The sequence below is a fragment of the Suncus etruscus genome, chromosome 9, assembly GCF_024139225.1.
Source record: "Suncus etruscus isolate mSunEtr1 chromosome 9, mSunEtr1.pri.cur, whole genome shotgun sequence".
Lineage (NCBI taxonomy): Eukaryota > Metazoa > Chordata > Mammalia > Eulipotyphla > Soricidae > Suncus > Suncus etruscus.
Genome location: NC_064856.1, coordinates 99843310 through 99915398, shown reverse-complemented (window position 1 = coordinate 99915398; position 72089 = coordinate 99843310). Strand labels below are relative to the sequence as shown.

The 72089-nt window shown below is 34.4% G+C and overlaps 3 protein-coding genes and 1 pseudogene across 3 annotated transcripts; all 4 read right to left on the bottom strand.

The window, feature by feature from the left end:
• Positions 1-14726: 14726 nt before the first annotated feature.
• LOC126017880 (olfactory receptor 8K3-like) lies at positions 14727-15671 on the bottom strand. Its single transcript, XM_049779944.1, has one exon. The coding sequence runs from the start codon at positions 15666-15668 to the stop codon at positions 14727-14729; it is 942 nt and encodes a 313-aa protein (XP_049635901.1). The 5' UTR covers positions 15669-15671.
• Positions 15672-22430: 6759 nt separating this feature from the next.
• On the bottom strand, positions 22431-23381 carry LOC126018683 (olfactory receptor 8K3-like). The gene has a single exon (XM_049780781.1). The coding sequence runs from the start codon at positions 23379-23381 to the stop codon at positions 22431-22433; it is 951 nt and encodes a 316-aa protein (XP_049636738.1).
• Positions 23382-35218: 11837 nt separating this feature from the next.
• LOC126017721 (olfactory receptor 8J2-like) lies at positions 35219-36166 on the bottom strand. Its single transcript, XM_049779773.1, has one exon. It carries the CDS (start codon positions 36164-36166, stop codon positions 35219-35221), a length of 948 nt encoding a protein of 315 aa, XP_049635730.1.
• Positions 36167-52580: 16414 nt separating this feature from the next.
• LOC126017820 (olfactory receptor 8I2-like) lies at positions 52581-61654 on the bottom strand (annotated as a pseudogene).
• Positions 61655-72089: the final 10435 nt, after the last annotated feature.

Genomic DNA, 72089 nt, shown 5'->3' with positions numbered 1-72089 from the left:
TACATCCAAATAAATAAATAAATTATTGTACTAGTACCCACTTATGTCTTTAAATTGTTTTTCTATTCCACTGTTTTGATGAGTAGTATAATTTAGGGTAAAAATAGTATATTAGGTTTTATGAGCTCTATTTGTTTCATATTTTTAAATTCCATTTAAAATGATATATAAACTACAATAACCCTAAGATAGTATCTCTCATGCATGTATGTTACATTTCTATTATCTTTTAAACAGTTTCTGAAAACTCATCTGCCACTTAGCTTTTGGGTACTGTTTTTATATTTCTGAATTTTATTGTCAAATATAACCATCATCTGTAACTTATTCAGCATTAGACAAAATACTTATTGACAGTTCACACATCTTTAGGATCAGTATTATTTTAAAATTAACTTAATATTGTACTGCTGTTTTTTCTATTGCATCTCTTAGATAATTAACTTTTAATAAAATGTATTGGTCATTTTGTCAAAAAAATTAATTTAACAGACACTACATATACATATATATATATTTAACAGAAACAAATATCACTCTAAACTATGAAATGCTATTTTATAGCTTCAGGAACTAATAGGCACCAACTTTACAGGGACTTAAAAACATAAATGTATCCAAAAGAGATAAAGCAAAAATATTTTAAAAAATTAGACAACTAATACATTTATGTACTTTTTGAACCTATTCAAATATACATGAATATTACAAATAATTAGTTGATGCATATAAAGTAAAATAGACGTATACTGATAGAGCTGGAGTCTAGTTAGTATCATTCAGATTGAATGATATTTTATTACATTCCAGTTTCCAATAAGATTGATCAAATACTTTGAATTATATATACTCATTTATTGATCATATTTTCTACCATTGTTTTCCTATATCCATTTCCCTTCAGATTGTTTTAGATGAATATGCTTTCAATTATTTAAAAAGATTATCCATATTTATTGTAATATTGTCTGTAATACAAAAATTGAATGCCACACTACACACTCATTTAAGAAGTTGGCACAGTCATGGTTTAAATAAAATATGATAGAACTTATAGCCAATTTTATGATTTACTTGTATAACATACATTTCTGCAAAATATTAAAATATAAATGGGAATAGATTTTTAAATATTAGAATCATGGTACAGTATATTCAGATTGTGTTGATACTATGTTTTATTTGCTGGATATTATGACAGGAAAATTTGCAGATATAATTCATCACAATATAATAAACCATTTCAAACAGTTAAACCCATGAATAAATCATACCACTAGCTAAAATAAAAATAAAAAATTAAGAATAAGTAAAAGTATGCCTACTCTCTTAAAGAAGAAAATTGAAATTGCATTGAGAAACAAAGTAGAAATCTTAAAAAAAAATTGGTAGAAATACCAAATTTTAGAATTTTACAACTGTTACTAAAATCTATTTCCTAAATTTCTCTCAATTTGGAAGAAGATTTTACATATTTTGAAACAAATCTGATATTGTTTAGGAACTGCAGAACATAAAACATTAGCAAGAGGCGAAACATTAGCAAGACAACCTTGAAAAATGCTATGCTTTATCACAACCTAAAAAGCATCATCTGCTTACATTGTTAATTTATACTTCTATGAAGCTGACCAGTTTTTGATCCTTAAAATGCCTATGATTTCCTTTACCATGACAGGAGTGATTCTTGAATTTAGAGCTGGAAGTTAGCAGGAATGGGTTATAAAAGAAAAGAAGAAAGAGAGAAGAAGAAAGAAAGAAAGGAAGAAGAAAGAGAGAAAGAAAGAAAAAGAAAGAAAGAAAGAAAGAAAGAAAAAGAAAGAAAGAAAGAAAGAAAGAAGAAAGAAAGAAAGAAAGAAAATGAAAGAGAGAAAGAGAGAACGAAAGAAAGAAAGAAAGAAAGAAAGAAGAAAGAAAGAAGAGAAAGAAAGAGAGAGAGAAAGAAGAAAGAAAGAAAGAAAGAAAGAAAGAAGAAGAAAGAAAAAGAAAGAAAGAAAGAAAGAAAGAGAGAGAGAGAGAGAAAGAAAGAAAGAAAGAAGAGAAAGAAAGAAAGAGAGAGAGAGAAAGAAAGAAGAAAGAAAGAAAGAAAGAAAGAAAGAAGAAAGAAAGAAAGAAAGAAAGAAAGAAAGAAAGAAAGAGAAAGAAGAAGAAAGAAAAGAAAGAAAGAAAGAAAGAAAGAAAGAAAGAAGAAAAAGAAAGAAAGAAAGAAAGAAAGAAAGAGAAAGAGAGAGAAAGAGAGAGAGAAAGAGAGAGAGAAAGAGAGAGAAAGAAAGAAAGAAAGAAAGAGAGAAAGAAGAAAAAGAAAGAAAGAAAGAAGAAAAAGAAAGAGAAAAAGAAAGGAAGGAAGGAAGAAATAAGTGAAGAAACAAAGGAAGAAGAAATAAGAGAAGGAAGAAAAGAAGGAAGGAATAAGGGAAGGAAAAAGAAAATATTTGTAAGTCTAGACTTGATATGTTTAACCCTTTAGTGTCACTATTTTTGTAATTGCAAATTTAATACATAGAGTAAGGACAAAAAACATCGTATTTTGGTATTTTGATGGCATTTTATCTTGTCAATATTTATTTACTATTATTTGAGCTTCGTCAGCTTACTATTGCACATAGCATTGCATGTCTTACTCCCAATTTCTCACCACCTCAAGTGTTCATAAGCTTCTTTGAACAACTTACTCTTTACACAGCATCATCCATTACATTGTTAATTTATACTTCATTGAATACTTCGTTCGCTTTCTCACGCAACCTCCAGGTTTTTTACTCTACTTTTTTATTTTTAGCTTTTTCTGTAATCAGTTTTGACAACCATACACCCAGACACTACCTTGTTTTAGCAAGGAATTTACACCTTGGGGGTATTTAATAAAAGATAAGCCCTAGCCAACTGTACTTGATCAATAATATGAATATTGTTATTATACACTAAATACTATTGATGCAAGATAATAGGAAATAATGATACCATAAAATCATTTTACAAAATAATTGTATACCATTATTAACTGAAATATAGTCACCATACTAAGCATCAATGACTCAGACCAAATCATCATTTTCTCAGATAAAAGATTACATAAAAGTTTTCTTTTCTTTTTTTTTGGGGGGGGGCAGGCACACCTGGCAGCACTCAAGAGTTTCTGCTGACTCTGAGCTCTGAAATCGCTCCTGGCAGGTTCAAGGGACCATATGGGAAGCCAGGAATCCGTCCCTGGTCTGTCCTTGGTCAACTGCGTGCAAGGCAAACTCCCATCTCTGTGCCACCAATCCGGCCCATACGTAAAAGTTTTCAAAAAAGTGCCTTCTGTTTCTTCAGAATTTTTTGAATTCTAAATTTAAATATAAAATAGAGGTAAATAATATTATGACTTCAGAAAAAATGAGGAAAAGAATGTCAACTATGTGTATGATATGCTATATTGATTTTGGCATTTGTGATTAAATTCATCGCTATACTTTAACTTGAAAACAGAGGTCAAGAATGGTCACTGTAACTAAGACATTAACTGTTAAACAGTGCCATCTACTTACCTAAAGCCAGAATTGACTTCTTCTTGCCCCTAAGATCACTATCTCCACATCATGTGGAGAATTTATGTGCTTCCCCCCCTTTGAGACACTCTCCTAAGAGAATGAATATAATTTCTTCATTATTCCCAATTACAGTAAATGTTTTTCTTGTTTTAATTTTTCATTTTAGTTATCTAGGGTAGCTTTGATTTCCCTGAAGAGGTGTTTATTTCTATACAGTTTTTAATAAAAATAATCCTTCTTATTTGCTATACATGAATAAATGGAATACATGTTACAAGTTTATTAAAATAAAATAAAAATATCCAGAATATGATAGAAATAAAGCAGAAATAAGTTAATATAGTCAATAGTCAAATCATAAAATTAGTACTTGAAAAAAATTGATTGTCTATATCCTACTCTACAACAACTTTCCTTTTCTGCTGAATTGTTATGGCAAACATAACTAGGATTGGCTTTTTTGTTGGTAAGTGTTTGTTATAGATAATGCTGGGATGATGGATGCCATATAAGGCATCTAAGGCATTGATAAGACTGATGTGTGACTGAGTAAGAACAGTTTCCAGGACAAAATTGCCATTTGGAACATAATCCAAGTTTTCCCAAACCAATAGTCAGGTTCTGATTCCAGCTTATTTCACTGGAAATGGGTCATAGTGCTGCATTGTCCTTTAAGTGTGTATCTGAGACCTTAGTAAGACACATATTATGGATTATTAAGATGTAGATCAATATCAGAAAAACTGAAAATTAAGTCAGGCCAATATGACAAATGTTTAGGATTTTAAGACTCTTTTGGAACATTTAGATTTTGGAGTTCCTAGGTATACTAGATGGAAACTCTGGAGCATCTTCAGGAAAATATCAAGAAAATAACTGATAGGGAATTTAAAGGGGGTTCCTTTATTGTCTGGAAACTAAGGCACTAATGGACAGAAGAATAAAACAGCTATTTTTAGGAGCAAGCCAGATGCAGGAGGTTCTGATAATAGCATTTCCTCTTTGAGTAAAATCCCTACTGTGGATTCATGATGTGCTGAAAGAGCTAGAAGTCTTTTAGAATCTCAGTGACTTTAACTTCTGATGAGGCATAATGGGACCAAGAGTCTCTTGGTGAGGCAGTGATTTGTGAAAATATAAGCGTAGCTTACTTTTTAGATGATGAGGTTCCCACTACCCATTATTTATCAATTTTCACCCTATAGATGAGTTAACTCTATTCTAAGCCTGTATACCTTCTTGAAAGTGTCATTTCACAGATGTTTGGGGTTCTCTTTGGGGTAATTACCAAAAAGATAATAATATTAGAGATAAAAATTTAAGTGGGATCATATCTTTTTTTTTCTAAGTTTTATTTATGAATCACTCAAAACTTCAAATTTCCAGAAATTACGTACCACTACACAGTAGTTTTTTTTCTCTGAAAAACAAAATTTTTTTGAACCATTAAAACATGTAAGTTATTTTATTTCAGATTTAGTTTAAATACTTAACTTAAAGGAACACCATAATAAAATAAACATTCAAATATTAATAGAAATTATCTTTCTTGTTTAACATTTTGGGCATGTTTCCATAAATGAACATTGCCTTAAAAGCTTTCAGCCACAGTTACAATAAGGATATCAGTATCAGAGAAATCCAAAGCCAACCCCAAAGAGAAAAGTTCATTCTTAGGTTTCCTCTATTTTCTTTTTCTTTTTTTTTAATTTTATAATAGCTTATTTTTATTGAGGATCAGAAGTTAATATACGGTTAACATTATTTCTGCACACATCTTTCCAACAATACCCCCATGGCCTGAGCACTTCTTACCTTCACAGTAGCCCAAGGGCCCCTTTCATAATAGCTCAATCCAGGGCCTATTTTAGTAACATAGGATTGAAACATAAACCAATCAGATTTGTACAAGTACAACAATTTTAACCAATGGGAGTATAAACACATTTTGATGGCGGGAAGGATAAAGAGGAACCTGGCAGGATGGGGGGAGGGGAAGCAATTTCTTAAACAAATAGCTAATTGATATTTACGCAAATACAATTATTTGTTTAGCCTATTTTCCATTTAGATCTATCTTTTGTGCAAGCAATAAGGATCATAATTTAAACTTTACAAAAACATATCTATAACTACATGCTTGAGAGCAGTTACAAAAACAGGTTCCATGGAAAGGTTAAGGCATCTGGTTAAGCCAGATTCTTTGTGCTGAGCTAAATTTATTTGCAGAGTTTTCTGTTGGTTCGGGGCTATGCAAACTTTTGTGGCTTGAATCAGGCAGGCGGTGGAAAATTCATTCAGAGTTCCTTTGATATGTGGGGTGCTCGATCTCCCACATCTCCCCCTGTTTAGTATACAATATAGAAGGGACAGACGTGCCTCGGTGGACTGGCCACACTGGGTGAAGAGGTGTGGGGCTTCCAGTCACCGCATCTGCTACCCTTGATTCAGTCGTTTCCAAAGCTTGGCAAGGCACATATTGAGGTCTATGCGCCAGCTCCTCGATAACTTCAAACTTAAGTGGCGGAGAGTTGGCAGGAGGGGAGATGTCAGGTGTCAGCTGGTCTTCTGAGGTGCATAGTTGTTGGTATAGAACCTTTGAGTCCTTTCTGGTTGCTTCATCCACTTGATTCTTTACGAAGGTGGTGAGTTTGCGAAAAGCCCAAGGGCCAAAGGAAACTAGCAACATAAAGCCAATGAAGGGCCCCAAAAAGGCTGGGAGCACTGTTGTTATCCATGGAGTGGTAGAAAACCAATTTTTGTACCAGCTCTCACTCTGCTCTATATCTTTTTGTCTATTTACTGAATTATCCTCTATGTTTTGAATGCTATCTCTAGCTAAGCCGAATTTATTTTAAAAAGCAACATTTTACTCTAAGGATGACACAAATTCCCCCCTACCTCAAAAAAAATGTTAAATTTTGAACCACGGCGGTTATTCTGCACTCTTTGCTAGGAAATCAACAGTAGTGTAAACTTCTTTAAGTTTGTAAACATTTTTAGCAACAGTTATAAGGCATTAGCAGATTCTAGAATATGAACCAATGAATAAATATTTGTGCTTACACCAATAACACCTAGGCCTTTTAATAAGGCTAGGGTGATGGCAGTGTTTGATTTTTGTACTGCAGCGGGGAGAGACACAAGATTATATTTAAGAGGTAATAAGGCAATTTTTGATCTAACAGTCAATTTAGGCATTAAAACAACCAAAACACAGTGGTACTAGGACTAAAGAAACAAATGTAAAACAATGGGGGAGATAAACTAGTGAAACAGGCAAAAAAACGTTAAATTGGGGGCAATCATGAACTGAAAGGAGAAATCAACGACAAGAATTTGATTACAATTTTTTCAGATTATTAAAATTTGCGGCAGGGAGGTCTTGGAAGAGTTCTTGCATTGGGGATACTTTTGGAGCTAGGCCCAGTTTCAAGGAACAGTCCGCGTTAGGGAGAGTTAGTAGGGAGGGCCTCGCAGCATGAGTCCACAGGGAAGTTGGCTGTCTTTTCTTTCAGGAGACGAGGTGTGGGTTTATCTGGGTGTCCCCTCGCCTGGGTGCAGGGTACTGATTCGTTGAGTAGGAGGTCGATCTTGATGCCTAATAGAATAAGGACTGAGGGTGAAAAATTTTAATATGGTGGAAGATCTGGATGGGATTGAGGGGTAAAGGGATAGTTGGATTTCCGGAGGGGAGAAAGGGGAAGGTATATGGGAAGGGTATGAAGGAAGAGAAAAGAGAAAATACCTTAGAGAGAAAAGGGGAAGAGAAAGAGAAAAAAGTAATAAGCAGAATAGAGAAAAAATTTAATCTCTAAAAATTTAAGTGGGATCATATCTTTAATTTTGTTTTTTTGTTTTGTTTATTTTTTAATAATTGTGTTTTCTGGTTCCTTTGATTACAAACAACAATGCCTTGTCCCTGAGGATTATAGGGAATATCAGTGGCATTGTTTTGTTTTGTTTTGTTTTGTTATTTGGGCCATACCTGGTGATGCTCCAGGGTTACTCCTGGCTATGTGCTCAGAAATCACTCCTGGCTTGGGGAACCATATGGGACTCTGGGTGATCAAACCACTGTCCATTCTAGGTTAGCTGCATGCAAGGCAAATGCCCTACTGCTGCACCACCACTCTGGCCTGATATCAGTGACATTTTATTTGCCATTCATTACAGAATGATTGAAAAGTTTTACTATTTAGGCCAGGCCATTATCAGTTTTTGATGATATGGAATATGCCCATGATGGTAAAAACATTGTTAAAAACCTAAACAAAGAGCATTAGGTCTTTCAGAATTCATAGTACAGCCCAATAAAACAATAATAAGTATCGATATCTACATGAAGAAAAGGTGTTTTTTGTTTTTAAAAAATAGGGGCTGGAGCACTGATGCAGTGATAGGGTGTTTGCCTTGCAAGCCACTGACCTAGGATGGACCATGATTCAATTCCCCAGCATCCCATATGGTCTCCAAGCCAGGAGCGATTTCTGAGTGCATAGCCAGAATGTAATTCCTGAGCATCATCAGGTGTGGCTCCCCCTCCCCCCCCAAAAAAAAAAAGTAGAGTGTTGGGCTGGAGCAATGGAACAGGGGCAGGGCACTTGTCTTTTACATGGCTGACCCAGGACAGAGTACCTTGTTTTGATCCCCTGGTGTCCCATATGGTCCCACCAAGCCAGAAATTATTTTTAGCACCTAGCCAGAAGTAACCCCTGAGCATCACCTGGTGTGGCCAAAAAAAAATTATCATTTTATTAACCTATAATTCATGTTTTCTCATCTAATTTTTCAGAAGAAGTAGTAAAGTGTGATATTCTTGGGGCTATTGAGATAGCACAGCAGTACGGCATTTGCCTTGCATGCAGTTGACCTAAGACCAACCAAAGTTTGAACCCCTGGTGTCCCATCTGGTATTCCAAGCCAGGAACGATTTCTGAGTGCATAGCCAGGAGTAACACCTGAGCATCAAGGGATGTGATACCCCCCCCAAATTGATTGTATTATCCACAAGTTTTGAGCAGTAATCTTTTACCCAATGGTTTCCCCTGTTGCACCTTAGACAAAGTTCAAATGGGGTTGTCAAATAGGCAAGGTTGGCAAGGGCCTGTAGTGTCTGAAGAAATAGTCTGATTCACTGCAATAGAAACATTTACCCTCAATTTTCCTTTGCACAGCATATATCTCAATAGCCTTTTTGTGTGCCTGATGTTTAATAGAACCAATGTTCCTACTTACCTTTAAGTATCCCATAACATCCTCCTTGTTTCTGATGGGATGCAAAATAATCTGCCTCTCCTCATTAGAAGTCTCAAAAGCCAATTGTTTTAATAGGTATGTTTGAGTCCCTTTATATTTAACTTGTCTGAAATGCACCCATCAGTTTCTGAATAAATTCTGCATATATCTTGAAGAATCCCTGAAAAGTTTTTACATAACTTCTTTTAAATTCAGTATTTGCATCATCTTCTTTTAAGCCCACAATTTTGCCTCACAGATGTGATCTAAAACAGCACAAGGCAAGGCAGCTTGTGTTTTTGTGTTCTACCACATTCCCTTGCCTATTATCACATCATAGGTTAATTGAACCCTAAAATTTTTCTTCCAGAATGGCCTAAGATGTGGCATTTTGCCTTGGCATATATTGAAAATGGCTTTGGCAGGTTTTAGCAGACTTCAGCCACTTCCTCTGAAAACTAAGAAAATCAGAGTCAATGATTGTTAATCACCACCTGACTATCTAAAAATGAAAACAAGAAATTAAAATAGCTTCCTATGTCTTTTCCAAGTATTACAATTTAAAGAATTAATACACATTTTTCAGAGTTCTCTTTGCTATAATTTATTATCTAGACATTATAAAATAAATTTTACATAGGGAGTTTGCACATAGTTCTCCATATTCTGTTCCCTGCACACTTTACTTCTTTATTCCAGAAGCTAAAGATCTTATGAATAGAAAAAAGTTCTTAATTAAATAGGGGTAAGAACTACAACATTTTATTTTGCAGGAAAGCCTATCACCCTGAACATTTGTCATAGTGACATGCCTTAAGTTTCATTTGATTGGACATCAGACATTCACCTCCAAACCTTAGATTCCAGCTTTGGAACCAGCACAGTTTTCTGCACCAGCACCAAGAATAGAACTTCAAGCTGGGAAGGCCCTAGTACTGAGCTGGCAAGCACCAACCTCCTCCAGGTTGTGTTCCTATGACACCTTGAAACATGAAACAGCAACAACTTGCTTTCAGGGCAGGTTCCCCTGCCTTGCCACTTAGAGGTGAGATGAAATCAGAAGATGCTCTGTGATAGCCTAACTTTGACATGGGATTTGTGCAAAAACAAAAACAAGATCTCTAATTACAAAAGCCTGATTCTGACTACTGTAATTGAGGAGTACTTTTCCTGGAATCAAGAAGAAAGACTTTGTGGTTAGACAACTTAGCATGCCCAGAGCCTATATTTGGACTTCTGATAGGACGCTTTGAGAGAAGTGACACATTGTTTTTAGGCCAAAGGTTTTTCCTTTCTATTTTCTCTACTTTTTCTGTGCCTAAGCAAAAAAACTGCCACCTTTTTTTTATCATTAGATAGGTGCTTCTGTCTTTTTCATAGAATCTTGGGACACAAAGTAATTTGTTTTGCCTCCTATTTCTGCATTTTCCTATAAAATTATAAAGGGAAAAATGTATGGGACCAGAGCCAAGTGTTTTTAGGTGCATTGTTGGAGATAAAAAAAAAGGATAGAACTAAATATACAAGAAAGTGCCAACAATAGAATCAAGTGACCCAATCTATAACAATATAAACTAAAATGGGCCTGTTATACTGGCATGTTATATGGCGAAGAGGGAAAAGGGTGGTAGCATAGGATGCACTCTAGGAACATTGGTTTAGGGAGGTCAACACAAGTAGTGGAATTAGCTTTGAGTCACTGTCTGTCTGAAATACAACTATGAAGGACTTTATAAATCACAATGGTTTCAATAATAAAATAAAATTTATGGTCTGGAGTGATAGCACATCTGTAGGGCGTTTTCCTTGCATGCTGCTGACCTGGGACTGACATGAATTTGATCCACGGATTCCATATGGTCTCCCAAGCCTACCAGGAATGATTTGTGAGGACAGAACCAGGAGTAACCCCTGAACACAGTCAGGTGGGGGAAAAATCCAAAATAAAGAAAAATAAAATAAATCACTACTCTTATGCATACAAATAACATTTATATAAACTAATTTTAGAGAAGTTTCTAAAAAATATGAAATTTCCATTTGACAATTAACACTTGATTGCTGTATTTATATTTTTGGATATTGCTATGTTGCGTATAAAGTAAGTTCTATTCTATAACCCATTCAGTTTTAGATAAAAAATAGTTATGACAATTTATGCATCAAGCTTTAAGCCTCTTCACAATGAATTCTCCATGTTTGCACCTTCCCAACTCCATAGACTCACTGTTTTCTTGAAAAAGATGTAAACCAAGCTGTGAAAAATCATATGTACACTGGTGACACAGCAATCTCCAAAGAAGAGAGCAGGCCAAATCACATGGTGTTGAAGCAATATTTGTTGCATCTATCACCCATAAATGCCACATTGCTTGTGTCCCTTCTTAACCATAAAGCTGTGGTAAAACTAACATTCCACTGTCAAGTATAGCTGCTACATGTCCGATTTCTTTTACATAACGACAAGGTAATTATTTATGTCACTGAGGAACCATTGAAATCACTGAGGCCTCTTATTAGGTTTGTAAGAGTTTCACTGAATGTGAAGTGGAAATGGGTGCTGAACCCTAGTGGCCCCAATTCAAAAGGCATGGCCTCTGAATTGGGAGCAAGAGAAGGATATAGAGGAGGAATTATAAACTGAACCTGCCACTGTTAGTGAAAATCTTTCTTAGATTTAGGAAAATGGGGCTACATAGGGCTGAGAGGTGGTTGTAATTTCTTTTGGAAGAATGCATTTGAGCAGTCTCACACTCTGTTGGACAGAGAAAGAAAGCATTGTGCCTATTCCTTTCAGATAATAAGGTATCGATTGCAAGGCCCTATTCTTAGGCCAGTATTGGGAAGACATGATAGAAAATATTGGCTCCTGTGACAATAGATTCCTTAAATTCCTTGCCATGGATCTCAAGAGTTATAAGGGTACACTTGTCTTTGGTAAAAGCAGTGATATAGTTCAATAGGGGATTAGTACTCCAAAAACCTATAGGCCTAGGTTTTAGTAGATTTTCCAGGCATAACAAAACTGAGGACAAATTGGGTAACATTCTCTTCCTTTTCAAAAGGAGGCCTGCAGTGCCTGGCAGAATTGGCTCTTTTATACTAGATTTCTCTAGTATTCTGCAACAGGATTATTAGGGCAATAGCTTGCTCAAAGGTCACCCTATCACATCATAGACAAGTTCTGGGGTGCAGGGCCAGGAGTGTTCTTGCATTCCCTGCAGAGATGGTCCAATTTATCAGAGTTAAACACTTAACTGAATTCATAAGTCCTGGAGCTGACCCTTTTTTTAGTTTTTTTTTTTTTTTTTTGCGGGGGAGGGGGGCACTCGGTATGCACAGGGGTTACGCCTGGCTATGTGCTTAAAAAACCACTCCTGACTTGGAAGACCATATGGGATGCCGGAGATTGAACCTCATCGCAATCCATCCTGGGTTGGCCGCATGCAAGGCAAATGCCCTACTGCTGCACCATCGTCCTGGCCCCCTTTTTTTTTAGTTTTTAAAGATGGGATTACCAGCATATTTTGAACAGCAATTTCCAGCCCAGTGGTTTCCCCTGATGAATTTTAGACAAATTCCATGTGGTGGTGTCAAAGGGGTAAAGTTGTAATGGACTCTGTATTCCCTGCAGAAATAGCCTGATTCACCCCAAAAGAAATATTTGCCCTCAGCTTGTTTCTGCACTGCATATGCTTCAATAGCATTTTCAAGCGCCTGGCGTTTAATAAAGACAATGTTTCTACTTGCCTTTATGAATCCCATTACATACTCCTTTTTTCTGATGGGGCACAAGATAGCCTGACAATCTTCATTAGCTGTCTCAAAAACCAATTGTTTTTGTCAGTGTTTTAGTCCTTTTATACGTAAAGTGTCTGAATTGTACACACCTAATAAATAAAGTTTCCTAATAAATTTTACATATGAAAAATTTTTGTATAACTTTCTTTCAATTCAGTATCTGCAGCAATCTTCTCCAAGTTCAAATGGTGCCTCACAGATGTAAGGTAAAATGACAAAAGGCCTGGCGGCTTGCTTTTTTATGTCCTGCCACTTTCCCTTGCCTACTATCATCTCATAAGTCTATTGAACCCATGAGATTTTTTTTCTCCCAGAAAGGCCTAAGATGTGGAATTATGCCTTGGCCTCATCACCACACCATATATTTTTTTGGTTTTGGGGTCACACCCAAAACTCCATGCTCAGAAATTGTTCCTGGCAGTCTCGGGGGACCATATGGGATGCCAGGATTCGAACCAATGACCTTCTGTATGAAAGGCAAAAGCCTTACCTCCATGCTATCTCTCCAGCCCCATATTTTTATTGCATAAATTGAGAAGGGCTTAGGCAGGTTTTAGCAACCACATGAAGATCCTAGAAAGTCCAAAGTGCATTTTCACTGTAGACTGTAAGGTATTCACTGCATATGGATATAGATGTAAATTTGTACAAAGCACAGGCTTTTTTAAGGTGACCGAGTGAGTCCATTTCCAGATCTTGAGTCTATTCTTCTAATCAGTTTGTAAAAAAAAATATTACAAATTGATATTTAATTTTATTCCTCAACTATGAATTTTTATTTTAATGTAATATTTGACATTTCTGATTTCAGAACAAAATACAATCTTCAGTCTTTATGTATTAAATACTCTGTTCATTATAGTAAACAATTTCACTTTTAATTTAATTTTATTGAGCATCTTGGGGACCACACATAGCACAAAAGACAGTTTATTTATCTATGCTCAAAGTTAAGTATATAATTTATTCATGATTTAAATATCATCTCTATAAATATCTTACTTTGGTTTATCTGTACCTTAATTCAAGCATATTATTTTATTTCAAATAAAGTTTAAAAAATGTTATCATCTACAAAGAAATGTTCTTTATGGTTGACAAGGACAATGCCACTTATTGTATTACTTAAATAATATCATATGGTTTTTAAAAATACAAAAGAAATGTATAGAATAAGTAATGTTAAGAGAAATTAAAGAATAATATATATGTGACACTATATATGTATACAAGCTCGAGAAATAGTCAGAGACTAAATCATCACTTTCATTTTTTAAATTTGAAAAATAATTATCAAAATAATGTCCACAATAAAAATGTTCAAGCACTACATTTCGGAAGATACACCAGCAAGATGAAATAGGATATTGAATAGACTTAAGTGAGAAACTATAATTAATATTGTAGCAACACATCACCTGCTTTTTTAACAAACACTACTTTTAATTAGTTGAGCTTTATTTTAGAAAAATGATCAAGAATCTAGAAATCATGAGAAAAACAAAACTGGAAAAAAAAATAAAGCAGAATACCCCACTGAACATCCTTAAATTTATGTGTATCTCTTGTAGTCAAAGGAGCAGTTTAGAGAAAAAAATGTTAGGCTTGTCTTCTATGTAACTCAAATACTAAGTTTAATCACTATATTCTTAAGGGATAAGATTTTAAAATAATTTCACTGATGAGAAAGGAGAGACCTTCCATCCTCGTAAGTAGTGAGTATGTTTGAGAAAATTACATGACTGTTGACTTTTGCTCATTGCAATAAAAATAAAGCTCTAGAATATCACAATTAAGTTTTATCTTCACAACCATAAAACAAAAATAACATGGTTAACTAAACACAGATGCACACAGAGACACACACTGGAAACTAACTCCCCTTATATTCTTAACCTCTCTCACATAGCAAGTCCATAATCTTTGGTTGTTCCTTGATTACTCTTGTGGCTAACAGTATGCTTATACATTCTACTATACTATAAAATGTATGTACGATTAGGAATATTTTAGATTTTCCACTCAATGAAGGTAAACATTTTTCTCCTGTGATCATTAATATATTTATATTTTAGAATATAGCTAAAATAATCTATGAATTAAATTATATTTATTTGTAGTGTATTATATTTTGTTATATTCACCCAATAGTGAATTTTAAGAAAAGACACTGCATACTCTTGCCCACATCTTTTGCAGGGCAGATTTTACATCCTTGTTCCTCAAGCTATAGATTAAGGGATTCAGCATGGGGATAATAAGGGTGTAGAATATAGATGCCATTTTATCAGTGTCAAAGGAATGACTGGATTTTGGTTTCACATACATAAATATCAAAGTCCCATAAAACACAGTGACCACTGTTAGGTGGGACCCACAGGTGGAAAAAGCTTTGCGTCGACCCTCAGCAGAGTTCATTCTGAGGATTGCAATGAGGATAAGTAGGTAAGATAAAACAACTACAAGAAGAGTAAAAATCAAATTAAATGCTGATAAAACCATAATGATCATCTGTATTTCATAAGCATTTGAGCAGAGCAAGGATAACAAGGGGAGACTGTCACAGTAGAAATGACTGACCATGTTATAGCCACAGAAGGAAGAATTGAAAATTTTTATAGTAACCAAAAGAGAAACACATGTGCTATAGACATAGGGAATTACCACCAGCACCATACACAACCTTTGGGACATGATGACTGTGTAGAGCAAAGGTTTACAGATGGCCACATAACGGTCATAGGACATTGCTGACAGAATAAAAAGTTCACTAATAATGAACATGACAAAGAAAGACAACTGTGTAGCACATAAGTGATAGGAGATTACATTTTTATCCACAAGGAAATTTACCAACATTTTAGGTCCCACTGCTGTGGAGTAGCCCAGATCAGTGATTGCCAGATGTCTGAGGAAGAAGTACATGGGTGTTTGCAGTCTGGAGTCCACCTTGGTGAGGATGACCATGCCCAGGTTGCCCATCAGTGAGATCATGTAGATAATGAGGAAGAGCAAAAATAGGGGAGCCTGTAGCTCAGGACGGTCTGTGATTCCCTGTAGGATGAATTCCTTCAGTATTGTTAGATTGTGTTTGTCCATCAGGTTTATAAGAAAATCAACCTATACAAAGACATCAGCATAGACAATGGGTGTCATGAAGTAAAATTTTGTACTATTTTTGCAACAGAAAGTCTGTATAAGTTAGATCAAATTTATTTACTAAACTTGTCTAAAATACTCCACTACATTAAGTGGAACAGCCATAATTTGAAGCAGAGACAAAGATCAAGATATTTGGACATAGTGGTAGATTGTGACTTCCCGTTTTTAATTAAACCCCCCAAAAACATTTGCTAATGTTCTGAGCTATTTTCTTTGTCTCAATTAGAGAAGAGGCAAATTTACCGTCTGTTTGATATCAATATATTGCTACTTGTCATATTGTATTTACACAGCCCATTAAGATAGTAGTTCAGAGGTAAAAAGTCAATAGGTCATGATGGGTGCTTCTCTATTGTTATAAATATAAAGTCAACAATATAGATACGTGTATGACAAGGCATGACTAAAAATTTATAAAAAAGTTATTTGGAATTCAGTTGTTTTTTTTCTATTTTACGATGACAATTTAATACATTTATAAAATTTTAGTAAAGCAGATTTGTTAATTGCATATTTATTAGACTGAAGAAACATTTATGTATTCTATCATTTAAAATTCCTATTTCAAATTAATTCACATACAAATCTTATGTCTACATATGTTTAATACTTAAATACAATATTTTATACAGGTTTATACATATCTATAAAAACCTAAACAGTGATAATAGAAATTATTCATCTTCTCCAGGAAAATATTTCATGAACTGCATATATATCACCTCTGTCCAACATATTTTGAAATATAATTGGCCAATTTGATCAGATGATATACCTCAACTTTTTTTTATGTGAAAGAAAAATTAGGATCCAAAAAGAGACTAAAGTGGGGCAGGCACTTACCTTGCTTATTTTTAACTGTGTTCTATCCCAGGCACAGCATATGGGTCCCCTACCCCTGCCAATAATGATTATTAAGTCAGTAATAAACCCTGAGTACCAGTAGATGTGTTACCCCCAAATATGTTTCATCCAGTATGCTAGGTACCTTTTGATATTTAATATTTCAATGTGCTAACAGTTCATGAAAGTTAAGCTTAAAATTCAAATACATAGAATCTTTAATATATGTTTTATTTTTTAACTGTGAGTTGACATTGGGGTTTTGGGCTATACTGATAGGTGTACTCTCTGTACACACTACTCATTCCTGGAGATTCTCAGAGTTTGATGGTGAAACAGTATCAGTCTTATGTAGGCATAGAGACATAACCCTAATCTCTATGGCTTTTATACTTTCTTTGTTTCTTTATTCATTTCTTTTTGTTGTTGCTGTTGTTTTGTTTTGGGACCACACCTGGCAGTGCTCAGGGGTTACTCCTGGCACTGAGCTCAGAAATCCAGAAATCACTACTGGCAGGTTTGGGTGACCTTAAGCCTAAGGGATGAGGAGATCAAACCCAGGTCAGCCACGTGCAAGGCAAACATCCTATCTGCTGTACTATTGCTCTGTCTTCTTTTTAATTTTTCAAATGTTAATGTTATGCTACCTGAAATAAATCCGCAGTGGTTCAGTTTAGTGCGAGTTATCTTCTGAATTAACTAAAATTATCCCCAAATATTTATTTATATCAAAGCATGTGCTCTTCAGCCAGTACATTTTATTTACAATAGTCATACTCTAAGATGTTTGTATAACTTAAGATATATTGTTATGACAAAAACATACTGACCATTAATTAATAATTTGAGTAATTTAAGAGGAAGTGAAACCACTAGGATTAAATGGTGATAATTAATCTATATTCTTGTAGATAAAGTTATTCTATACTTCAAAGTAAAACAGTTATAACATTAGCATAATATATACTTTAACACATGGTCTAGTTCAATTACACAAAGTATTTAAATATAAAGTTGTCTATACTTGTATATAATGCCAAAGTGCAATTTACATATGAGAACTTCTAGTTTATTTGGAATTTCATTTTATGTGGCATTAAATTTAATGTGCAACATAAAAGGAAGATGAATAATAATTATATAACTATATATCATCTAATATAAAACAATTAAAAAAAACTCCAAAATAATAGAATGAGAGAAATAAAAATGTAAAGTTACTGGTTGTAAGGCAAGTAACTATAAGGAATATTGAATAGGCCCCAATAAAGCAAATAGATAGTATAGCTCATATAACACTAAATTATAAAAACATTTAGAGAAAATACATAATTCAACTCATATAAACTTTGTTTTTAAGATTATAAAATCAACCTTTCTTATGCCTGCTATATTGAACTACAAATAGAAATAATTTAACTTAATGGACTAATAAGTAATGTGACATATTTAAATGCAAAGATAAAAAGTTGTGTTAATATACATAAAATTGCATTAGAATGTGCTATTTTTCTGCGAAAGTGATAAAGGATCTTTCTCACTATCCTTATTAAAAATCACATTTATTTTACATATTGTACTAGTAATATATTTTTCACAGCTCAAAGTTATAAATCCTCTTGTTTCACTTATCAAAAGATCAAAACAATCATATCTATATATCGATAGCTTAAATTTTTACTTAATGATTTAAAAATCCTTTTAATAACTAAAAATTTAAAGACATTAATAGGTACCTAAATATCAACTGCTTTAATATTTTGCCATAATTTTAATTCAGTATTTTTAGTTACAGTTTATTTAATCTCAGTTTGACCTGAATATTTCATAGGAATACATACATCACAGATTCTATGCAATATTGACTAACCTTTTACAGAAGCCTTTTTACATTCAAGGAACTATTTGAAAAAAATCATCTAAAAAAATGTGAGAGAATTTCTATTCTGGTCATTATTTGTTCTTTGTAGAAGACACACAGTAGATAAATAACAAGTTAAAGTCTGCTTGCTATGTTTTGCCATAGAAAAAATGTTATATAGCAATTATCTAGAAGTTTGTAGAATATGTTACCACATAAAGGATGCTGCCTATTTATCTCTAAAAAAATATATTTCTTGCGTCCCCAATGTGCTAAAACATGGCACATGAGGACAATTTCTAGATATTTTTCCACCCTTTGCTTTTTTCCCTAAGGATATGATAGACAATTCTTGATTTCCCCTGAAGTATTTGAAAGTTAAACAATTTACATGTGCTTATTCATTATTTAGCCCAATTTACCATCAGTTATAAATATATACATTTATACTTAATAAACTCTCTTCCAATTTTATGGTACTTATATATCCATTGGATTGGTTATGGTATCCAGTGGTTTGGTTAAATAATATATCTAGTTACCAATTTTCAACATTTTTATACCTGTGACATATTCCTCTCTGTATTCTAGTTCAGAGACCTGAAGTTAGCCAGTAGGGAGACCTTGGTTTTAAATCTTTGAAAACCTTCGTAAAATAAATTGTTATTGGTCCACAGGATGCAGAGATATTGTGGAGGTAGGGAGTTTGTCTTGCATGCAGAAGTACCCTGGTTCGAATCCCAACCTCCTATATGGTTTCCCCCCCACCCCCCGCCCCGGAGCCTGCCAGGAGCAATTTCTGAGCTTAGAGCTAGGAGGAGGCCCTGAGTGTTGCTGGGTGTGACCCCCTTAAAAAAAAAAGAAAAAAGAAAAAGAAAAAAAGAAAAGTAACACCAAAGCTGGAGGTGGAGGGTGTGAAAGACGAGAAAAACAAGGGTGTGAGAGGCAGTGCGGTGTCACAAGAGGTAGGGTATTGGCCTTGCCTGCGGCTAACCCAAGATTTACCTAGGTTCGATCCCCTGGTGTCCCATTGGGTCCCCCAAGCCAGGAGCAACTTCTGAGCGCAGAACCAGGAGTAACCTCTGAGCATCACCGAGTGTGACCCTAAAGGCAAGTAAAATAAAATAAAATAAAATAATAAAAGATACCCTCCAGGTTTGACATATGTGTCTATCAGTAGATTTTGAGTTTAGTCAATTATTCTCCAAAATGTACTCATTCAATAAGTTGAAAATTTTAAGAACAAAGATAAAGTATAGTTTCTAGTTTCCTGCCTCAGTATCCAATAAGTCTTTCTCCAATAATCTTGCAGTTGCAGTTGCTCACAGTTGTCTGACAGTCCTGGTGATTGTATGAGCCAACCCCTTAAAAATCTTTTTGTAGCCAGAGTGATAGCACAGCAGTAGGGCATTTACCCTGCATGCAGCCTACGCTGGAAGAACCTGGGTTCAATTCCCAGCATCCTTTATGGTCCTCCAGCCTGCCAGGAGCAATTTCTGAGAGGATAGCCAGGATTAACCCCTAAGTGTCTCCAGGTGTGACCCAAAAACCAAAACCAAACAAACAAACAAAAAGAAATCTTTCTTCTTTAAGAACTGGAAAGCTATCACTGGAGTATGACACTAGCTTTGCCTGTGGCCATTTCATCCTGAACCCTGATACTGCATATGCTTATCTGAGCATGACTTGGGGTTACTCCTGAGCACAGATTCAGGGATAGTTCATAAACACTGAAAATGTGGACCCCTCAAACAAAATATTACTTTTTTCTTGCTTCTGTTTATACTAGCTCTTTAGTTTATTTTTCTCTTTCTTTCCTTTAGAGGATGACATTCTCTCTGTATTCCAGGATCCCTTAAGCAGTCACTAAAAACACACAGTAGATGGATAGGACCTAAGTATCTTCTAATTTTTTTCAGCATTGCATTACAAAGGATTTTCTTTCCTTTTTTTTATTAGTTTGTTTTGGTTTGTTTGGGGTCACACCAGCAGCACTCAGGGGTTATTCCTGGCACTCTGAGCTCAGAAATCACTCCTGGCAGGCTCTGGGCACCATATGGGATGCCAGAAATCAAACCAGGGTCAGTCCATGTTGGACATGTGCAAGGCAAACGCCCTACTACTGTTCTATCGCTTTGGCCCTATGTGATATTTTCTACTCCAGAATGAGATTTTTAGATTTTGGAACTTTGCAGGACCACCATACACCTTGCCCTCTGTATGTGGTGTGTGTGTGTGTGTGTGTGTGTGTGTGTGTGTGTGTGTGTGTGTGTGTGAGTGAGAGAGAGAGACAGAGACAGACAGACGGAGAGTCAGAAAGTGAGAAACACTTGCCATACACACGTTTCAGTTTGATATTTTCTATTGATACATCTATTTGTTAAAAATTGTTTTCTGAAATACATACTCTGCTATGGTTAAATCCCTTACACTTTAATTTTTAAATGGTATAATTTTCTTTAAAAATTTAAGCTTTAAAAGTAAGAGATTCATTAGCAATAGCATTTTGTTGTTCCTTATAGAATGAGCAGGGCTTTTCTATATGGACATAAGAACTGATGTACCTAAATACCAAGCAGGGCAAATATCTGGCTATATTTGTCACTATAGTAACTGCTTTATCCCATTAACCATATGGACCTTAGGCAAGTGTGTTCTTAGTTGCTACAGGCATATATTATGTCATATTTGTATATGCATATTGCATAATACCTTCAAATTTGTTCTTATTCTGTGATGTTATATTTTGCTTTGTAGACATTTTGCTTTTGTAAAACATTTTATGAGTCAATTTAAAATTTATGAAAAAAATGCAAAGAATAACTCAGAAAAGAAAAAGATGAAAGGGAGATTTAGAAAATTTTTTAATTGTATTATATTGAACCTTAATACAGGAATCTCTTCCATTATGAATATGCTGAGCATCATAGTGCTATTCTCCTTTAATTTAATTGGTAAATTTTTAGACATACCATTTCTAATTTATAGATGATTTTTTTATAATATATGGTGACACTGGTACTTTTTACCTTGTTCCCATTTTTATAAGGAAGTTTTCAATTCTTTAATTTCTTTATATAGCTACCACGCCACTTTTAGATGCAATAGCTTGTATGAATCAGTAATCTCATTTAATCAATGGCTTAAATATCTTATATTCTATATAGTCATCTATTCATAAGTAGGACTGTATTGATACAATTCCTTCTTTATTTATTATTCTTATTTATTTCTCAGGCCATACAAAAAGTGCTTGAGATTTACTCCTGGCTCTGTGCTCAGGGGTAACTGCTAGAAGGGGTCATGGAAAAATAGTTGTGCTAATAATTGAATTAATATCAGCTGTATGAAAGGCAAATGTCCTGCTATCTGTTGAGTTTCTCTATCCACTGAGTCTTTTTATTAGTTATATAAAATAAAAATATACATAATATATAATAATTATAAATTATTGTAAAATTTTATATTATATATTGTATTTTATATTAGAAGATGTCAATTTGAATTCAAAAGAAAAATATACCACAATTATTACTTATGCGACACTTTGTTCATTATACCAGTCAATGTCACTTTTAACTTATTTATTTATTTATTTATTTATTTTTTATAGAGCCATTCTCATCTTTGCTCAGGGCATCTGCTAGCATAGCACTGTGCTCAGGGTTCAATTTTGGACAGCTCAGAAAATTATGTGTTGTTCTCATGCAAGGCAAGCACCCTACCAAGTGAACTCTTATTTTGGACCTTATAAATTCAATTTTAAACCATCAGTTGGAAATGTGAGAACAGTGTAAAAGACTTTAATTACTTGCACTAAAGTCTGAGGACAATCAGAATCAATGCTAGGTGATGACTGCCTGTCTATAATGAGAATAAGAAAAGTATTATAGCTTCCTATGCCTTTTTTCCTGTACTACATTTAAAAGAATTATCACACATTCGTCATAGTTTTCTATGCAATCATTTATTATCTACACAATATAGACTAAATTTTACATAGGAAGTTTGCACATTGCTTTCCATATTCTGTTCAGGGCACCCTTTACTTCTTTATTCCTCAAGCTATAGATCAAGGGATTCAGCATGGGTATGATCAATGTATAAAATACAGAGGCCATTTTATCATTTTCAAAGGAATGACTGGATTTGGGTTGCACATACATAAAGAAGAGAGTAGCATATAAAATGACCACGGCCGTCAGATGAGACCCACAGGTGGAGAAGGCTTTGCGCCTGCCTTCTGCTGACTTCATCCTGAGGATGGCCATAAGGATCAGTACGTAGGATACAAGGACTATCAGAAGAGATGAAACCAAATTAAACGCTGAAAAGATCAGTATTATCATTTCCACATCATGTGTCCCTGAGCACACCAAAGTTAATAAGGGAAGACTGTCACAGTAGAAATGACTGATGACATTATGACCACAGAAAGATGAAATAAAAATTTTTATGGTGGTTATCAAAGAAAGAAAAGCACTATAGAGATAGGGGACTGATACCAGCAACCAACATACTTTTTTTGACATGACAACTGTGTAGAGCAAAGGGTTGCAGATGGCCACATAGCGGTCATAGGCCATTGCTGACAGAACAAAGAGTTCACTAATAATAAAGAAGATGAAGCAAGCCAGCTGAATTGCACACCAATTATAGGGGATTCTATTCTGGTTAGCTATAAAATTCATTAACGTTTTGGGTCCCACTGCTGTTGAATAGCCAAGATCGATGAATGCCAGATGTCTGAGGAAGAAATACATGGGTGTGTGCAGCTTTGAGTCTATGTTGGTGAGGATAATCATGCCCAGGTTTCCCACCAGTGAAATCATGTAGATGATCAGGAAGAGCCCAAAGAAGGGAGCCTGTAGTTCAGGGCGGTCTGTGATTCCCAAGAGAATGAATTCTTCCAGCACTGTGAAATTGTGTTTTTCTGTCCAAGCCATTATGGAAAGTCACTGTTGGAGGAGCCATCAAAAAGATCAGTATATTTCAGCTGATAGCATTCAACAACATACCTATATAAAGAGTACCTTGACTAAAAAAATAGTAATTTATTTTAGATTCAGTGATATAAAGTAAGATTTATCTCCATTGTTCACATTTAAGATCCACTATTACTGATATTATATCATAGTATATATATATATATATATATATATTTTTTTTTTTTTTTTGCAGCACTCAGGGGTTACTCTTGGCTCTATGCTCTGAAATCGCTCCTGGCAGGCTCTGGAAAACATATGGGATGCTGGGATTCGAACTACCGTCCTTCTGCATCTAAGGCAAACACCTTACCACTGTGCTATCTCTCCGGCTCCTATATCATAGTATTTTTTAAAAAATGCTACATACTATTTGTTAATGAAATATATAAATACCACTTTATTGGTTCAATCAGTAGTATATCATAAGTACAATATTACTTGCAAATGGAATTTTAATACCTTAAAAATGTTTTATTTTAATATGCATATCCATGTATAATTGGCATAATAACATTAAATTTGAGAAGTGTGAAAGTGTCATAAACCTCTATATTTTGCCCTTGCAATGTGAAGCTCAATATCTAAAGAGAACACTAATTAACTCACTAATAGATTTTTATTACCTTCTGTTTATTATAAGCCCACATAAATCAATGTTATTCTTATTACAATATCAATAATTGCTTTAAAACATATTTATTTCACTGATTCATGAGTATTATAATTTAGGCTTTGTAGGATTAATGTATTTAATCATTATTTTAATTTATTAATTTATTAATTTTGATTAAAATATATTGTTATCATACAAAACCCTTTAAGATCACTACTCATGCATATAATAGCATTAGTATTTCCTTTAGAACTGTTTATATAAAACTATGTGAACATTTCATCTGACACTTAGCACTTGATAGTAGTGTTTACAATAATAAAACATTTATATAAACAAAACATTGTTGTGTGCATATAAAGTAAATTCTATCCTATAACCCATTTAGTGTGAGATAAAATAGTATTAATATTTCATGCATTGAGTTTTAACCTGTCCACAAACATAGTTTCCATGTTCACACCTAGACAAGTTTAAGATTCATTCTGTTTTTGAAAGATGTAAACCCAGAGGTGAAAAATCATGGGTACATTGGTGACACAACTGTAAGCTTGCAATCTCAGGAGAAGAAGGCAGGCCAAGTCATGCTCTGGTTCTGTAGAAGCCCCATCAGTTGCATCAATCACCTATGATTGCCACATTGCCTGTGGCCTTTCTTAACCACTCTTCTCTGCAGAGACACCAATCTGACTAAGCTCCAGGTACACTGCTATTTGGCTTGATATGAGCAGGACATTTTTAAAGTGACTGCAGACACCCTTCCACACCACCCCCTCATTTTTTCGCTTCAGAGAAATCTTGCATTTGACAACACACCCCATAAAATCTGCAGTATCAGTAACAGGGTAATTAATTCCTGGGCTTTATTTTTTGATGCTATTGTCTCCATAAGAACACATCAATTTAGTTGCTTATGTGTAGTTGAAGTCACTTTAATGTTCAGAAACAAATGAAATAACAAATGGTCAGCTAGCAACAAGAGTTTACTAAATCTTACACCAATTTTTCATGACATTATTGGAGATAAAATAATTTTCACAAATTTTCTTATTGTACTTCAATTTTTTATTTTTTCCTTTTTCTTTTTAAATTTATATTCTTTTAACAATAACTGCTATTACTCATCTGGAAATAAACCTAATACAGTCAAGTATACCAACTGTGTGATGTATGTTCTTTAAATAGTCAAAAAGTTTTAAAAATCACACATTAATTTAAGCACTATTATTTTTGAACAAATTAACTTACTGTTGTATCTCCACCATCACAGTTTAGGATATTTAAATTTTATTAAATCATTTGTCAATTTATTAAAAAGAATAATCTAATAAAGCACACTATACATAGACATAGTCAACAGAAACAAATAACATTATAATCTATGCAATGCTATTTTATGATACAAGGGATTTGAGGCAACAACAGAAATTAATATTAGCAGATTAAATATATAAATAAAAGAAAATCAATAATGTTCAAGAAAATGTAACCAATATCTGATATACTTAGCTACTTACATTTTAACTCTTTAAACGTGTGAAAGTACATACTTCAAACAAAGTATGAAAGATTGTTTGATGCATATTATGTAAAGTGAACACAATATTGAAAGCAATGGCGTCTATTTTATATCTTTCAACCAAAATACCCTTTTTACTTACATTTTAGCTTCCAACAAAAATAATCAGAGGTTTCGAAATAGATGTTCTTATTTTATGATCATAATTTGTCTAACTGTGCTTCCTATTTCTTTTAATCTTCCAATTGTTTTGAAATATTCTTTCAATTATTGAAAAAGTTATATGATCATATTTCCTATAATATAGAAATTGAAAAGTACTACACATTTATTTTAAAAGATAAAAAAATTATAGTTTAGACTAGAGGGAAGAAAAATAACAGAGACAACCCTATTATTTTACTTATACAATATAAATTTTCAAAAAATATTGAGATATTTATTTTTATATTTGAATATTTGGATTTAATATTTAATTATCAATATTAATGTATTGTTTTATTAAATTAAATTAATCAAATTGAAACAAATTAAATTAGTTTATGACATTTATTGATTTAATTAAATAATATTAATTTATATACTGATTTTTTTATAATAGAATATTAGAGTTTTAATATTAGAATTATATTACACTTTGTTTAGGTTTGATTGACCATATGTTTTGCTTGCTGGATCTTGTGACTTAGGAATATTTGTAGGCATAATTCATACATTAACATACAACATTATTTAAGAGAGTTAAACACATGAATAAATTGCATCAACAGGAAAAATGATAACAATAAAATTAAGGATAAAATAGTAATTACATTTTGTGATCCATTACACAATAAAATTATAGCTAAGAGAAATTATACTTAAATAGAAAAGTGAAATTTCATTGAGGAACATAGTAGAAAACTTAAATAAATTTGTAGAAATACTATATTCTAGAATTTTATAATTATGTCACTAAAATCTATTTTTGCTCAAATAATTCCATATACTTAATTTCTTTTGATTGTGTCAGGTTTCAGATATTTTGAAACTGTGTTTAGGAACTGAAGATGGTAAACCTCTAGCAAGACACCCCTGGAAATATCGTTGTTTATAGGTGAAGCCTTACAACCTGTAAGTCTCTTGTCTTACATGCAGCTGACCACAGTTTGAACCACGCAATTAATATTGGTTTCTTTACCAGGCCAGTATGATCCTTGATTGCAGAGTAAGGAAAAAAGGGAGAGAGAAAGAAAGATAGGAAAGAAGGAAGGAAGGAAGGAAGGAAGGAAGGAAGGAAGGAAGGAAGGAAGGAAGGAAGGAAGGAAGGAAGGAAGGAAGGAAGGAAGGAAGGAAGGAAGGAAGGAAGGAAGGAAGGAAGGAAGGAAGGAAGGAAGGAAGGAAGGAAGGAAAGGAAGGAAGGAAGGAAGGAAGGAAAAAGAGAGAGAGAAAGAAAGAAAGAAAGAAAGAAAGAAAGAAAGAAAGAAAGAAAGGAAAGAAAGAAAGGAAGGAAGGAAGGAAGGAAGGAAGGAAGAAGGAAGGAAGGAAGGAAGGAAGGAAGGAAGGAAGGAAGGAAGGAAGGAAGGAAGGAAGGAAAGTAAAAGAAAGAAGAAAGAAAAGAAAGAAAGAAAGAAAGAGAAAGAAAGAAAGAAAGAAAGAAAGAAAGAAAGAAAGAAAGAAAGAAAGAAAGAAAGAAAGAAAGAAAGAAAGAAAGAAAGAAAGAAAGAAAGAAAGAAAGAAAGAAAGAAAGAAAGAAGGAGGGAAGGTAGGAAGGAAGGAAAGAAGGAAGGAAAAAAGGAAGGAAAGAAGGAAGGAAAGATAGAAAGAAAGAAAGAAAGAAGGAAAGAATGAAGGAAGGAAAGAAAGAAGGAAAGAAAAAAAGCAGAAAAAAAGAAAGAAAATGAAGACTAGAAAGAAATGATAGAACCAGGAAGGAAGAATGAAGAAATGAAGGAAGAGAAATAGAAGAAACTAAATTGTTAAGTGTCAAATATTGATTTGTAAGTCTAGAGTTTATACTTTTAAATATTTTGCTTCACTTTTTCTATAAGATCAAATAAATACAAAGATGGCTAGGACAAATATTGGTGTTTTATGGGTATTTGAAATTGTCAAGTTTTTATTTGCTATTATATTGGTTTTGTCAACTTACTATTGTAGATAGCATTGTATTCAACATATTTCTCTCCCCTTTTTTCAATATTCCAACACTTCATAGACTTCTTTAAACAACACCTTGAAATATCCTATACTAGTTAGAATAATTTGCTTAGATTAATTATACATTATTAACTACTTTGTTACCTTCCCCCCTCCAGGTCTTAATTTCTTGCTCCTTCCGATTTGCTTTCCGAATTCACCTTTGAAATAAACATAAACCCATTTCCATGTTTTAATGTCTCCTTGGAGGATTTTACAGCTTGTAAAGCCTCAGTCAACTATATTATATTAATAAAATGAATTGTCATGTCTATAGCACCAGTCAACTACTATGGATGTAAGATTATAAGAAATAAAGGTGATGATTTAATTTTACTGACCAACTGCATACCATGTTGATCTGACATAGAAACTCTACTAAGCATGAATTACTCAGACTCAACATCAGTATATTTTCTTAGATAACATAAGAGTTTTCAAAAAATGTCTGCTTCCCTTTCAGAATTTTTCTGACTTTCTAATATAAAATATACAAATATTAATAAATATAATTATGGTTATTAATATACTTAAAACTCTAATTAGAGATTAAAAGAAAATCTAGAAATAAAGGTCTGAAAAATATCAGTAATTTTTATGGTATATTATAGTGAATTTGCATGTGTGATTAAATTCATAGTTATAATTTAAATTGAAAGCAGGGGGGTCAAGAATAATGCCTGAAATTAATGCATTATCTTGATAAAGAGTGCCATCTACTCACCTAAAATGAGAAATGACTTCTTCTTTCCCATGTGATCAATACTTTCAGAGCAGTTGGATTATTTATGTGCTTTTCCCCTTTGAGACACTCTCCTCAGAGCATGAAAATATTATTCCCACAGCAAAGAAATGCTTTCTTTCACTGTATTATTTTTAATTTTAATTATGCAGGGTACCTTTGATTTCCCCATAGAGAAGATGATTCTTTCTGCATAGATCCCCTTTTTATTATTATTACTCATAATTTTTGTGCAGATCTCTGTATATTGATTTATTCTATTATTGTTTGCTTTGTGTTTTAATCATACATTATTAGTTGAACTTTCAGCCTTTACTGCAATGGTTTCTTCCACTTAAAAAAATTGTTATATCTGATATAAAGTTGAGATTCTATAGCATGTAAACATTCAGAATGGATAAATATTATGATGTAAGTATAATACTTTATATTTTAGTTTGTGTGGGTCACACTTAATTGTGTTTGAGAGGTAAACAGAGATAGTCCAGGGTAGTATTTAGATTAAAGGCAGGTGCTGTTGGGAATTGTTATAGGGATTACTTTAAATCTGTGCAATGCTTTAGGAAGTATTAATAGTTTAATTATGTTAAACTTCCCAATCCAGGAGCAGAATTGTGTCTTTGTTTCATTCTGTCTTCTTTTATTTCTTGAAACCATGTTTTGTACTTTTCTTTATATAGCTCTTTCACCTCTTAGTTGTTTCCAAGGTCCTTGATTTTATGAGACACATTGTGAGTTGGATTGTTTTTCTTTTTATATCTGTTTCTTATTTTTATTTTTTTTAGGTGTTTGGTTTGTGGATCACACCCAGTGATGCTCAGGCATTACTCCTGGCTATGCGCTCAGAAATCACTCCTGGCTTGAGATACCATATGGGACACCAGGAATCCAACCGCAGTCCATCCTAGGCTAGTGTACAAAAGGCAGATGCAAACCACTTGCACCACTGATCCGGCCCCAATTTTTATTATTTTTGTATAGAAAAGCCATGGTTTTTTTAATATTAACTTTATAGCCTACCACTTTACTATATAAGCCTATTGTTTCTAGAAGGAAATTAAACGGCCCAGTACTGGGCAACTATTGGGTCACACACACCTTTACCCAAAATAAAGACATTCCCCCATCTTCTTCTTTCTTTTCACCTATCCTTTGATATGCAAATGTAAACTAAGACTGGAGTAGCATGATATAGGTGCCTTTGTCATTCAACAACCCTCCCCCTCCTGGTTGGGAAATAAAGGGGTTTCAATTCTGTCTTGGAATGCAGGGGGATAGATCACAAGGAGAGAAGCCAATCGGATTACATGATTTTATCAGACTGGTTTGGTTTATTAATTCTTTGTGGTTACCCTGCATAAGAACCCATTCAGCTGCAGTTAGAAATATGACAGGGGGCATGATTTTCCTTGTGGTTTCTGTCTACATGGAAACAAATAAGAATGAAGCCATGAATTATCAGAATCTGTGGGACACAACAAAAGCATATTAATATTGAAATTGGTAACCTTACAATCATTCATTAGAAAGGACAAAAAGCCTACATAAATAACATAATGGCACAGCTTAAGAAATTAGGAAAAGAGGGGCTAGAGTGATAGTGCAGCAGTAGGGCATTTGCTTTGCATACTGCTGATCCAGGATGGAACTTGGTTCGATCCCCAGAGTCCCCTATGGTCCCCCAAGCCAGAAATGATTTCTGAGCACACAGCCAGAAGTAACCCCTGAGTGTCAACAGATGTGGCCCAAAAGAAAAAGGAAAGAAGTTTAAAGGAAGGAAGGAAGGAAGGAAGGAAGGAAGGAAGGAAGGAAGGAAGGAAGGAAGGAAGGAAGGAAGGAAGGAAGGAAGGAAGGAAGGAAGGAAGGAGGGAGGGAGGGAGGGAGGGAGGGAGGGAAGGAGGGAGGGAGGGAGGGAAGGAGGGAGGGAGGGAGGGAAGGAGGGAGGGAGGGAGGGAGGAAGAGAGGGAGGATGGAAGGAACAGAGGAATAAAAAGGGAATATAGAAGGAGGGAGGGAGGAAGGAAGAAAGGAAGGAAGGATGGTTTAACTTGTTTGGGGTCTCTAGGTATATACAAAATCTGTTCCTACTAAGGTGTAAATGTTAAGAAAAATGAATACCAACCCACCCGTGGGTTTGGGTTCTAGGAAGAAAAGGTTTCCCTGCTGGATATAAGAATGCATCAGAGTAGCCTGATAAAAGCAGCACAGAGAGAGCTGGCTCTAAGGCTAAAGCTAAAGGCCTCAGGCAAAGTGCTGTCAACCTAAGTTGTTTATCTCAATAGGGTCTACAAAACATGTACCCAAACTAACTCTAGTAAAAATCATTAGTTAAGGCAACAGTACCAGCAACTAAAGAAGGGCAAAATAATTAAACTTTATGATTAAAGTTATGATCCATAGGGAGAGTGGGAAATGAAAGGAACAAGAATTTTTTGCTTTTTATGAATGCATATAGTTTAAGATTGAAGTTTCTCTAAGCTTACAAGGCGTCCTATTTCATGACCTTCAGAGCCACAGGCTAGCATTGGCGGAGATAAGAACCTGGCTCTACTCAAGGAGGGCAGTAGACACCCAATTTGCTCCTACTTTCTGTTATCTTTGCTCGCAAAACTTTTAGTAAGGTGGAGTAAGAGTAAGGCGGCCACCCCCATCTCCAGCCCTTAAGGTAAAGAAATGTAACCTTAAGTTTAATATTTTTCTGTAGGATAAAAATGTAACTTTTAGTGGTGGTCTGTTAAGTTTTAGCAATTGTCTGTGTAACTTTTAGTGGTGGTCTGTTGGCTTTAATGATTGTTTCTTTGTTTGCTAAATATCTCTTTCTTTTAACTGAGTTGTGCTATATTCCTAAGTAACATGTAACAAACGGAATACTACTTCGGTGACATATACTGTCCTTTTGGAAAAGTGCTCTATAAAAACACTGCTTAAGTAATGGTTCGGGGTCTTTACTCTGGGGTTCATCCCTGAGCAGTGACCCTGGTGTCACCCTGGCACCAGAAAAATAAATCACCCTTTGCAAATTTTCATGGCTTCTGACTCTCCTTGAAACGCTCCAGACGCTGCTCAAGTGAGGGGGACTGATCCTCATACCCAACATTACCAAGTAAGATTCTTTCCAGGGAGATGCAAGGGTGGTTTGACATATGCAAGTCAGTCATTATAATACAACATATAAATAAAAGAATAAAATGTCAACATATCATAGACTCTGAGAAAGCATTTGATAATTTCCAGTACCCATTCATATTAAAGCCTGTCAATAAGATGTAAATTGAAGGTACTTTTCTCAATATTGTCAATGTTACTTATCACAAATTCATTGCAAATATTATACTCAATGGGGAAAAACTAAAAGCTTTCCATTAAGATCTGGCACAAGGCAAGATTGCCTCCTTTCATATAGTACTGGAATTACTTGCCATAGCAATCGGGCAAGAAAAAGACATCAAGGGCATCCACATAGAAAAGAAAGAAATGAAACTCTCATTATTTGCAGATGGCATGACACTGTATCTTGCATACCAATTCTTCTTCCTCACTCATTCTACCTCTTTTCTTTCCTTTTGTTGTCTTGACGAAAGGCTCTATTTTTTTCTGTTTGTAAAAAATTATTTTATAAAGCTTGAGATATCCATATCTTGAGATATCGATGTTGTTCCTTTCTAGTCTAAGTTCAAACTATTTGGAGTCATTCAGCACTTCATCAAGAGTCAACATAAATTATATATATGTAATTGGTGAAAAAATATTGTAATTGTTTACCTTGTTTCACAAAATCGACATGAAATTGGTTTTACTTATGTGCATTCAAACTACAAAAATCAAAATCAAAGCCATACCAAAACAAGAAAAAATAGCTCAGTCTGTAAATCAGTTCCTTTGTATATGGATGACCCAAGTATAATCCCTTGTACCTCTTATGATCCCCCATAAATCAGCCAAGAGTGATCCCTGAGTGAAGTGACATATAAAGTCCCTGAGCCAAGCCAGGTGGTACTCAACCCGTTACCCCACAACCTTTTCAAAAGAAATTCTAATCACAAAAACATTGTCATAAATACCAATGATTAAACATAAAATACAGAAAATTTATGTTTCAATGACTTTATTAATAAATTACTATAACAAATAATAAATAAATAAATGATAAGCACTAATATCACATAAACTTAAAATGATTGAGCCTAAGTATGTTTCATTTATTATTTTAAATTATATTAATTTACAGGTAAGATATGTGTTAATAAGAAACTTTTGTATTACAAAGAACAAAAAATTTTCTTGGTCACCTAATAATCAATATAGTTGCAAAAAATGACTTGACTAATAGAATTTTGTTCTTGATGTTAAAAACTTAATATATAATGTGTGAATTAATTTATTTATATGTTGATACTCATTGAAAAATTGAAATCATAAATGTTTTGTTTATTTTTCATTAGAGAAGTTTTGTGTATAGTATAATACAAAATTTTGAATCAAAAGGTATAGAATATATAAGCTATTGTGAGACTTATTAAATAGTGAATGAGACAAGTAAATCTCATTGCCCATTTTAATATAATATTCTCAAACTGAGTTAGATATTTTAGGTAGAATAATGTAATCTGTCTTCCTCACAAAGAGGCTATTTTCCAAATTCCAAAACCTGCAAACATGCAGCTTGTTCTGGAATATATTTGCTAATGGGATTATACTGAGTTCAACCAGGATGAGATTTTGAGATCCTTAACTTTATATATATATATATATATATATATATATATATATCATGGACAGGTAAAGAAAAATAAATAAAGTCAGTTCTGGAAAGTAGAAGTGGAATTGGCAGTCAGCATGTTGGGATTTCTAGATGGAGGAAACATAAGCCAAGGACTGCAGTCATTAACACTAAGATTGAACAAAGAAACCTATGAGGCTTTTGTAGAAATCTAGCTTTTTGAAAGCTTGACTTTTAGTTCACTGAAACTCAATTTGGACTTTTGATTCCCACAACTATGAAATGTACAATGCATTTTAATACAATACTAGCACAGTAACAATATAATTTAGAAAAAAAATACTTCATCAAATAAAAAAGTACATAGAAACTATGTTTTTTATTCTTGACTCTAACCCACTTAGTAAAATGTATGTGTAAGAAGTCCACGAATCATTAAATGGTTTAGGTGCCTGTAAAACATATTTTGCCTGTAGAAATCCCAAGTTCAGTCTTGACATGGCAGAAATCTTGAGACTTGTCTTTGAGAACTACTAGTTATAACCCAAAATACATTAATAATAATTAAAATAGAATAAAATGATAAGTGTAGAAATCACATAAATGCATTTTAGACCTTTTGCTACAATACTATTCACATAATCCAAGTTCAAGAGAATAATTTTCTGCCAGACATACACCTTTTTGTCAGTCTTTAGGTTAATAAAGTGACATACAGCATCAAAATTTAAGAAGAAAGAAAGATAAAGTAAGATAAATTTTCCATATTTTCAGTTATAAAACATAACATTAAAATATTAATCTATTGTTAAAATACAATCACAATATTGAAAATGTGTTTCTTTTGACCAGATGGCCTTTATAGATAAAAGTGTTTACCTTTATTTGACCCTGGAGACCAAAAATGCCAACAAAAAGATTGGATCTTTCTGTTACCAGTAATTCTGTTTCTCTATGACCCAATTTCAAAAGCAAATCACCTATCTGAGTTTCATGATTCCAGCATTTGTCTTATTTTTAACAGACCCAACAATATTATAAATTCAGTATTTTTAGACACTGTCTTCACTTTATAAAAACCTCACACTCTTTTACTCCATATTTATGAGCAAAATTTTACACATACATGAAAGTTTGGCACATGGATATTAGTAGCATTTTTCATTCCTGTGTGCTCTTGAAAATTAATGTCACTTTTAAAACAATACCTGGGAAATTTAACTTTTTCATCAAATTACACTTCATTCCAAGACTAAATAATAAAGGCTAAAAGGAGATTTTTGTATATACTTATGTTTTTATAATAAAGACTGAGCTGTCTTTACTACGAAATGTTTAAACTTTAATATGAGGAAATGGTAAGGAGATGATATGTCTCTATAGATGATTATTATATTTTGTGAATATGTATCTAACCAAAAGATGGAAACTAAATTTCATTTTCAATTATTTCGCTATTTTGTCACACGCGCTATTTTTATGTGTTTACAAAAATATTAATTTGCACTAAAATCTTATTTCTTTTGGCAGTACAGAAAATTTAAATATAAGATAAAAATGGAACTAGAAAAGTCGATAGATTGATAATAAAATGCTGAGTTTTAAATATAACTTTAAATATTTGAGCAAAGATATCAATGACAAATAAGTGATTTGCATTTGAACATCTATTAAGGAAATATACTCATTCCCACTTTGGCAGGACATATTCTCAGGAAAGATCTTTACATACCTCTTCTACAAGTTATCAGGCATTCTCTTCTTGATAGAGTAACTAAAACTTTTGCAAAATTCCATTGCAATCTGCAATGTGTTCATTTTTAAATTAACTTTTTACCTATGATAGGTGTGCTTTCTTTGATCAATTAATGCGTGTTTGGGCGAAAAATTGGGTAGTTTACTGTGGGATATAAGGATTAAATATTTTCTACTTAAAATAAGAAAACCATTTCTACTAGGCCTTTGCAATTGATAGCCTTTTCGTAAACAAATAAAACCCTTATACATGGTTATTATTTCAACTTTATACCCGTTTGAGTGATTGCCATGGATCACTCAAGAACCTTTTCAAAGCATCCTTCACATCCTTGTTCCTGAGGCTGTAAATGAGGGGGTTCAGCATTGGTATCACGAGAGTGTAGAAAACAGAGGCCATTTTATCAGTATCTAAGGAGTGGTTGTCCCTAGGTTGCAAATACATGAAGAGAAGAGTCCCATAGAACACAGTGACAGCCATCATGTGAGAAGCACAGGTTGAAAAGGCCTTTTTTCGCCCCTCAGCAGAACGGATCCTCAAAATAGCCAGGACAATATTGAGGTAGGATACTGATACAATAATCATAGAGAAAAACAAATTGGTTGCAGAAGAGGTAAATACAACTGTTTCTGGCATGTAGGTACTAGAGCATGACAAGGCTAGTAAAGGGACATTATCACAGTAAAAGTGGTTGATGACATTGTTAGAGCAATACGACACAGAGAAGACACAGGAGGACACGGTAATTGCAGTGGCCAGACTATAGAGGTAGGTGAGGCCAACCAGGAGGAAGCAGATCTGCGGGGACACCACCACCATGTAGAGCAGGGGATTGCAAATGGCCACATAGCGGTCATAGGCCATTGCTGCCAGCATGAAAATCTCAGCCACAATGAAAACTAAGAATCCTCCCAACTGGGTTGCACATCCATAATAAGGTATGGTCTTCTTTGTAACCAAGAAGTTCACCAGCATTTTCGGGGCAATGACAGTTGAGTTGCCAAGGTTGATGATAGCCAAGTGGCGAAGGAAGAAGTACATGGGGGTTTGGAGTTGGGCGTCGACGCTGGTGAGGGTGATGATGCCCACGTTCCCTGTCACAGTCAGCCCATAAATGAGCAGGAAAACAAAGAAAAGCGGGATCTGAAGCACTGGAAGGTCTGAGACTCCCCTGAGAATGAACTCAGTCACTCTGGTCAGATTCCCTGGAGCCATTTATTTCATTGATTCCATCTTCTAAAAGGGGATCATGAAAAGACATAATGAAAAATGTGGATTTTTCTGTGAAATGCACATTGTGCCATGTTTCATTTAAATAATTTTAATTTTGGTCAGATAGATAGTTGGACATGTAGGTTGTCGTTCTCTCGACTGGCCGTTTTTTGGAGCCCCAGCACCATTTAGGAGCTGTGAACACATTCAAGAGCAATCACTGAGGGGAGAGCTAGGAGTAAAGCCTGACTAAGCACAGCTGGGTGTGGCTCCAATACCCAAATAAGTAAGATAAAGTAAACCCACTTAACTTATTTGCAATCACTTAATATTTCAAGTATTCATTTTCTTTTACCCAGTTTTATTACCGCCAGAAACAACACCCAGAGATCTTTCAGCCTCTTAAATTCTTTATTAATTTGTTCATTTTTCGATATTTAGGAATAAACACACATATTAGGTAATGTTCATAAAGCACATTGTATGTAACAATGTCTTTTCTGTATTATATTAAAATGCAATATCACTTGAAAGTATTCACATGCATGTTTTACCTATGTACATAACTCTTGCTTCTGTATGTATGTGTGCACTTATCTCAGGATGAAACAAATTAATGATAGTCACCTTTACTTATCTTTAGTTTGGGGTGGGGGAAGCCTCTCAGCAGTGCTCAGGAACTCAGATCCATTCCAGCCATTCACCAACAAACCAACATAATCTATGTTGTTCTTATTATTCAAAAATAATGAATTTTCTTAATCACATTCTCTTTCTCTGACATTTAACCTTGTCCTGCCCTACACTTTATTTGAAATCTCTTTTTTATCTTTACAGCTTATATTAAAAAAAAAACAAAACTTACTGCCTAATGTGTTTTTGAAAGTTGTTATCTTGAGTTGGTGAAATTAATCATTTCTTCTTACTTGAATAGATGATCAATGAGAAATGTGTGATTCTTTGTGTCCAGAACTTAGTAAGGAATTTAAAAAAGAATGATAATATCACTGTGTTCTAAAAAATTGAACATCAGTTTTTGTTGTTGTAGTTGTTTTGAGTTTTTAGGCCAGACCCAGCAGTGCACTATGCTCAGAAATAATTCTTGGCAGGATTGATTCCAGAGATCAAACCCAGATTGGTCACAGGTCAACTGTGTGTATGACAAATGCCCTATGACTGTTCTATCACTATAGACCCTGCACTAAGTGTTTTATAGAATTATCTCTAAATTGGTTGGAACAAATGAAGCTTAAAGATATAATATGTCAATTAAAGTTCATAGGATATTGATCAATAGTATTATGTCATGCTCTTTATGTGCTTTGGTTTAATACATTAATTGATGGTTCAGATATTACTAGCTTAGTTATCTACACTGACACTTTAATCATACTATGCATTATGTAATTTTATAATATACATATTTGTTAATTCAAAGTCTAGTGATGATGATGCAAAATATTTGGTGACTCTATTATTGTTAGCATACTTTGACTAACATTATACAAGGTACCTTACTTTAGTGCCAGTAATTTATTGTGCCTGCCTGAGAGATTTTAACGATAACATAGAAATAGCAGGTCAATTACAATTTTACATATTTAGAAATATGGATCAAATAATATCGAGTTTTATAAACTAGTAAGGTTTGCTCATTAGCCTAAATTTTATGGTATTTGTTTTAAATGTATGTAATGTATTGCATACACTTAATATATGCCTTATAGTATAACAGAGATCTGTTTATCTTGTCTCTTGCCATCAGATTTTAAAGAAATTATCTAGGGGGGGCCGGAGAGATAGCACATCAGCATTTGCCTTGCAAGCAGCCAATCCAGGACCAAAGGTGGTTGGTTCGAATCCGGGTGTCCCATATGGTCCCTGTGCCTGCCAGGAGCTATTTCTGAGCAGACAGCCAGGAGTAAACCCTTGAGCAATGCCGGGTCTGGCCCAAAAACCAAAAAAAAAAAAAAACAAAAAAAAAAAAAAAAGAAATTATCTAGGTAAACTTATGATTGAATATACTATGATAATGCATAATTTAATAAAATATTTTCTCTTTATTTTCAATCCATGAATACAATTAATGCATGTTTTAAGTGTAGGAAACAAGTCCATAAGTTAATAAGATCTAAAACAGAGATAATTTACTAAATAATTAATTTGTAGAATTATCTGTTGAAAAAGAAAATGGATTGCATATATTCTTCTCTACTATTAATTTTCTTTGCTGCTGAGATATAACTAACAGCAAATATAAATGGGTTGTTTCCCTTTTTTGGTAAGTATATGTGACAAATAGAAGGATTCTGTAAAGAATAAAACATTGTTTTGCTATTTCATTATCGTCTTTGAGATTTAGCATATGACTTGCCTATAAATGCTTACAAATATTTTTTCAAGTCTTTTAAAAATATTTTAAGCTGTTACAAAACTAAGTTTTTCTATAAATTGAAATTAAAACTATGCCTAAGCAAAATCATTTAATTTTAAATTTTGATGTAAAATTATGTAGAAAATGAACATCTTATTAGTTTATGATAGAATCTCAGGTGTCATTCTAATCATATCTTTAATGTACTTTCATATAAATTGTATTAGAGAAAAAATCTATAGCTTATATAATCAGAATCTTTCAACAGTATTTTAGAGACTGGTTGTTGACAGTAGAAATCTCTATGCTCTTGGATTTAACATCTTATGCAGTGTAAATAAGTGAAAGAGAAACTCGTTTTTTATTGATGGTAAATAATTCAGTAGCTATTTCTTGAAGAGAAGAAAACTTATATTTCAGTGACACTAACAAGCATCCAGTCAGATGTAGTATGTCCCCTGGAGTAATCTTTAATTTTGGCAACACATTGAAAGAATATATTCCTCCTTTATTATGGTACTTCACAATATCCTTTACACTTTAAAAACAGTCTATTTTTACAGTAGAAAGGCTGGGTAATCTTGTATAAGTAATAGAGCCATCATTCTTACTAAGCAATAAATGGTATTTATGGGGATTACTTAAAAATAGAGTAGACATAACTTATTACCTGAATCTGACTTGACTTGATAGAACTTCTAAAATAGTTCTCATGTCCAAGGATAGGTAGGTTAAACCTACCTGTACACAGAGAGCTGCTGAGCATCATTCCTGTTTGCCTCAGGAAGCCCATTAAAGGTTTTTGCACTGATGAAAATCCCCAAGGATCTTCATGCAAATAAATGTTTACTTATGGCTCCGATCCCTGAACAAGAAAGTCATAATTCCCAAGTAAAGTTCTGGTACTCCCCTGGGAAAGGAAGACAAAAATGCATGCTCATTAGTCAATTCTCCATGCAATATTTACCACAAGTGGAAATGCATAGATGATGGAGGCACTCTCTAGGTAATTCAGTTGGATGATAATTCCAAGCAATAATTCTACCCTTGTCTTGCTGAGAGATTTTAAGGTTCACTTTAACTTTTAACTTTGTTTTAAATTTTAACATTCTATTTTCTGAGAAATACTGTTCCCCTTAAGGTATAGAAAAACCAATATAAATGTTATAATTGTGTCCTAAGTTTTAATTTTAATATGAATATTTGGAGTAACACTGAGAGTAAAGCCTCCATTCTTCTCTGTCTTGAGAGAAAAACCTAACATGTAATCATAAAATTAGAATTTTAATTTTAGTATTGAGTGATGGCCACCAGTGGGAAGAAAAATAAAGCATAAAGAGGAATGAGAAGACAGATTTAATAGACATTTGGTGCAGTGTGTATGCTATTGAATATAATACAAACCTTTTCTAACGATCATAATTACTATGCTATAAATCCTAATAGCTAAATTAGATAGAATGTAAGAAGAAATGACCAATGAAAATCCTAAGACAAACAAGAAAATATTAGCAGTAGAAAATATGAAAAATTCTTCTGATGAGTTTTCTAGTGGACTACTATGAAAGCAATGTTCTTTGAATTTGAAAATATATCATTGGAAATGTTGAAAATAAGAAACAAAAGAGTTCAGGAATATTTCTTTTGCAAGCTTAGATTATACAAGAACTTGGAAAAAAAAAGAAAGAAGAATATGAGAAGAGTATTTTTAGGACCAAAGCATGTGCCTTGCATGTATGATGTTCTGGATTAGAGTCATATCCCTTAAGTAGCACGTAGGCCCCAAGCAGCACATAAAGGTTCTAAATTAAAAAAAATAAATACTCTTGCAAATTATTTTCAAACAGTAGAAAGCAAAATATAAAAAAATAGTTTAATATGCTAATGGGAAAAAGTCTTTACCTATAGAGAAAAAAGGTAAAAATTATATCTAATATTTAAGCAACAGCACAAGAAAAACACCATACTAAAATAAAGTAAAAAAAAAAAAAAAGTAACAGTTGTGATCTCAGAGGTTGGCAAGTCTTGCTATATACAGAGAGATCACACCCTGCTTTACCCAAAGTCTCTGCCTTAATTTCCTTTCCCTTAATCCACTGCCTTGCAGATGTAAAGATTCACCTTGGCTTGATTAGCATGTGATAGCTACTTTTTGTATGTTAATTATATTTGCTGCTCCTCCTCTATGGATTAAGCCTAGTCAATAAAGATTACATGGAAAAGTCAGTCTGGCATGTTTTCAATCCATGAATCTGGAAGGCCCTTGACTCCTATGCTTATTATCTCCCTTTTAATTGTCTTGCTTTATTAATTTTTGTGGCGAACATGCTTCAGACCCATTCTCCCAGTGTTAGATTACAGTAACTGAGCCCTTACATTTGAGGCCCAAAAGAGGTACCTGAGAACAGAGACCTCAACACTGGAATAAAAATGGTAAGTGGGATATGAACTGGTAGATCATAGCCATGATGGACCCTTCACACAGAACTGAATATGCTATACCCATTATGAAAGTGTCAGCTTTCATGGACCTCCCTTTGAGCTTCTATGCTTGGCTCTAGTGCATTTACCTGCATTTTCGCACTGGACAGAATGTTCCAGGCTCTCTGGAGATTCTCCTGCACAGATGCCTCAAGAAAGGAAAGTGCCTTTCTAGTACTTTCACATTTTCCATTTAAAAATGTTCCCAGGGCCTATAATTTATCATTCACTTCTGGCATTCAACAAGAGAGACCCCCATCTCCAAATGTAATATAATGTCCAAAACATTGGTGTAGGAAGATGTTTATGATGATCCAGCTACCACCTCTTCATACTCAGCACCTAATATGGCTTATTAGAAAGGTTCTTTCATAAAGACTACTACCCTAGACATAGCTTCAAACAATGCCTACAGTTAAAATTCTTATAGGTCCATATTCTACCTAAGTCTTCTGAGCTTTTCCTTTTCTTCCCCATCTATCTAGATGATAATCAGCTTCCATCCTATGAAGACTTGAATATAGACTCATTCAGCCACTTTAAAAGGCTTGTGCTTTGTAAAGATCTATTCTATGTCTCTGTACTTTAATAAATACCTTACAAGCTGGAGTGCAAGTGTGCTTTGGACCCTCAGGATTTTCCTGTGTTTGCTAACCATACCTTTCTCAATATATATGATAAAAAATGTGGTTCAGTGATGAGCCCAAGACAAAACTCTATGTCTTATGTCATTCTGGAAGAAAATTTTCAGTGATTGGATCGACAGGAGATGTTATTAGGTGTTGGGGAGTGGGAGAACACACACACACACACAAATCCAAGTTGTTTTAACTTGTGCTGTTTTAGCTCATGTGTGTAAGGCAGTGTTGTAGGCTTTAGAAAAGATTGATCCTTATGCTAAATTTAAAGGAAATTATACCAGATTTTCCAGGGAGTTTGCAAGCCATATGCTGTATTGATTGGGAAACCAATGAATGCAATTCAGAGACAGGTTAATGTAAAGAGACTCAACAATATCTGTTGAGGCCATCAGCTTTTGAGAATGCTAATGCAAATACTCAGGTAATCTTGTGTCCCATGATTCAATGATGTCATGAGTTACTTAAAAGCATGTAGGAACATTAATTCTATTAAACATTAGGTACATGTGAATGCTATTGATGCCTAAGCAGTGCACATGACAAATGTTTCAAATGTGGTAAATCAGGCCTTCTCAGGAGGGACTACAGACCCCTCCCAACATTGTCCCTTTGAGAGTATCACTGGACCTTTTTTTCTGAGGTGCAGCAGGAGGAACCATTGGGCAAGAAATTATTCCTATGCCTTTATTAAACCTGTCTTGAGAAACTGGAGAAGAGCCAGCCCCAATCCTCCCAAATTTAGGGTAGTTGTTTTAGTTGTGTGAATTGGGCCATTCCTTCAGGTAATGTGGGGGCCCTCCAGGCCCTGCCCCTGGAAATCATCACTTACAGACCTTGTCTGTAATGCAGCAGGGGAGGCCAGTAGGCAAGATATTGCCCCAATAATCTTGTGTTGGGAACCTGGAGGAGGGACCAAACCCAGGGCCTTCACAGTCAGGGGACAATCTCATCTTCCCAACCTGGATTTACAGTTCTATAATCAATAGATTTGATGCAACCTGCCACTGCAGGATGTGTTGCCTTAGCTATTTTCTAAACTGATACCATTACAATAAAACCAGCCCAGTGCCCCTACAAATTAAAATCTGGTATTAAAAAAAAAGCCAATTTCTCCAGGCACTGTAGGTCTACTCCTAGAGAGAAGCAATCTAATTGTTAAGTGAAACACTGTTCATGATGGATAATAGACACTGATTATACTGAGGAAATAATAAATGTCATCTTAAAACCAACTATTTGGTTGTTTAAATTGGGAGAGCACTTTGTCCAATGCCACCACTTTCTTTTTATTCTGCTTGGCCATTCCACACATCCTAGCACTGGTGGTTTTAGTAGCACCAATCACACAATGATCTTTGACTTTTATATTATAGATGGGGAGCATGAACTTTTAACTTCAAATTCATGGGAAGGATGGGAAAGAGTTTAAGGGAATAATTAACACAGGAACCAATGTTTCTATCATCTCTAACCAATTCTGACCTTTTAGCTAAGCCTTGCAAACAATGCCTATAACCTGCACAGAGTAGGCAGTGTGCCTCCTTCATTTGTCAGGTAGAATACTAGACCGTTAAAATGCATTGGTCCAGAGGGATTTTAGCCACCTTCAAGTCTTCTGTTTCTCCCAAAAAGTAAAGTGCATCCCCAAAAAATTTCCTTCAACTTTAAAAACCTCAAAATTATTAGTGACATTCAAAAATTTCTGGAAGACATTAATTGGATCCTTCTCTCTCTATTACCAACATTGAGTTTAGAAATTTGTTTCTCTCACTGGAAGGGACACTCCTCTGGATAGTTCAAGATAGTTAACCCCTAAGGCTCAGATGGAATTGGAACTCTTTTTAGTCTGGCTCCAGAAGTCCTATCTTTCCTGGTTTGCCCTTGAGAAAAAGTATGATTATTGCTCTTTGTTTTCCTTCAATCACCTACCACAGTAATTGTGAAGCTATATTTATACAATAAACATCCTCACACCCTTATGACATATTTGGAATTAGTAGCCACCCTTACAATGAAAGGCAGTCTGTGAACAGATGCTCTACTGGAATATTACTCTCATGTTATTGTTCTTTCCATCCCTAAGAAAGAAATTGACCCTATTGTGCCCCTCAGTAATGTTCTTAAAAGAGTTGGTTACGGGCCCGGAGAGATAGCACAGCGGCGTTTTCCTTGCAAGCAGCCGATCTAGGACCAAAGGTGGTTGGTTCGAATCCCGGTGTCCCATATAGTCCCCTGTGCCTGCCAGGAGCTATTTCTGAGAAAGGAGTAACCCCTGAGCACCGCCGGGTGTGGCCCAAAAACCAAAAAAAAAAAAAAAAAAAAAAAAAGAGTTGGTTACTCAGGAGAGCTCTCCTCTCACTAAACAGAAGGAAAAATCTTTGAATTTTTTTCAGGAGGAAGCTCTTTGTAATCTCTTCAATCATTTGCTACTCTACCATTCTCAATGCTCTGGTATATTGATTGATGGCTCTTTTTCAGGAAAAAAGGAGTGTTAGTCATTCCCTAACTAAACAAGTGTTTATCAACTAAAATTCTGTCCAACATGTGAAACTCACATTGTTGTATTTACTCTCCAAGGTATCAAGCCTTTCATTAGTGTGGAATATCTCAGCATATGTGGTTTACATTTTCCCTGGAATCGTCACTCTATCCTAAACACCCATGAGCATGTGGTTTCGTATTTGCTTCAGCAATTATAAACTCTTTTACAAAAGCACTCTGAACCTATTTTCAATACACATATTTTATCTCTTTCTGGTCTCCTTGACTAATGGCTCAGTAGTCTAGTGTCACCCATATAGGCACTACACACAAATGCCTGTCACCTTCATGCACATTATTATATCCTATTAAGCAATTCGAGGCTCATTATCATTATTTATACCTGTCCTGTCTGTGCTCCTTTATATTATATTACATTATACTCCTATCTGTGTTCCTTTTTATTTCACTCCCAGGTAATATCCATTTGCTATAATTTATTTTTCACCCCTGAAAATTACCAGTCTTGTTCTGGAGCCCCATAATGCTTTCATTATGGACAAGAAAAGAACACTTTCTTGTGTGTGTGTGTGTGTGTGTGTGTGTGTGTTTGGTTTTTTGGGTCACACGCAGCAGCGTTCAGGGGTTACTCCTGGCTCTATGCTCAGAATTTGCTCCTGGCAGGCTCAGGGGACCATATGGGATGCCGGGATTCGAACCACTGACCTTCTGCATACAAGGCAAACGCATTACCTCCATGCTATCTTTCCTACCTCATGCTTTTTTGTTTTTGTTTTTATTTTTTTGTAGGCCACACCTGGTGACACTTAGTGGTTACTCCTAACTATGTGCTCAGAAATCGCTCCTGGCTTGGAGTCTATTGAGTTAAGCAAATCTCTTTCATGGGTCCTGCCTGATTAGTTATCTCAGAAGTTATACTTTTAAGTGTTACTCCTGCATAGGGGTGTCCATCTCTGGTCACATACACAAAGTATCTGCAAAGTTATCTATGGAGCTTATTATATGAAACAACGAAAGTGTGGTTGCCCATGTCCTCCACCCCACAGTGTGATAGAAGCTAAATCTGGAATTAGCAGGCTGTTGATTCAAGATTAACTGGGGACTATTTTTTTATAAAAAGAAGCCTGTCAAATCTTTATAACCATAGGCCAGAAAAAATATTTGGGTCAAAAAAATATTTTTCTTGGCCAAGTTTGCACCATAGTCTTATTAGAAATATATTTATATGCATATCCACATATGCCTAATATATGTGGATATATCTTATCAATTTGTGCATAACTATTGAGACAAATAGGCAGGTAGTTAGGGGAATTGCCTGGAAATTAATTCCTGGAATATAATAAAACCACAAATTTGAGGATTTGAGAAAGTTACTGTCACTATCTCTAAAGCTGCTGAAAACATTATTGCTGGACCTATGTTTTGGACACAGAAACTGAGATATGATAAGACTTTTAACAGGGTTCCAGTACAGATTCACAGAAGTTTGGACCTCTCCAGAGAAGCTCCAGCAGGAACAAAAAGCCGTGATAAGCATATAGAAGAGGGCATCAAACTTTCAAGTCTTCTTTCTTCTTTATAATGTTTTACTCACTGACTTTTATCTAGATGGAAAATTTCCAGTGTGGGCAGTTAGGCAAAAGTGTATATAAAGTAATTTAGACACAAAGGACCACACATTGTAGACATGTGTTCTTTACAATACAGGGACTCATTAGCAGACTTTAATCTGTCCTAGATTTTCCCAGATGCTTCTGGGTGTGATAGTGGTGAATAGAATAAAATGGTAGATATTCTTATCAAGGCTACAGTTTCTCATTTCTCTCTTTACATAACTCACCCAGCGAATCTCCACCTTTTTTATGAAAATGTTCTATAGGGAGCTTATATATAGCTTAATTTCTACATGTATAGTTGTGGTTATATGTAAGTAAAATAAATAACTAAAAATGATAAATTTTTGAAAACAAAGTACACTTACAATATACGTTGACAAGCCCACGTTTAGGTATATATCTAAAAGAATTAAAAATTCAAAAACAAACAAACAACAAACTTGAAAATGGATGTTTATAGTAGCTCTATTTGTATTTACCCAATGTTGGGTACTGTCAGTTTCCTTAATTACTTAATATCTGCGCTATATTCAGACAACACATTTTTTATGCAGTGATTAAAATATAGTATGCTATATCCAAAAACTGTATTTATGCAGTGCTAAATATACTAACCTATCAACCATAAAATGATAAAGTGAAAAAGGGAATATATCTTATACAAAAATCCTTCTCAAGTGGTTCCATTCACCATTTTCTAACTACATTATATTTTCCTGCTGTCGGGGTTTTAGAAGAACAAAAGGCAGATTACAGAAAATTTAGAGCTATGGTAATGTTTTGCATCTTGTTATAATGAATATATATCATTAACAATTTTTCCAAACTCACAGACTATGCAGCCATAATTGAATTCTGAGTGAAGAATGGACTGACTAAGGTGTGTCAATATGGTATTTTATATTTGAAAATTTGAAAATTTGAAAATAGATATTAAAACAAATAATGCACATGGGATAGATGAAGGAGAAGGGCACTATGGGTATCTTTCGATGTTTTTTGAAATTTAGAACAGCTTTAACAATAACATACCTTTGGGGGGCAAAACCCATAGATACTCAGGAGTTACCGCTGACTCTGCACTCAGGAATTCTTAGTGGGTTGCACAAAGAGACTAAGAATCCTACACAATGTTGAAGACTTTCTAAGGCAGTATTATTAGCAAGTGACCCACCTCCTATAGCTATTATCATAGTTGTTCCAAGTTATTTAAAGAAACAAGTACATCCTCAAAGAGCTGGTTTTTGCAAGCAGATAAGCAGGAGACAATGACATAATGGTGGAAAAAAATACAATGATAGTAAAGTTATTTTAGTTATTAATCAGAAAAGGCCCTGTCACCAGTCTTTAGAATTATTTTCAGCATCGCACATAAGCAGGAGACAATGACATAATGGTGGGAAATATACAACAATAATAGCAAAATTATTTTAGTTATTAATCAGAAAAGGCCCTGTCTCCAGTCTTTAGAATTATTTTCAGCATCTATAGTTCTTATCTTGGTTGAATTCTTAACACGGTGGGAAGGTTACATCATTGGTCTCAAATTTGGGATATGTAGACACCTGTATTAGATTTTAGAGCACTCAGGTAAATTACCTTAGTACTTGTTAACTTTAGCAAATAAAAGTAGCAAGGAAAACATCTCAGCCAGCAGTGTGGCTGGCTCAGTAAAATTCATGAGACTGGGGGCCGGAGAGAGAGCATGGAGGTAAGGCGTTTGCCTTTCATGCAGGAGGTCATTGGTTCAAATCCCGGTGCCCCATATGGTCCCTCGTGCCTGCCAGGAGCAATTTCTGAGCCTGGAGCCAGGAATAACCCCTGAGCACTGCCGGGTGGGGCCAAAAACCAAAAAAAAAAAAAAATTCATGAGACTGTTCAACCCATCTGGTATATTATGCACTTCCCTCAGGACTCTCTGTTGCTGTATAAAGACCCTGAGGCCTACCATTTCATTCTAGCGTTAACACAAATACAAAAGACAGTGAATACTACAAACTGCAGGCAGCAGGCAGCACCCTTCAGGAAACCAGCTCCAACAGTATACCTGCAAGGGTTATCGATAGCGGTGGTTTTAAGAAATATCAAATAGGGGCCAGAGTGATAGCACAGCGGTAGGACGTTTGCATTGCACGAAGCTGACCCAGGACAGACCTGGGTTCGATCTCTGGACTCCTATTTGGTCCCCCAAAGCCAGGAGCGATTTCTAAGTGCAGAGCCAGGGGTAACCCCTGAGCGTCAACGGATGTGATACAAAAACAAAAACAAACAAACAAATATCAAACAGAAAATAGTGGTCTGGGCTCTGGATTGTTATCCTTGTGTTAAAGCATTTTAAAATTACTCCTGGCAATGCTCAGGGAACCTTATGGAATGCTGAAAATAGAACGCAGGTGGGCACCAATGTAAGGCAAATAAATGTCCTGTGCGCTCTACAATCAATCACTCAGCCTTAATAATAATATATTACACAAGGAAAACCAAACAAACAGGAGAGACAGGTTAAAAAAAGAAAATTCATACTAATAAACTCTTCTAAAATACCTCTGGAAATAATCTAAAAACAATAAAGAAAATGAACCAAGAAAAAAATATTAAAAAGCGACTTTGGCAAAATTATAGCATAGAAGGACAGGGAGATAGCACAGCGAGCAGTATATTTTCCTTGCACAAAACCTATCTGGGGTCAATCCCAAACACTGGTTCTTAGAGCACTGCCAGGAATGACTCCTGAGTGAAGAGCCAGGACTAAAGCCTGCTAGATGTTGCGACAAAAAATTTAATATCACACAAAACTACAATTAACCCCACAAAAAGTACTTTTGTGAGACCAAGGCATCCAAAAGCAGCACAATCTTGCTCCTTAATCAGCACCCCATACTTGACCTTAAGGACACTAAAAAGACAGGACATTTTTACTGACAGGGACTTAGAAACATCAAGATGGTAGGTAAACAGAAAGGCTTTGTTTGCTTGAAGTAAAACTTTATCTTTAAGTAAAAGATATCTCATCTAGCATCAATAAAGGATTCACACATAACCAAGGAAAACTAAAAGGTCTGGAGTTTTAGGCCCTTTAGGCCATTAAAAAGCTCTGGAGTTAATGCTTGTGAAAGGACAATGCTGAGATTTGAATGTCAATGAGAAAGGTTTGAATGAATAAGTTTGAAAGAAAGGTGGGGCTGTTGACTAGCCAGATAGAATTAGTACAGCAGGTAAGGTGCTGCCCTTGCTGATCTGGGTTTATCTGCAATGGAGGGTGTGGCCCCCAAAAGTCACACTATGCTTTGAAATCTTCATCTCAGAAGAACTTCTGCAGCTATGCCCAACAAATAACTACAATAATTATAATATCAGGGGCCAGAGCTGTAGCGCAGCTGTAGGGTGTTTGCCTTGTAGGCAACTGACCCAGGACAGACCTGGGTTCAATCCCCTGCATCCCATATGGTCCCCCAAGCCAGGAGCGATTTCTAAGCACAGAGCCAGGAGTAACCCCTGAGTGTCATTGTGTGGCACAAAAAACAAATATAAATGATAGATAGATAGATAGATGATAGAGATTAGATAGATGAAAGATATAATATTAATAAATTGTTTCAATTTTATTTTGAATGTAAAAATAAATCCAGAAAGGTTTACACATAATTCTGGAAGATTAAGACTAAGAAATAGAATAATTCCAGTACTTCTGGTCCATGCCGCATACATTCTCCTAGTTACTATACCCTCCTTACAAAGAAAAACTCCATTTAGCTAGTTTTGATAAGAATTCTGTAAAGCAAAAAAAATTGGTTAACCATAATTATTTTATGGAACATTTGATATTTATTTAAGTAACCCCATATGTGTTCTAATTCTTCCAATTTTATTACATAGAAATTAAGTCAAGATGTCTTATATATTTTCTTTTCTTTTTTTTGTTTTTTGTTTTTGTGTCACACCCAGCAGCACCCAGGTTACTCCTGGCTCCAGGCTCAGAAATCGCTCCTGGTAGGTTAGGGGGACCATATAGGTTGCCGGGGTTTGAACCAATGACCTTCTGCATGAAAGGCAAACGCTCTACCTCCATGTTATCTCTCCGACCCCATCTTACATATTTTCAATATTATTCTTTCCACTGTTTGCTATAGATTAAGAAAAAATTAAGATATTCACTATATTTTTTTCTAGTTTGAGATGCATTTTATTCTATGGATGTTCTAGAGTGAGATTATTCATCTGATCAATGATGTGTTCATAGTTGTGTACATAAATGATTTTTTACCTCATTAGGAAAAAGTAAACTTTGGTCACTCAATCATATGATAACTGTTAGTTCAGAAGTAACTATTTTTTTTCTAAATTAGCTCCACTATTTTTATTCAGACCAACACACATGAAAGTAAGATCTTTTTGATGTTATGTTCATACTATGCTGTTAAACATTTTCGTGAAAAAATAATTGAGGGTACTGTATGGACTATATCCTGCTATATCCAGGATATAGTCTTGGTTTTGGAGCCATATGTGATGCCATATGTCTGCACATGCAAGGCAAGTGTAACCTTCCTCCAACCTCTGGTCAATTTTTAATCATAGTCTTTGGCACTTTATCCATTCTGATAGGTGTGTGATATAGGTGAGCTTTACGTGGTGGGTGGTGGAAGGGGTGCTTAGCACAGTGGTAGAGAGAAGAAAATACACCAATGCTGGCTGACATCTGTGTGCATTAAACAATCCTTGAAGGATTGTACTTCTCAATATGAGATGATTGTAATTATTTCTTCTGTACATGATTTTGCCACTTCTTCATGAAATTATATTCTTTTTATGCATTTTATATGGTGAAATATTTATTTAGATTCAATTATTTTTATATTCATTGAATATTATATATAATATAATGATATAATTCTATAAATTATACTAATATAATTGATATAGTCAATTATATAAATATATTATAATTATATGCTTATTATATTATTATATATTATAATCTATAATGTTACATGATATATTTGTACTCATTGAATAATCAATTTAAGGAATGTGATTTTTGATAATCATCAAATTTCTTTACATTGGTTTGTTCATTTCTTCAGCATTGTGTTTTGCTCAGCAGATTTACATTATCTAGGCTTGTATAATATTATATTACCCTCCTTCAATTGTGATGAGATCATGATCAGAAAGGTATCCTATATTTTTCCTAGAAAAAATTTTATATTCGGTTTTATAATAATGTTTTAAGATATATTCCAAGGTTTCTATATTTGCTTCGAATACACTTAGGTCAATGCTTGTTTCTTTTGTGTGGAATAATGAATGGTATTTCAATATCAAATGTTAATTAAAATGTACTTACTTCCCATATATTTTTTTAGAAATTGTATTAAAAAATTCAAGTGGTAAGCCAAGGTGATAGCTTGCGGGTGTCCTGCAAGCCCCCCGAGGGGGCCCGACCAGCGGAGAGTAAATGAGAGGCTTACGGACAGCTGCACCTTTATTTTGCGCACCTGTAAAAATCTAAGAGGTTAGTAAAATATGGCCCAAGACAGGAAAACTTTGTTCAAAGGCAATTTTTTTTTTTTTGTGGTTTTTGGGTCACACCCGGCAGTGCTCAGGGGTTATTCCTGGCTCCAGGCTCAGAAATCGCTCCTGGCAGACACGGGGGACCATATGGGACACCGGGATTTGAACCGATGACCTCCTGCATGAAAGGCAAACGCCTTACCTCCATGCTATATCTCCGGGCCCGTTCAAAGGCATTTTAATATGAGTTTGCACTCTCTTATATAGACTAGGTAAAGAGGGGCAGGCAAAAGGCAATGTCAATCATTCGTTTGGCCCGCAAACTGCCTCATTATTCCAAATAAGGTATAAGCCCAGTACAAGTTAGGAGAAACAAAGAAAGTAAATCATTTCCCAGAAGGGAGGAGGGCAGTGAGACAATCTTGCAAGTCAGCAGCTTTCAAGGAATTGCCCTATGACCCTGGGTAGGGTCTGCAGACCACTTTCCGGAACTCTCAGCAGGTTTTATGGTGGGGCAAGCTTTGTTGCATAGGGCGATGGGGTCTAGCTATTAACTCAGGAATGTGAGCTATGGGAGATTTGGCTCCATGGTATCAGGCTGTGTCTTCCTCCCCTGGGCTGAGAAGTTACTTTATTACTTTGATGGTTGCCTTTTTCCTGTTGGCTAGGGGCTTATAGCACACAGCACTTAGCACTGAAAAAATGGCAGGGAGTTTTGCAAAAGTAACCACTGAGTCAGGTCACGGTAGCCAACAATAGCTAATAGGACATGAGGGCGTACCTGGCAGGCATAATACCCAGAATTTGATACCTAGTATTTCAAGTCCTCTGTGGTACCTAATATAGCTTTGTATGATAACAAATATAATACTTCCCCTACGGAAAAACATATTCAAATGAAGATTTCTTTACATGAATTATGCTTAGCTATTTATTTCTTTTTTCATTTTCTTATTTGACTTCTTAGCTATTTATTTCTAAGACTGAATAATTATTATTTATATAGAAAGAATATTTGTAGATAAATGAGAATGCATTAAGTTTGCCTTAATTATTTAAACTCATTTATAAAAAGTATAGTTCATTTTATTTTTATTTCCATCGACTAACTATATTGAAAACATTATTGTTAAAAAGGTAAAATATCTGCTAATTATTATGTTATATTAAAATAAATATTTGTTAACACTTTTTAAATATAAAGAAGCAACTCTCTAAAAGTCCAAATGTACACATTTTTAATGTAGAATCCTTTTTTTTTTTTTTTTTTTTTGGTTTTTGGGCCACACCCGGCGGTGCTCAGGGGTTACTCCTGGCTGTCTGCTCAGAAATAGCTCCTGGCAGGCACGGGGGACCATATGGGACACCGGGATTCGAACCAACCACCTTTGGTTCTGGATGGGCTGCTTGCAAGGCAAACACCACTATCTCTCCGGGCCCTAATGTAGAATCCTTAACCTTAGTGAATTAACCACTGTTTACCCAAGTTGACAAATAGTCAAGAAAATATTATATGGATTGAAATTAGGTTCTCTTTAAAGGTTTGAAAGAATTCACTACTGAATCCATCTGTACCTAGATTTTGTTTCTGGTAAGCCTATTGATTATCATGTCAATTTCCTCAATAGTGATAGGTCTTTTCAGGTATATCAGATGACCTTGATCCAATCTTGGGAAGTTATAGAAGTCCAAAAATGTATGCATCTTCTTCAGGTTCTCTTGTTTTGTGGCATAAAGATTTCTTAGAGTAAGTAATCTCTGAATAGCTTTTGAATTTCTTGAATATCTGTAGTGAAATCCTCCATTTAATTTTTGTTTTTGTTTCTTAAGATTCTGTTTCTTTGCGAGTATTGCTAATTGTTTATTGATCTTATTTTATTTTTCAAAAACAAAATCTTTTTTGTTTGTTTGTTTGTTTGGTTTTTGGGCCACACCCAGCGGTGCTCAGGGGTTACTCCTGGCTATCTGCTTAGAAATAGCTCCTGGCAGGCACGGGGGACCATATGGGACACCGGGATTCGAACCAACCACCTTTGGTCCTGGATCGGCTGTTTGCAAGGCAAATGCCGCTGTGCTATCTCTCCGGGCACCAAAAACAAAATCTTGCTTTCATTACTTTTGGATCTTTTTGGGTGTTCAGTTCATTAATATCTGCCTTACGTTTTATTATTTCCTTCCTCCTACCTACCTTTAGTTCCTTTTGTTAGTCATTTTCCAATTATTTTAACCTTGCCATTAAGTTATTTGTATGGGCTCTTCCTGATGAATACTTGGCAAAGCACTTAGTTTTCCTCTTAATATTGCTTTTGCTGTGTCCCCAAAATTCTGGTAATTTATGTCTTCATATTTCTTCTAAATTCTTTGGATTCTTTAATAAATAAATTGCCACACATTTAACTAATAGTAAAAAGCCAAAATAAAGCTCATGTGGCCCTTCAAATACATGTGAGATTGATTCAAAAATGCATTTGTAGCTTGTTGCTTTTCTAAGTAGATTATAAATAGATCGAGGTATAGAAAAAGCGAAGTAGGGGCCCGGAGAGATAGCACAGCGGCGTTTGCCTTGCAAGCAGCCGATCCAGGACCAAAGGTGGTTGGTTCGAATCCCGGTGTCCCATATGGTCCCCCGTGCCTGCCAGGAGCTATTTCTGAGCAGACAGCCAGGAGTAACCCCTGAGCACCGCCGGGTGTGGCCCAAAAACCAAAAAAAAAAAAAAAAAAAAAAAAAAAAAAAGCGAAGTAAAGAAATTCTCAGAAGATGAACAAGCTAATATTTGATAAACTTTTGCTAGGACACAAATATACGTCTTTCTTTGATAATAGGTCTGTTCCTTGTTCCACATGGATCCGAGATCAGCATACTACCCCTGAACTGCCTCTTGGTGCAGGACTTAGAGGATTGACAGAAAAGGAAAAAGCCCTGCTGCAGTGTCAACCACCCCAAAGCAAGGACACTCAGACACATCAGGTGTTCTGTCAAGGCAGTTCCATCTTTATTGAATAAAACAGGGGTTTATATAGGGTAAACAGATGAGGAACTAAGCCAAAGTTGGCCAAAAGGGGTAATTCCAAAAGAGGACAATGTCAGCTGGGCGTGTTCATCTTTAAGGAGAGCAACATTAATTATATGTCTTATGCATATCCTGTTTTTCTAAGCAGTGGGTGCATTTGACTAACATCTTGCCTTCATAAAAATGTCAAGGCTAGACACACAACCTGTGCCTTTCCATTATCATGGTTAAGTTTTAACAGAGCATATTCTTTTGCTATGCAGGCACAAGGACTAGAGATACCAAGCTAGTGGAACGGGGATGCAACAGTCCCAGTTAGAGTCCCCAATTATAACTTACTTTAGGTTAGAATGTATATTCTAAAAAGTACTGTTTTCTATTAAATTTACTTTAAAAATTTCCTTTATTATTGTTATGTTAGAAAAGATCAATTTAAATATGCTTGAGTAGCAAGTTTCGAAATAAACTAACATGTTTATTAATGTTTTAATAATTTGTTTTATTTATAAATATTTATAAAATTTATAATTTTTAATTTATTCTTTTTATCTTAGAACATTTAAAATACCTCATATTAAAATTATCACCTTAAAATGACTTTTATTACAAAAAGTATACTGTAAGTGTAAAATAAAAGTTATTGAAGGAAAATAAAATACTATAAATGCCATCAAATTCTTTTTGATCAAACAGAATAAAATTCATTCTTATGTTCATGCTCAGATGTAGAGGATAATTTAGAAATAAATGACATTTGTTGAATATTTGAGCAAATGCAATAAAATCTGTGAAGATCTGTTAAATTATATTTATCACTTAATATTTTTATCATTTGACATATTTATCATTTACCAATGAGCTATTGGAGAAGTGATATAGAACTAAGAATAGAAGAAAAAAATAAATACTTATTTATCTTTTTTATTTATTTAAATATTCATATTTATTTATATTTATTTAAATATTTATTTATTAACATATTTATTTATCATTTAACATATTTATCATTTACCAAGGAGCTATTGGAGAAGTGATGCAGAGCTAAGAATAGAAGATAAAAACGAATTTCAGAAAAAATATGTAGTAATATCAGGATGATAGAATATAAGTTTGTTAGAGTTAATGTAACTACAAAGATGATCCAAAAGTGCCAAAATATGATCTTCAGAGACTGACCATATAATGTAATAGATAAGGCACTTGCCTTCCATGAAGCGGATCCAGGTTCTATCTTTGGTACCCCATATTCCTACAAAAATGTCCAGAGATGATCCTTGAACACAGATCAAGGAGTAAGTCCCAACTACCAATGAATGTGGCCCCCCAAATCAAAATAAATCCCAAATATGATAAATCCTGGCATAATATTTCTAGAATATTTATTAAATTAATGCTTAAATAAAAATTAAATAACTAATATTATAATATGTTATACTTCAATTTTGCTACAGTGGGCTACACATAACAGCTTTTGGGGCTACTCCTAACTCTATGCTTCTGGGTCATTCCTGACAGAGCTAAAGATACCATATTTTATTCGAGGTCTTACACTGGGTTGAGATACCATATTTGATTCTAGGTGTATTCTGGGTTAGTCATGTGCAAGGCAAGTTCTTAGTGAAATGATTTCCTTGAAAGTGAAGCAGGACCTTGAGTAGTATGACAAAGCAAGAATATATTAAAGAGAATATCTCAATGCTTTCCCAATTAATCTTAGTTAAAATGGAAATGGCAGAAAGACTGTAAGTCATGGACAATATCTTCATGTCACTAGAGCTACCAGAATTTATGTTACAATCATTGACAGTCATCTCCATATTATTGGTGAATAGCTTATAGATATTTTATTTATTTTTCTATAAAAAAAATGGAGAGGAGGTTCTAATAATTGGATTGTCCAAGGTCATAGGGAATAGTAGATTCACCTTTAGAACTTAAAGATGATTTTGAATACTTTTTACCATTAAGTTTGGACAAATTCTTTTAATTTAATTAAAGATAAATGGGTTTTGTTATTAAAGAGATAGTAAAATGTAAATATACAATAAAATTTATTAAAAAAATAAAAAAATATATAAATATAATTTTGGTAGTATTCACCTGGTCAAAAAATAAAATCCTATCCTAGTTGTTTAATTTCAATTTAGGGAAATCATAAAGTCTATTTAGATATAAGTATAGCTTTGTCAGTTATTAGATACTCCAAACACTGTTTGGATGCTCCAAACAAATGCCATATGAAGCAAGTGATGTTTTCTGAAGAAGAACTTCCTTTATGGGAATGAAATGACTGGGTCTCATCTTATTTTATCATTAGAGAAAAATAATATATGTATGCATATATATTAATTGGGTATAAAGCATTGAATGTATTCTATATATTTTGAAATTGTGTTGCTGTCCATATCAGTGATGCAAGCATGTGTGAAAATATTGAGCCATTTCTAAATGACTTTCATAAAATTATTTATTTATCCAGGATACTGAAAAGAAAATTCAAAATATCAATAAAAATTAATGTCTTGTTTCATTGCAACACATGAGCCAGAAGTTGTAAAACTTCAATTTACATTATTGTTATATTTTTGTTCATTTAATTATATTTATTTATTTTGGTTTTGGGGCCACAACCAGAGATTCTGATAGTGTACTCTTGGCTTTTACTAATAGAAAATATTTGGCATGTCCCAAACAATATGAGAGTGCTAGAAATTGAAATCAGGATCATCTGAGTCTTTACCAATCTCACTGGTCTCTACTTATTTTGTTTTATTTTTTTATTTGAGGAGGAGTCACATATGCTGGAGCAATATGGATGCAACTAGTAGAGTGATTGCATTTGCATGTGGCTGACCCAGTTCAAACCCCAGCAATAAGGAAGGGGAAGTTCTTTTGTTTTGTTTTGTTTTTGGGTCACACCCAGCAATGCTTGGTGTTACTCCTGACTCTATGCTCAGAAATAGCTCCTGGCAGGCTCAGGGGATCATATGGGATGTCGGGATTCGAACCACTGTCCTTCTGCATGCAATGCAAGCACCCTAACTCCTTGTTATCTCTCCGGCTTCTGTAAGGGGGCAAGTTCTGAGTGCAAAGCCAGAAGTAACCACTAAACATTACCTGCTGTGAACTCTCAAAATAATTTGCGAACAAATAGTAAAAGTGATTACATTCTGTAAAGTTAATTACATTATCTTCATGTGTATGAACGCAAAATAGAAAAATTTCCTAAAATTTGGGCCAGAGAGATCAGGTATTTGATGAGAAGGATTGAACCCAGTTCAATTCCTGACATCACATATGGTCCTTTGAGCACATAGCTAGAAATAAAGCCTGAAACCCCAAAGCAAAACAAAGCAAAATAGTGTTTGAAATTTCTAGAGTGTATTATTATATTGTTTTTGTTATTTAGAGAAAATCATTGCACTTCATACATTTAAAAAACTTAATTATGATAACATTGAATTTTTATGGTCTAGGGATCATAAAGACACTAATTTAATTATCCTCTGCCATCCTGGTGATTTGAAAGGCAATTATTTCATTTAATATCCTGACATTCTATTGCACTTCCTCAAAATGTCAAATAATAAACTTGATTTATTTCTAAATTATTTCCTATCTTTGCATACTGACTTGAGATGGTTCTGACACTACTTGAGAAAAACATGATTTTATTCATTAGATTCTTATTTTCATTAAATAAAGTTTCTGAAATTTGTGCAGTATTTTTTATAATAATACAATTTATTTTTCTTTTCTTTTTTATTTTATAGGACAAGTTTTTTATATTTTTGATAGAAAAAATATTTTACAAGTCCCAGAATAGAACACAAAATAAAGTAATTTAAATAATAAACATAAACTTAACACACTAAGAACTACAATGTAGAGTCTTTATTTTGAATCACAATAAAGGAAGTATTTTGAATTAAATTTCTTTGCCCTTTATAAAGTTCTAATACTAGTGTCTACTATAGTATTGTTGTAATGTTGTCTATATAATGCTGTCTACTATAGTATTGTCTACATCATAATTTCTATATATGGCCATCATCTAGATGACTGATGATTCTGATTTGTGCAAGAAGCTAATTGAAAGGAAAACAAAGAAAAGAGAACAAATATTAAGCATATATATTGTCCATATTGAATAGTCATTTATTATATGAGGAAAATTGCACAACATGTAGCTAAAGGAAAGTGATACACAGGGAAATATGTATTGAAAATGTATATATGAACCTTGCATCAATTTAATCAAAAGTTACTATCATTTTTTACATGTGCATGAAAAATGATATGCATTTGATCCTAAGATTAGTAACATAACATGATTAAAATAGGAGACAGAGAGATAGTATAATAGATAGGAGATGTGTCTTATACCTGGCTGACTAAATTTAATTCCAGGAACTCCAAAAGGTTATCTACAGGTTCATATATCATATGAAATTTTAGATATTAAATTATTCAAAGAACTTACAGGCAATGGAAAATTTTTTCTCAACTTAACAAATAAGATATATAGGGCCAGAGCAGTGACGCAAGGTGTCTGCCTTGCCTGTGCTAACTTAGAATGGACCTCAGTAAGATCTCCCGATGTCCCATATGGTCCCCAAGCCAGGAGCAATTTCTGAACACATAGCCAGGAGTAACCTCTGAGCATCACTGGGTGTGGCCCAAAATTCAAAAAAGCAAACAAATGAAACCCCAAAACCAAATAGATATATAGATGCATACAATTATCTCTTCTTAGCCATTTCCACAAATAAAGACTATGTTTAGTTTTATTAGGAAAGTTTTTTTATTTCCATTTTTAACAAGACATATTTTAGAATACTGATGATAATAATAGTATTTTAATAAAAAAATGGAACTACATCAAATTAAATACTGTTTGTGTTACAAAAAAGAAAAAGTATTTTTATAACAATGAAAATAATTTGAAAATAATTATCAGTTTGCCCAGACTTAAAAATATTCATATAATATAAAATTCTTGGTACAATTCATATAATACAAAATTCTTTCTAAATTAGCCATTTAGAACAAAACATTTGAAAAAATTGTTTTCAATATTATTTCATGTGGATTATACAATCTCTATTGAAAAATTAAATAAATATATGTACCCTCTTAACTCAATACCAACAGAAAGATTCATAGAAAAAGAATAATCCTTGGGGCCGGAGAGATAGCATGGAGGTAAGGCGTTTGCCTTTCATGCAGAAGGTCTGTGGTTTGAATCCCGGCGTCCCATATGGTCCCCCGTGCCTGCCAGGAGCAATTTCTGAGCATAGAGCCAGGAGTAACCCCTGAGCACTGCCCGGAGTGACCCAAAAACAAAAAAAAAAAAAAAAGAAAAAGAAAAAGAATAATCCTTCATGAGATTGAAGTTATTACTATGGCCACAGTAATCAAATGACAAGAAAAACTGTTAAACATTAATACTAAATGTAATTGGTAGGTGTTCTGAAAAGCACATAAATTATAAGTAAGTTCGTATTTCATGTCACTCTCTTCTTTCTTAAAGAGAAATAATATAAAATACATATTTCCTTCCTAAATATCTCATGAAAGTAAAGTTTATTGCTTTCAGAAAGTATTTCAAATGAGTTTAAATTTGTTTACTAGTAAGTGCTACTTACAAAAATTGAGCACAGTTGAGGGACATATCATATCTATTGATTATTTCTGTAGTGACAGGGAAAATGCTGGAGTTTTGTGTGTGTTTTCTTAACAAAAGAAAAGCTATGTGTGCTGGTGTATAGTGTTGACTTCAATATACATCATAAACACACATATACCTCTTAAAGTTTAATGTCTTTAAATTGGAAGAGTACATATTTTGTTTTGTAACATTCATTTCTTTCTGGAATTATCGATCATGATAAATGAAATATTACATGTACATAGTGAAAATTTTCACCTCCAAAGAGAAAACAAATCCACATATTAAGTAATCTATTTCCACAAATACTCTTCTCTCTTTTTTGCCCCACCTAAAGAAAAATTTTGTGACTCGGTTATTTGTGCTGTTTTCTCTTTTTTCCACTCAGCCTATTCATGATCATAACATTTTCTACTCAAATTTGCCGATGACAAAGAAAACAAACTACACAGTATTTTTAATAATCGTTGGATATTATATAAATGTAAGAAAGAATGTTCAAGAATGCATTCAGTTACTAATCAGGTGCCTAATTAGGTCTGTGTCAGTGACTGAATAATGTCAAATGATTCGATTCAACATCACTTATAAATAAAATACTAATAAATTATTTCTAAAAAAATGACTGTAAATTGTGACTTAATTTTAACCCTGGATGAGATTTACTCCAGCTCTTTAGCACTTGGAGCTATTAAATGCATGCTCCTTGCAAGAGCATTTTGATGATAACTTTTATAGATTTTTTAATGGCAATAAAATGTCTGACGATGACTCTCAGGAGAGCATCTTTCACAGTTTTGTTCCTGAGGCTGTAGATCAGTGGATTGAGCATTGGGATGACAATGGTATAAAACACAGAGGCCACCTGTGCCTGGGTCAGGGATAAGGAATTATCAGGCTGCAAATATGTGAAAATAAGGGTCCCATAAAAGATAGTTACCCCTGTAAGGTGAGATGCACATGTGGAAAAGGCTTTTTGTCTGCCTGCTGCAGATGGGATCTTCAGGATGGTTGAGATAATGGCAGTGTAAGTGACAAAGATAACGAAGAATGGAAAAGCAATGCTGAACCCAGCTAGCACAAAGATCATGATCTCTATGTTAAATGTGTCAACACAGGAAAGAGCCAAGAGGGCTGTGGTGTCACAGAAAAAGTGGTTAATATTGGAACCACAATATGGCAAGCTGCTGATCACTTAGACAGATATTATAGAAAATGTGAAAGAAATCACAAATGGCGTTACTGCCAACCAGTTACACACTGTCTGTGACATAACTACTGAATACAGTAAGGGATTGCAAATTGCTACATAATGATCATAGGCCATGGAACCAAGAAGATAAGATTCACTACCTAGCAACCCCACAAAAATGCACAGTTGAACAAAACAGCCCACAAATGAAATGGTTTTCTGTTGAGATTGGAAATTTACCAGCGCGGTAGGTGTTATTGTAGAAGTATAAAACACATCAATAAAAACTAAATTGCTTAGAAAAAAGTACATCGGTGTCTGAAGCTTACAGTCCATCCTAATTAATATGATGAGAACAAGATTCCCCAAAACAGTGAATAAATAGATAAAGAGAAATATTAAAAATAGGCTGATTTGAAGTTCAGGATGATTAGAGAATCCAGAGAGAATGAAGTAGGTCACCTGTGTGAAATTGTTCTCATCCATTCCTGTCTACTCAGGTCTTTGATACAGCTGCTGAGGAAATGAACAACTATTAAGACTCATTCCCATTTAAGTTCTAATAATCATCTTATTTGGCACATATAGAAATCATGATAGAATGAAGAAGGTTACCTGTGTGAAATTGTTCTCATCTATTCAAATCTGGTCAGGTCTTTGATACAGTTACTGAGGAAATGATCAATAGTTAAAAATTATTCTCATTTCAGTTCTAATAATCATCTCATTTGTTGCGTATATGATTATAATTAGTGTGCTAAAACGAACTGTTTAAAGATTTAATGTGGGAATAAAGATTTACAGAGTTTTTATATGTGCTTAGTAAAACATCATTAGCCTTACCGTATAACTCCTAAAAAATGCAAGTTTTGCTAAGTTACAAAAAATCTGTAAATCTATGCACTATATTAATTATAAGTTCAGAAGAATCTTTTCTCCATGTCATAATAAAAATTGTAGACTTATTTTTCTATAATATAATCTACATGACTAAAGAGAAAATTCAACCATACTTTAGGACAACTGTATTGTGCCTTCTCAACATTCAGTTCATAGTATATTTGACATCTAATAATATCCAATTTATTACCAAATGATAATTTATGTTAAGGATAAAACAACTGGGCTCGGAGAGATAGCACAGCGGTGTTTGCCTTGCAAGCAGCCGATCCAGGACCAAAGGTGGTTGGTTCGAATCCCAGTGTCCCATATGGTTTCCCGTGCCTGCCAGGAGCTATTTCTGAGCAGACAGCCAGGAGTAACCCCTGAGCACCACTGGGTGTGAACCCCCCCAAAAAAACAAACAAACAAAAAAAGAGGATAAAACAACAGCAATGTTCACAGTAACATTAATGACAGTATGATGATGATCAAGATATCATGATAATATGGCAATATCATGATAATATAATAATGATAATGACAATAAAATTAATTGGATATATCTAATTTAAAACTAAGAATCAATGTATAAGGAATTTTCATTTCCTTTTAAAGAGCTCTTTGACTAATTCAGTTGGCACAAATAAAATATGCATAACTGATGACTGAAATTTGCACAAGTTACTTTCAGATATTTATCACTTTCTTTGTCATCCAAAATGATATTTTATAAATGTACATAAGCATGTAAAAATCTTCAAGGATCACATTTTTCCTATCTGCACACTTTGCTCTTTACCAGTTATTTGTTCATGAGGACATACATTTTGCATATACTAAGGGGATTTTCCTCAATCCTAATTGGAAGTTGAAGGAATGTAAAAATTGTTTCTCTTTGGGAAGCACACACAGAGAAAAGCAGTTATGGAAAAGGAAAGTAAAAGTAGACTTACCTACAATACAAGATCCAAAGGATTGCTCTTTCTCTTTCATCCTATCTTTTCTGCTACCTATGGTCTTTTTTATGAAAAGAAAAATCAGTGCAATATTCATTGCATTCACCATAACTATATACATCTAAATTTATTTATCTCATCTATAATAGTAAACCACAAAAAGTGAATTAAAATTTTTTGATCATTGCTGTTTGTGCATAAACACTGCTGCTGCTTAGCTCAGAGCATGGTTTCAGTTTCCTGTGAAAAGGATTTCTGTTAATATAATGATGTGGAGATAAATAGATGGGGAATTTTGGTGTCATTTCTTGGAAATGTATATATATATATACCTTCCATTTATATGATACAAAGAGGAATGAATTGATAAAATAATAGATATTTAATGGACATTATAAATTAAAATAAAAATTTAATTAAAATGTATATTAATGCAGATTTAGTCTTCATAGACTTGTCCAGAATAATCTCATGACAAGCTATTGTCTTCCAATTTGTCTTGACATTCTTATTTGCTTTGCAGGTTTTATTTGCTTTGCAGCATCTATTCCTAAAGCACTCAAACTTCTATCATAAAGGAATTAGTCAATTAGCATCCTTGATCTCTTGAGATGTGAAATTTAATTGTACCCAATGTCCATTGCTAATTTACCTGAAACACATCATCAGTGGAAAAGTTCCAAATACCACTGTGCTGATTTTGTATATATAGGTTTTGGTATGCTAGAATATTAGTGACAAATTATTATGCTATAGAAATCATGATTGCTTTAAAGTTACTACCATACACAAACATATGCATAATCTCACAAGAAATATGAAAATATAAAACACTTGAATTGGAAAATATAAAGTTATCATGCCTTGACTGAATATCTAAGATAATTCTCCACAGAGAAGTTAACTCTCTATACATATTTAATATTTTAGCATGTGTTGAAATGTTGTTAGTGCATCAAAATTCACCTATGCTTAGGCGATATTTTAATGATTTAGAACTAACAGATCTAGTTTTTATTTGACAAAATATTATTCCATCCAGGAGAATTAATAAGAAACTTGAAGTATAATTTAAGCTCATTCTTTCAGCTTCTTATTCATCAGATGCAGAAACTCAGTTTATATTATTAATCAGTTTTTCCAAGTATTGTAAGCAGCTTTCTAAGCTAAGCATCTTATAACAATGCTAGCTTGATAAAACTTGCATTAATCTTTAATTATTTTTTTAATGTTTGGTATAGACTATTGGAAAACTCTCCTAATTAGTAAGATCAGAGTTCCTCACTACCTAGGTCCTCACTCAACTTGTATGTTCCATTATTATAAGTATTTAGACATATTTTGATGTTGCAATAATAGAATAAATCAGGTATTTTATTGGAAAAGAGGAATACACATTCCTAATTGTTCTTGTCACATTGCATATTTTTTAAAAAGAAATAAAATCTGTAACAGATTGAACTCATACTCATTTTAATACATTTTACACATACTCAAATTAATATAGTTTTCTCCTTCAAAATGTGACTCGGGTGGGGGCAGGAGAAATAGTGCTACATGTAAAGAACTTGTCTTAAATACGGTCAAATCAGAAGTGAACCCTGAGCATAATGGCAGGAGTATGCCCAGAGTACAGCAAGATGTAGTTTTTAAGCAAACAAATATAAAAATGAGGGAGGGGGGTAGAGCAATAGCACAGCAGATTGGGTGTTTGCTTTGTATGCAGCCAAACCAGTTCGATCCCCAGCATCCCATATGTCTTTTGAATTTGCCAGGAATAATTTCAAACCTCAGAGCTAGGAGGGACAACTAAGTGCTGCCAGGTGTGTTCCATACTCCCAAAAAGTGACTCCAAAATCTGAAAATAAAATTTAGATTTTTTTACCTTAAATATCAATTTTTATTAGATATTTTAATAGTATGCACATTTATACATTTTTATTGGGTGTGACCCCCAAACAAAACCAAAACAAACAAAATATGGCCCAGAGTGCATAGTTAAACATTCATACATTTTTATGGGAATATACATTGATGGATATTTTCATTATTATTATATTAATTTGGTAAACCTAGACTATACAAACTTTTATAATCAATTTAAACTTCTAACAGTATAAGTGTAAATATATTTAATTTTGACATCATTTATATTACTTATTATGATCACTAATTTTTTAAAACATTTTTATTTTGTACACACAAAGATCATCAGCCACTCAAAAATCAAAAAATTTACAAAACATTATTTATATGGGAGAGTTCAATAAAGACACTCATCTCTAAGGGTCAAAATCAATAAGAGCAGATATCTAGGCCAACAATTCAGCAAACCCTAAGCTACATAAAAAAAGAAAGTATTATTAAAACTGCCTGAGAACATTAAGTCACTAGAATAGGAATTTTACACATGTCAACTAAAATCACATAATTTAACATTTGTTTATAGAGTGGAAAGTGAGGTAAAATTAGACATTAAATTAAGCCTAGTTATCTCAGGGTTTTTGTTTGTTTTGTTGTTGTTGTTTGTGTTTTGGATCACACCCAGAGATGCTCAGGGGTTACTCCTGGCTCTGCACTCAGAAGTCATTTCTAGCAGGTCTGGGGGATCATATGGGATGAATGCCTGGATTTGAACCACCATTCGTCCTGGATGACTGTGTGCAAAGCAAATGCCCTACCACTGTGCTATCTCTCTAGCCCGTCGTGACAGTTTTAAGGCAGCAAGAAATTAAAAAAAAATTAAAAAAAGCAAAAAAGCAAAAGACATTTTATTGTTGTACTATTTTACTTATTTAGTTATTTTCCTATTATCTATCTATCTACCTATCTACCTACCTACCTACTGACCTATCTATCTATCTATCATCTATCTATCTATCTATCTATCTATCTATCTATCTATCTATCTATCTATCTATCTACCTATCATCTATCTATCTATCTACCTATCATCTATCTATCATCTATCTATATACATATATACATATATATGTTGTTTTGGGAGCACACCTGGCAGTACTCAGGGGTTACTCCTGGCATTGCACTCAGAAATTGCTCCTGTCAGGCTCTAGGTACCATATGGGATGCTGGGGATTGAACCCTGGCCTATTCTAGGTTGGCCTTGTGCAAAGCAAATGCCTTAACCCTGCCCTATGGCTCTTCCCTCTCTTTATATTTTTTATAGATTGTAGAATATACATATTATTGGATAAATAAATTTATTTACTGAGATCTTTCTATGGGAGATAAGAGTAAAATTATTTTAGGGCAGAGAAATGGCAAAGTGTAGGGTGCTTGTTTCACACCCAGTAGACATGGTTTCAACCACTACCACCACATGTGGTCCCCTAAACATAGGGCCAAGAGTAAGCCCTGAACACAACCAAGTAGGGTCTATAAACAAAAACCAAATAAGTGAAACAGCAGTAACAATAATAATAAAATAGAGAACAAAGTATTGCGAAAATGATATATAAGTAAACTAAATAGAGCTACCTGAAATATACCCGCAAAAATGATTATGTTGATTTCATGAGTGGTAGACTCTGGGCTTCAAAAAGCCACTCCTAGTTATACTTGGCTAGGTATTCAATTCTAGTACTGAGGAATACATAGTTATATCTATTATCAGACAGAAGGCTTGAGATACTAGGCATCAAACTCTGGGCAATGTGCCTGCTAGGTTTGAAATTATCCCAAGTTTGTGACCAGTAATTTACCTTCCCCTTTCTGTTAAGTGACCAATAAAGAACAGAGGCAGAGATTCACTTAAAATAATAGACAATGAAAATAAATCTGATTAAAACTGAAGACAGGTCTTTTTCTGATTACTAACAGCCATATCAACTTTGCTATCTATTGTAGTCAGATTCCAAACCATTGTGACATTGGCTCTTGCTTATCTACTTGTGCACACCTGCTCTAGGAGGATGTGCTTGGCTTGGAAAAACTATAAGCAAGGTTGTATAATTTGAGTCAGTATAACTTGCAATCACCTTCTATTAATAGTTCCTTAAAATCATCAACTTTGTCTAGAATTCTGAGTCTCTGATTGCAGAGCCAGGCGTAGCACCTTACTTAGTACCTATGCCTGTGTGTCCCAAAGATGTGATTGTTAAAGAAGTTAATAAATTTCCAACAAAATTGAGAGAAAGATACCCAGAGTTGCCTACTGCTCTATCTATAGTCTCACTGCCTTAAATTCTCTGTGATCTGCCTTTTGTATTTCTGCTCCCAAACACCAAGTACCCAGTTGGTGAAATATAGTTGGAAAATGGTGAATAGAACCACTTGAGGCTGATTTTTCTTATACGATGCATTTCCATTTCCCTTTATCTTTTTTTAATACGTTATTAATTGATTGATTGGTTTTGGGGCTACACTCAGTGGTGTTCAGGGGTTACTCCTGGCTCTGCACTCAGAAATTGCCACTGGCAGGCTGGGGGACCATACAAGGTACCAGGAATCAAACTGGGTCCCTCTCTGGTCTGCCACATACAAGGCAAACACCCTACCACTGTACGATCTTTCTGGCCTCTTCCTTTATCTTTTTAATGTTCTGTAAGACACCACACACCTTAATTCTACTCCACGGAAAGCAGATCTGGAGCATGGCTTTACATAGGAAATAATGTAAACCAAGCTGAGGGTGAAACACATTTGGTCTGGAAGCTTTCCACCTCATGATTCTAGAGAGTAAGGAGGCTGTGAAATGGCAATATTATTAGGAACTAAGACCAACCCCATGTGCAGGAAAAGTGAAGGCAAACTCTTTTTGCCCACAGAAGTTTTTGACATGTAAAGAGGAGGCCATTTTTATTTACAATAAAACCAGTACTACCCCATAATGGTCCATAAATTATTAGTTTTAGCACTGTATAAATACATTTTCTGAATATAGCAGATTATATTTTCAGCACTGAAGAAAATATGTAATCTGGATATAGCACATACTATTTCACAGACTATTCAGTTACTAAAGTACGTTTAGCAGCTCCTCACACTGGGCAATTACAAATAAAGCTGCAATAACTATCCTTGTGCAAGTCTGCTTTCTTTGTTCATTTGTTTTACATAATTTTTTATTCTGTCAGATATATACCTAGGTGTTAAATTGTCAGTTTATATAGTAAGTGTATTTTTGTTTTAAATTTTTTTTATCATTTCTGGTCATTCATTTTATTTACATATAATCACAACTAAACTTGTATGTATGTATGTATGTATATATGTATATAAGCTACGTATAGAAAATTTTTATAAAACAATACTTGCTGGTGGGGATTCCCTAGGTGACTTATATGAATAAGTATATGAATAATATACCATATCAACAACAAAAAAAAAGTCATGGGATCATATCAATAGATGCAGAGAAAGCATTTGATAAGGTCCAACACCCATTCTTGATAAAAACCCTCATTAAGATGGTTATGAAAATACTTTCCTCAATATTGTCAAGGTCATCTACAACAATCTCATGGAAAATATTATTATTAATGGTGATAAACTAAAAGCCTTTCCCCTAAAATCTATTACAAGGCTGCCCTCTCCCACCACTTCTATTCAAACAGTACTAGAGGTACTTGCCAGAGTGATTAGGCAAGAAAGAGATATAAAGGGCAGCCAGATAGGTAAGGACGAAGTCAAGCTCTCACTGTTTGCAGACAATATGATAATATATTTAGAACACTCTAAAGATTCTGACATAAAGCTTCTAGAAACCACAGATTTGTATAGCAAAGTGGCAGGCTATAAAGTTAACATGCAAAATTCAATGTACTTCACATGCACTAATAATGATAGAGAAGAAAAGGACATTAAGAAAACAATTTCAGGGGCCGGAGAGATAGCATGGAGGTAAGGCGTTTGCCTCTCATGCAAAAGGTCATCGGTTCGAATCCAGGCGTCCCATATGGTCCCCCGTGCTCGCCAGGAGCGACTTCTGAGCATGGAGCCAGGAGTAACTCCCGAGCACTGCCGGGTGAGACCCAAAAACCAAAAAAAAAAAAAAAAAAAAAAAAAAAGAAAACAATTTCATTCACATTAGTGCCACACAAATTCAAATATTTTAAGGTCAACTTAACTAAAGAGGTGAAGGACCTATACAAAAAAAATATTACAAAACCATACTTTAAGAAATAAGAGAGGAAACAAGGAAATGAAGACACATACACTGCTCATGGATTGGCAGGATTAATTTCATTAAAATGCAATACTCCCCACAGCATCATATAGATTTAATGTGATAACTCTAAAGATACCCATGAAATTCTTCAAAGAGTGGATCAAACACTCCTGAAATTCATTCGGAACAAAACTCAGCCACAAATAGCTAAAGTAATCCTTGGGGAAAGTAATATGGGAGGCATTACTTTACCCAATTTTAAACTGTATTACAAAGTAATAGTTATAAAAACAGCATGGTATTGGACTAAAGACAGATCCTTAGATCAGTGGAATAGACTTAAGTATTTAAAGAATATTTACCAGACATACAATCAACTAATATTGGATAAAGGGGCAAGAAATCCTAAGTGGAGCAGGGAAACCCTCTTCAACAAGTAGTGTTGGCACAACTGGTTAGCCACTTGCAAAAAAGCAAACTCAGACCCCCATCTAACACCTTGCACAAAGATCAAATCCAAATGGATTAAAGACCTTGATATCAGGCCTGAAACCATAAGGTATATAGAACATCACATAGGTAAAACACTATATGACATTGAGACTAAAGGCATCTTCAGGGAGGAAACAGCACTCTACAAACCAGTGGAAACAAAGATAAACAGATGGGACAATATTAAGCTGAGAAGCTACTGCACCTCAAAGGAAATAGTGCCTAAGATACAAAAGCCACCTACAGAATGGGAGAAACTATTCACTCAGTACCCATCAGACAAAGGCTAAATCTAAGATATACAAGATACTGACAGAACTTAATAAGAAAAATCATATAACCCCATTAAGAAATGGGTAGAACGTGCCTAGAGAGATAGCACAGTGGTGTTTGCCTTGCAAGCAGCCAATCCAGGTCCAAAGGTGGTTGGTTCGAATCCCGGTGTTCCATATGGTCCCCTGTGCCTGCCAGGAGCTATTTCTGAGCAGAAAGCCAGGAGTAACCCCTGAGCAGAGCTGGGTATGACCCAAAAACCAAAAAAAAAAAAAAAAAAAAAAAGAAATGGGGAGAAGAAATGAACAGACACACAGACACTTCCTCAAAGAAGAAATACAAATGGTCAAAAGACACATGAAAAAATGCTCCACATCACTAATCATCAGGGAGATGCAAATCAAAGCAACTATGAGGTACTATCTCACACCCCAGAGACTGGCACACCTTACGAAGAACAGGAACAATCAGTGCTGGAGGGGATGTGGAGAGAAAGGAACTCTTATGCATTGCTGGTGGGAATGCCATCAAGTCCAACCTTTATGGAAAACATTATAGAGATTCCTCAAAAAAAAAAAAACCTAAAAATTGAACTCCAATATGATTTAGTTCTTCCACTCCTAGCAATATACTCTAGAAAACCAAAAATACAATTCAAAAATTTCTTCTTCACACTGATATTCATTGCAGCACTATTTACAATATCCAGACTCTGGAAACAACAAAGATGCCCTTCAACAGATGAATGACTAAAGAAACTGTGGTACATATTTACAATGGAATATTATGCAGCTGTCAGGAGAGATAAAGTCATGAAATTTTTCTATACATGGATGTACATGGAATCTATTATGTTAAGTGAAATATGTCAGAGGGAGAGAAATAAACACAGAATATCTCACTCATCTATGGGTTTTAAGAAAAAATTAAAGACATGCCACATCCCACTCAGGAGGGGCACACACTAGAAGGTGTAGTGCTCTCCTGAAAAGGAATTATTTGCCAAAAAGGCCCACTTAGAGCAGTCAAAATCACTTGACCCTTTGCGTGGATTGTTTGGCCATAATTCTAAAGTGGCTGTAACTATCTCTTTATTTTTTACCAATATTAAAATCAGGCCTTAGTAATTTCTTTCTAACAAAGAAGGACAGTAAAAATCCCACCAAAAGTCTCCCACAAAACAGCTCCCTGTAATTTTTGCTACTTTGGCGCCAAGATCAGGTTTTTCCAAAAACTTAGCTCATACTAAAGCAATTTCCAGTTTTCCCCTGCTTACTCAAAACAAGGTAATTTTCAGTTTTCCCCCAAAACTCTAAAACATTTCTCTCTCTTCCCACTTCCCTGAAAATTACCTGTATCCCTTCTGCTTACCCAAAACAAAGGGAACCCAAAACAAAACTTCTTTTCACATCAGTATCGGTTCTTTAATATGCTAATTTAAGCCAGGGTCCTTCATTCTTTTCCCAGTTTCTTTGATGTCAAAAATTTACACCCTATATTCTAAGCCTCAACCTTTTAAAAGCAGCCAGCTCAAAAAATAAATTTGTATTCGTCTTTTCAGACGTAAGTCCCCATGCATTCTGTGTGGTCTCATTTCATTTCTACAATATTGTTTCGTCATTCGCCATTCCGTGTACCCACTCTCTCCCCGTGGAAGTTTTTCCCGAACTCCACGAAGGATCTGTTTGCAGGCGCTGAAGATTGCAACAGAATTGGCTCACAGCAAAGACATTACTGTAATAAGGCCCAGAGACAATAGAGATAAGGACTGGAAGGTTTGGAAGGATTGCCTAACAATTTGAAGCTCACCACAAAGAGTGTTGAACTCTGTTAGAGAAATAACTACACTAACAACTAACATAACAATGTTAAAGAATGAGAGGAGTAGAATGCCTGTCATAAATACAGGCAGGGGTGAGGGAAGAGGGGAGGCATTGGTGGTGGGACTGTTGCACTGGTGATGGGGGGTGTTCTGTTTATGAGGAAACCCAACTACAAAAGTGCTTGTTATCACAGTGCTTAAATAAATATTTATATTTTAAAAAAAGAATCAGTGGCTATGACATTGTCAAGTAGAAAGAAGAGTTGAAAAGTTTGGTGGTTCCCTTCTTTGTTCTTAACACAGCCTTTTGCTCCTGCAAGAGCTTTTCTGGAGATGTCCAGCCTTCTCTAGAACTGTGCTCGAGCC

Excerpts from the sequence above, each read along its gene's own strand:
- LOC126017721 (XM_049779773.1), bottom strand. The coding sequence starts at position 36,166 with ATGGCTCCAGGGAATCTGACCAGAGTGACTGAGTTCATTCTCAGGGGA.
- LOC126018683 (XM_049780781.1), bottom strand. The coding sequence starts at position 23,381 with ATGGCTTGGACAGAAAAACACAATTTCACAGTGCTGGAAGAATTCATT.
- LOC126017880 (XM_049779944.1), bottom strand. The coding sequence starts at position 15,668 with ATGGACAAACACAATCTAACAATACTGAAGGAATTCATCCTACAGGGA.